Source organism: Notechis scutatus, chromosome 2 (assembly GCF_049901735.1).
Source record: "Notechis scutatus isolate UNSWTSFEM ecotype Mainland chromosome 2, rNotScu1.2, whole genome shotgun sequence".
Taxonomy (NCBI): domain Eukaryota; kingdom Metazoa; phylum Chordata; class Lepidosauria; order Squamata; family Elapidae; genus Notechis; species Notechis scutatus.
Genome location: NC_142010.1, coordinates 35,307,592 through 35,379,680, shown reverse-complemented (window position 1 = coordinate 35,379,680; position 72,089 = coordinate 35,307,592). Strand labels below are relative to the sequence as shown.

The 72,089-nt window shown below is 38.0% G+C and overlaps 1 protein-coding gene and 1 long non-coding RNA gene across 2 annotated transcripts; both read right to left on the bottom strand.

Moving 5' to 3' along the window:
• Positions 1-21,496: 21,496 nt before the first annotated feature.
• On the bottom strand, positions 21,497-24,767 carry LOC148131996 (uncharacterized). The gene is made up of 2 exons (XR_015747474.1): positions 24,475-24,767; positions 21,497-24,423 (listed from the first exon to the last, which is right to left on the bottom strand). It is a non-coding gene; the product is annotated as an uncharacterized LOC148131996 (long non-coding RNA).
• Positions 24,768-32,881: 8,114 nt separating this feature from the next.
• On the bottom strand, positions 32,882-65,445 carry LOC113417990 (monocarboxylate transporter 2-like). Its single transcript, XM_087954582.1, has 5 exons — positions 65,345-65,445; positions 58,276-58,535; positions 39,607-39,750; positions 36,801-37,646; positions 32,882-34,024 (listed from the first exon to the last, which is right to left on the bottom strand). The coding sequence occupies exons 2-5, from the start codon at positions 58,490-58,492 to the stop codon at positions 33,726-33,728; spliced, it is 1,506 nt and encodes a 501-aa protein (XP_087810708.1). The 5' UTR covers positions 58,493-58,535; positions 65,345-65,445; the 3' UTR covers positions 32,882-33,725.
• Between the last annotated feature and the right edge of the window lie 6,644 nt (positions 65,446-72,089).

The following is a 72,089-nucleotide window of genomic DNA, read 5'->3' as shown; positions in this document are numbered from 1 at the left end:
TAAAAAGCAAACGTAAAAAATTAACTTCCAAAGATAAGCATAAAGAAAAAAAAAAAAAGCAAAGACAAGTTCCAAAGAACTAAAAGTCCAAATAGCTATTTCAAAAAGTAAACTGTTGAGGGGGGGTAGTACAGCTTAGGAAAAATCAAGAAAACACACTGCACTTTGTTTAGTTATCCAAGGCTCTTGTTATAACACTCTTCTCCAGAAACTTATCACCTTTTCTTTTCCTATAAACTTCAACACCAGACTCCAGCTGTTGATAGAAACCCAGAAGAGCACCTGCAATAATACTCTCCCATGCTCTTCCCTCTATCTTATCAAATGGCAATGTCCTTGAAAAAAAGTCTCAATTCTTTCTTTCTCAGCTTTGTCTGGTCACAAGAGAAATAGAATATTTCCAAGCCTCTAGTTGGCAGTGTTACAAAGTTTCTTTGCTTTCACTTTCCCTCTCCTTTTCCAAGCAAAATGCAATAAGAAGTAATAAAAAAAAGAAAAAGATATTTTAAAAAAAGAAATAACTAAAAGGGAATCTCTAGCCTAAAATGGTTACAAAATAAAAAAGGAGAAAAAAATAGATGAAAAAGAAAAAAACAGTCCAGTTTCAAAATATAAGATCGTGTATAAAAAATCCAGCAATGAGAAAAAAAAATTTCCTTTGACATTCCTGTTTAAAATCGCCGCCTAATCACTTCTGTCAAAACTTTTACAGATTCTTTCTGTAAGATCCAGGAGAAGCTCTTCTTGCCAGCGGCAAAGAGGCAGCCATTAAACCTGATGAAGTTGGGACAGCTCTGAAACGGAAGAGAACAGAAAGAGAGAGCGTGCCGGTTTGGTGAGAACTTTTTCTTTATTCTAAGATCTGAAAGGACACCCTAAGGAAAAGAAAGAATCTGTAAAAGTTTTGACAGAATTTTGACTGATGATGTTACCTAGTTGGGTAATGAAATGTCTGCAAGAAAACCATCAAGTTCAGAGAGCACCAAGGACCCCCCAAAAGGCAGTTTTATGTACAAAATGATGAAGGAAGCCATAGGTTGCATAGACTGTTGTGTGAAAACATATGAGTATAAATTCCTGCCTTCAATAGCTGTTAATGGCTTCTAACAATTTATTGACAATGACAGTGCTTTACTAGTGGATTACACTTGGATTTGCCAGTGCAGTATTTTTCAACCTTGGCAACTTGAGTGGACTTCAATTCCCAGAATTCTGGGAGTTGAAACTTACACATCTTCAAGTTGCTGAGGTTGAGAGACAGTATGCTAGAGCAGGGATCCCCAACCTTTTCGACGCCGCGGCCCGGTTCCGACATCAGCTGGGCGCCGCTGCCCGGTATCGGCGTCAACTGGGCGCCACCATCTTTATGACGAAAAGGCGCTTCCGGTGACGTCACCGGGCGCTGTTGTCATACAAAGATGGCGCGCCAGCGCTTCTGGTGAGCTTTTTCAGGTAGAAATGGCTTTCTACCCGGAAAAGCTCATCGAAGCGCTGGCGCCGCCATCTTTTATGACGAAACAGCGCTTCCGTGAGCTTTCTACCCGGAAAAGCTCACCAGAAGCGCTTTTTTACCAAAAAGATGGCGGCACCCAGCAACCAGCGGCCCGGTAAGGCTTGTTCCGCGGCCCGGTACCGGTCCGCTGGACCGGCGGTTGGGGACCCTGTGCTAGAGAGTAACTGAGAAGTCTGAATGGTTGCGTGTGACTTCTAGTGACCCTATTCCTTATATACAGGAAGTTGCTTTTGATTGATGTATGTGTTTACTACTGTGACTTAAATGCTCCTTCAATTTTATGACTATGATTTAATTAGGAGAAAAGCCAGCATGCGCAAAATCAGAGTCCTCATTTCTGGATGACACTAAACCGAGCCTTCCAGGACAGAAAGGTTATAAGTCAAGATGTGCAAAGGTCTTCCAAGCCTGCTGAAGTTTTCTTCATCTTACATTTTAAGGCAGGGGTGCCAAACTAGCGACGTCATGGCAGCATCACATGATGTATCATGACTTTTTCCCCCTTCGCTAAACTGGGTGTGGGCGTGGCCAGCACATGATGCATCTGGGCTGTGGGCTGCAAGTTTGACAGCCCTGTTTTAAGGCATAAACACAAATCTTGAAGTGGTGTAGGGCAGAGGTGGTTATTCAGCAGGTTCTGACCAGTTCTGGAGAACCGGTAGCAGAAATTTTGAGTAGTTCAGAGAACTGGCATATACCACCTCTGACTGCCCCCCCATCTATTCTCTGCCTCCTGAGTCCCAGCTGATCGGCTGGGTCTTCTTTTGTTGCCTTGCACAGGAGAACAGAGCTGGAAAGCAGGTTAGTGGGGTGGTGAAGGAATGGGATTTAGCAGTTACCTTCCCCTGCCACATCCGCCAAGCCATGCCACGCCCACCAAGCCACGCCCACAGAACCGGTAGTAAAAATGTTTGAATCCCACCACTGGTATAGGGTTTCCTGCCTAGGCAGGGGGTTGGACTAGAAAACCTCCAAGGTCCCTTCCAACTCTGTTATTCTATTCTATTTTATTCCCTCCAAATGGCATTGCCTGGAAAAGGTTTCAGAAAATCTCCTTTAGAGAGAAGGCTGACGGCATTTTTAGATTTGCTTGCAAACTGAATTAGAACATGTAGGGACACTGAGGCTGGTAAATATTAAATGCAGGAACTTTTCTCCAGAATCTGTGGTACCTGTGGAGGGTATTTGCACAATCATGGGGGGGAAACCTTGCTCCTTTAAAGAGCTGCAAAAAACATGCTGTGATCTCTGCATTCCAAAGCAGTTTTTTTGCACGCCAGTATGAAGCCCTGCACATCTCTCATACAGTGTTCGTTGTGTCAACAGTGAACAAATGCAATTCATTTCAGAGATGACATTTGGTGCTGTCAGAACATGTAACTGGTGCTGCTGTGTACTGTGAGCTGAATATTCAGATCGTGTTTATTGGAGATGATTGCCCTTACTTACGGCCTAGTCACCTCAATCTTTGAGTTGCATATTAATCCAGGAACTTTGCAACTCAGTGTGTGTTTGGAATAGTCAATGAAAGTAGGAAAATGTACTTTTTACTTGTTTTCCAAGGCAAACATTTGACACCAGCGTATCTTCCTTTACCAAGTAAACAAGGTAAGGGTTAAAGGTTAATAGCTAAGGGTTGTGGGATTAAACTTCCAGAATTGCCAGCCGGCCAAAGGTCGTAATAGCTAAGAAGGGTGGGGTGATAGTTCCAAAAAACAGTTTGATGTAGTGGTTAAGGTGCTGACCAAGAAACCAGGAGACTGTGAGTTCTAGTCCTACGTTAGACATGAACACTGACTGGGTGACTTTCTGAACTCAGCCCACCTCACAGGATTATTACTGTGGGGAAAATAGGAGGAGGAAGGAGAATTAGGTATATTTTCTGCCTGAAGTTATTTACACAAATAATAAAGGCAATATATATTTTTCTAACAGGGACGCGGTGGCTCAGTGGCTAAGACGCTGAGCTTGTTGATCAGAAAAGTCAGCAGTTCAGCAGTTCGAATACCTAGCACCACATAATGGAGTGAGCTCCCATTACCTGTCCCAGCTTCTACCAACCTAGCAGTTCGAAAGCACGTAAAAAATGCAAGTAGAAAAATAGGAACCACTTTGGTGGGAAGGTAACAGTGTTCCGTGTGCTGGCCACATGACCACGGATAAGTCTTTGGACAGCGCTGGCTCTTTGGCTTTGTAATGGAGATGAGCTGGAAACAACTATCACCTTTACCTTTACTGTATTTTTCTAATAATAAAAAACACATCTGAAATGCATTAGAATAGTCATTTTACATTAATATGAAGGTGGTAAAGGAGAAACAAGAGACAGATATAAGTCTGTAGAGATTCTCAGTCATCCAGGTCACAGTTGTTCCAAAGGTGCTTTTTCAGAAAGCAACTGGACTTTCTTGTTTTTTCTCTTTGAAGATATTTCGCTTCTCATCCAAGAAGCTTCTTCAGCTTCTTCACCTCTGAGCTAAATAAACTTCTTGGAGGAGAAGCGAAACGTCTTCAAAGAGAAAAAAAACAAAAAAAGTCCAGTTGCCTCCTGAAAAAGCACCTTTGGGACAAACAGATAGATACTTAAAATCACATGAAGATAGAGAAAAGGTTGTATTCCTCCCTCAAAAGATTAGAACTCAGACCATATGTGGGGGAAATTCAGGATGAATAAAGAAGAAAGTACTTTTACACAATGGGCAGTTAGATTATAATTAAAATGCCAACAAGATCAGAAAATCAGAAAATCTCTGGCAGGATTGATGTTTGCAAGTTGCCTCTTGAATTATAAGGAGGAATGTCTTAAATAGGAACTATTAGGAAGCAACAGTGGGAGGGAGCTACTGATTCCACCCCCTGTTCCTTTAGCTTTCTGAATTAACATGATTGACCACAATGCAGTAGGATGCTTAATTGTAGGCCTTGGGCAAAAATATAAGTGTACTCATTAAAAGTAATTTACCATCCCAATCTTGGCTATGCTATTTGTGTTTGCAGTGGTCCATGAGCACAGTTCTGATTCCTGCTAGAGGGTTTGAATCCCATAAAATAAGAACTAGCTGTGTACATCTAATGATTCCCTATAAGGATGGAACTACTGTGGTCACATACTGCCTCCTGATGATTGATTTAATTGGTGAGAAGTGAAATTCAGGATCTATATTTCTTCCTAACACAGCTCATATTTAATCACTGACATCTCTAATTGCTAGAATCTTATGGAAGAGGGATGGGGTTCGGCTTTAGATTTTGCATTTTAGGAAGTTATCCTTTATGAAGTCAAACCATTGCTCCATCAAAATATGTGGAACTGATACTGAAGATAGTTCAAAAACTTCAGTTAGGACAAAATACTGCAGCAAAAGTTAGAGCTGGGGGATATAAACATCAGCCTATTTCTTTGTGATCTTTACTTTATTTGAGGTTCCATTGATTGATTGATTGATTGGTTGGTTGATTGATTGATTGATTATGTGCTATTAAGTTGGTGTCAGCTCTTAGTTGTTCACTTCATGGAGAACAGATAGATGTTCTCCATGAAGTGAATTGGGCAGCTATATAAATTTGTTAAATAAAATTTTAAAATCCCATCACCCCTGGAACTGAATTCATCCATGTTGCTTCTTTTTATCCTCTTCTTCCATTTCCTTTCAGGTCCCAAATTTCAGGTGCAGGTATTAATTTCTAAACACCCTTTCACATACATTCTTACTGATATCCTAAGGTCAACTTTAAAGGTGTCTTCTTATGCTGAAGTGTGGTAAACAAACTGTTCTCTCTTTTTTTGAAATATTTTTATTGTTTTATATCATACATTTCCTTTCTATGTTGAGCAGTGTGCTCTCTAGGTGTCCAAGGTGCTGACATACAAACATCATCATCTTCATTATGATCATATATAAACAAGTATACAGTAATATATAAACAAAATATCATAACATCAATCATATTATAACATATATTATCTTCCATTATAGTATCAATTATATAACTGTCAGAAATATTTACTCATCTGTTTTTCTTTCTCCTATAAACCATATTTCACATAATTACACTCATCTAACCTCAATATCTGTCATTTAACGATTTATAAAATAGTTCCCATGTTATGAAGTAGTCCGAATCTTCTTTTCCATTAATTTTTAGAATTAATTTATCCATCTCTGCACATTCCAGAATTTTTTTGATTATAATATCATCTGTGGGGATTTCTGGGTTTTTCCAACATTGTGCATATGGAATCCTAGCTGCTGTTAGGATGTGTACAACCAAATATGTGTTTAAATAGACTGTTCAAAGGTGGATCGTTTCATTGGTAGCTCCACCCTTCCTCCTTTAAATACAGTTTTCAATGTGGTACAATCTAGCGCCATCTTGAAGACCAAGAGTTGCAGTGGTCTCGTCAAAGCCTGACAAAATTCATTTGACAGTTTGCAAAAGAACTAGCAGGAGAGCAGACACATTGCAAATACATTTTAAAAAAACCATTAGGAAAAGATTGAAAAAACCCAAATAAGCTGAAAAATAAATTGGGTTCTAAAAGGAATCTAATTGTTAAGATTTCCATAACTATAACATGTTAATTTCCTCTGATATTTTCAAATTGCTTACTGCTGTTTTTATTATCTATTTAATAGATTTATTGTTTATTATCTTGTTTATTTTGTATTTTACCATGTTGTCAGTGTTAATTTGTTTAATCAATTTTAATTTTACTATAAACTTCTGGTTTTTTTTAACAGGAAACAGTATATTTATTCAGTTTTTTTTATCACCATCAGGCTCCAATGTGTATAATTTTATATACATTATAGACATATAATTTTTTTAAAAAATAAACAGCCATCAGACTATCTTCTCAGACCAGTTCTGAAGAACAACCTGAGGGAGCAGATATGCATCTCAGCAAGGCTGAACTTGCATTCTAGCTTAACTAGAGTTTTAATATTAACAACAGAGAAAACAGCAAATGCTTTTATAAAATGAAACTCCTGTAATGTCAAGGTATGTGGGGTTGGTACAAGATTATTGGAAAGGCAGGTTAAACAGCCTTTTTTGGCCACACACACACACACACACACACAAATACACATGTACATGTGTATTTATTTTATTTATTTATTTTATTTATTTGATTTGTCAATTGTTTACAAGATAATAAGTATAAGTGTATACATAGTTATGAATACATGAAATGGGTACATATAAGAAAAATAAAAGAAAAATAAAAGAAACAATAGGACAGGGACGGTAGGCACGTTGGTGCGCTTATGCATGCCCCCTAGAGACCTCTTAGGAAAGGGGTGAGGTCAATAGTAGACAGTCTAAGGTTAAAGTTTTTGGGGTTTGGGGAAGAAACTACAGAGTCGGGTAGAGTATTCCAGACATTGACCACTCTATTGCTGAAGTCGTATTTCCTGCAATCAAGTTTGGTGCGGTTAACCTTGAGTTTGTATCTATTGTGTGCTCTTGTGTTGTTATGGTTGAAGCTGAAGTATTCATTGACAGGTAGGACATTGCAATGTATGATTTTATATACCATGCTTAAATCAGACCGAAGACGGCGTAATTCAAGGTTTTCTAGTTCTAGAATTTCAAGTCTGGTGGCATAAGGTATTCTACAATGAGTAGAGGAGTGGAGAACTCTTCTTGTGAAATATTTCTGGACTTTCTCAATTGTGCTAATATCAGATACGTAATGTGGGTTCCAGACTGATGAGCTGTATTCGAGTATTGGTCTAGCAAATGTTTTGTATGCTCTAGTTAGTAGTGTGATATTACCAGAGAAAAAGCTACGTAGGATTAGGTTAACAACTCTTAATGCCTTTTTGGCTAAGTAGTTACAGTGGGCTCTAGAACTTAGATCATTTGAGATGAGTACACCAAGGTCCTTTACAGAGCTTGGATCATCAACAAGATCTTGACTATTCAGCTTGTATTTTATTTTCTGATATTTTTTTTTGCCAATATGTAAGACAGAGCATTTATTTGTTGAGATTTGAAGTTGCCATTTGTTTGACCATTCTGATACATAGTCAAGATCTTTTTGAAGGGTAGCAGTATTGTCTGTGGTATTGAACAGCTTTACATCATCACCGAAAAGAACGCAGTTGCTCTTAATATGATCACAGAGGTCATTTATGTAGAGTATGAAGAGAGTTGGTCCTAGAACACTGCCTTGGGGGACACCACTATTGACAGGTACAGAATTTGATAGGACACTCCCAATTTTGACCATTTGTTGTCTGTTTGACAGGAATGCTTCTATCCAGTTATTCAGTTGTCCAGAGATACCATAGGATTTTATTTTTAGGAGTAGTTTGTCGTGTACCACTGAATCAAAGGCTTTACAGAAGTCTATGTAGATTGCGTCTATTGCTTTGCCCTGATCAAGTTGTGTTGTCCATATGTTTTTGCAGTGTAAGAGTTGCAGATTACAGGATAGTTTTTTTCTGAAACCAAATTGTTTATTGTAGAGTAGGTTGTTTGTCTCTAAGTGGAGGATGATGGATTGGTTAATAATTGATTCCATGACTTTACAGGTGACGCAGCATAAGGAGATTGGTCTGTAATTTTCAACTAGGCTGGGGTCTCCCTTTTTGAAGATGGGGATGACCATGGCTTGTGACCATAGGTTAGGCAAGGAGCTGGTCCTGAAAGATTTTTCAAAGATTATGCTTAGAGGTTCGGCTATGGCAGTGGGCAGCTTTTTTAAGAAGTAGGCACATATTCCATCCGGTCCAATAGATAGAGATGGTTTTAGATTGCGAAGTGCTTTTTCAACATTGTCTTCTGTAAAATCGATATGTATTAGATCATTGTAGTTATCTGTGGTTCGGCTAGGAAATACTGGGCATGATCCATTGCTGTTTACAAATACTGAGCCGAAGAATGTGTTAAAGATGTTGGCTTTAATGGTGTCGTCGTTGCAGTCTTTACCATTAGGTCCTATCAGGGGTGGGATGGACCTTGAGTCTTTTAGTTTGTTGTTTACAAAATTGTAAAAAACACAGGTGGAATTGGTGCTTAGAAGGTTTTCCTCTTGTTTAATGTGATAATTGATGCATTCGGTCTTTATCTGGTGGCATAAATTTTTGTATCAGCTTTTGAAATTGGCAACGTGACCAGATTTGTTTTTCCGGTTTTTTTATGTATGTATGTATGTATGTATGTATGTATGTATGTATGTATGTTATTCAGCTTTGTTCGGGTATTTTCCCACATCATTATAGTTGTGCTTTTAAAGTTGTAGCAATGTTTCAGCAGAATCTCATCTGCCACTTTCAAAGTCTGACTCACAGATGAACACAATATAGAAGCCTGATGATGGCAGATGAGATTCTGCCGAAACGTTGCTACTATATACACACACACATATATACATACATATGTACGTACATACATACATACATACATACATATGCAGGTCTTGGCATGTTCGGGTCTTTTCCCATGTAAGATTGAGAGCATCTTGGCAACGTTTCGACGAGGTCCCATTCGCCATCTTCAGGCTGGTGCTTTCGGCTTTGTGCTTGTGTGAGCAAAGCGTGATTGCAGTTGCCGTCTCCCTATATATACTGGTGGGGAGGTTGGCTGTGTTGTCATTTCTTGATTGGTTGATGGAGTTGATGTTTGAAGATAGGCTGGCTTTTTCGTAAGAACATGTGTGGCTGAGGTATTGGCTGTGTGTCTATCAGCCTCCTGTGTTGTAATGACCTGGGTAATGGGCTGTGTGCTGACCTTCTGAGTTCTATTGTTGTGACATCCTGGGTCTTGTGCTGTAATCTCCTGGGTCGTTGGCTGTGTTGCAACATCCTGAGGTTTTGTGGTATAACCTCCTGAGTTCTGTGATGTGATATCCTGAGTGGGTAGCTGTGATGTGACGTTCCAGGTTTTGGTTTGGCTCCGAGTTTGAGGCCTGGATATGTGTTCATGGCATGTGTCCGTTTGCTTGGTTTGGGAGTTAGGGTGTGTGTGCATCTGGTGATGCAGCTGTGGTCTGGTTTCTGGACAGTGGTTGTCTTTCATCTATGGGATAGGTTTGGGTTTGAGTCTGGTGAGGGAGAATGGTGGTGGTATCATGTGTTGTTTTGGGTCCGGTGTTGGTTTTTATGGCTGGGACTCATTTGTTGGTGAGGGCTAGTTTCCAGATGTCTGGTAGGCGGGAGGCATCATCCCGTTTATTCATGTTATGGGGGTGTTTCTCTATTTTGATGGCTTCCCTGATTATTCTCTTGTTGAAGTGTTCAGTATTGGAGATTAATTTGGTTCCCTCAAAATTAATTTCATGTCCTGTGGCTTTAAGGTGCTGGAAAAGGGAGGAAGTATTTTCTTCTTTTCTGACTGCATTCTTGTGTTCTGCGATGCATGCATTTATTCTCCTGTTGGTTTGTCCAATGTATGTGGCTGGGCAATTGTTGCATGGTATTTCATAAACTCCTTGGTTTTCTAGCTGGATCTTGTCTTTGGGGTTTCTTAGGATGTTGGCTATTTTTTGGTCAGTGCCAAAGGCTGTCCTGATATTGTATTTGTGGAGAAGTTTGCTGATTTTATCTGTGGTGCCTTTGATGTAGGGGAGGAGTGCGATACCATTGTCCTGTTCTGTGTCTCGGTTTCTGGGGGGTGTCTCCCTTAGGATTAGCTTGGTAATTGTGCTTCTTTGGAATCCATTGGAAATTAATATGTTTGTGAGGGTGTGTAATTCTGTTCTCAGGTGGTCTTTGTTGGCTAGGCATTTGGTTCTGGAGATGAGGGTCTTGGCTACGGAGTTGATCTGTGCAGGGTGATGATGGGATTGTGAGTTTAAGTAGCGATTGGTGAGTGTTTTCTTCCGGTGGATGGTGTGTCCTAGGGAGCCATTGGTTTTTTTGTAAATTAGGATGTCCAGAAAGGGAAGTTGATTGTTGGCTTCTGTTTCCATGGTGAATTATATTTTGGGGTGTAGGCTGTTGAGGTGTGTGAGGAAGTTGTCCAGTTTTTCTTTCCTGTGTGGCCAAATTATGAAAGTGTCATCTACATATCTAAGCCAGAGTTTGGGTTTGTGTTCGGATTTGTCTAGAGCATTGGTTTCAAAGTGTTCCATGTATAGTTTAGCACTGACGGGTGAGAGGGGTGATCCCATAGGTGCTCCTGATATCTGTTTGTATCTTTGTCCGTTGTAGATGAAGTATGTGTTGCTTAGGCAGTGGTTGGTCAGATCTAGGATGTGCTTAGGGGGCTTGTATTTGTTTTGGATGGCTGTCAAGGCTTCTTTAATAGGTACTTGGGTGAAGAGGGATATGACATCAAAGCTCACGAGTAGGTCGCTGGGTTGTAGGTTTTGTTTCTTTATTGTTTCTATGTAGTGGAAAGAGTTTTGTACATGTGAGGTGATGGATTCTGTGTAGGGCTGGAGTTGTTTGGCGAGAAATTTGGCAAGATTCTGTAGAGGTGAGCCTATGGAGCTGACTATTGGTCTAAGTGGGGTTCCTTCTTTATGTATCTTGGGGAGACCATAAAGCTTAGGGCATCTGGATGATTTTTCTCTGGGGATGATTCTTTGCTGGATCTCTTCACTGATAGGGGAGGCTTTTATTTTGGATTTGGTGGTTTTTTTTAAGGTAGGTGGTGGAATCAGTATTTAGAGGTTTGTAAGCGGGGTCTTGGAGAAGGTTGGATAGTTTGGATTGGTAGTCCAATGAGTTCATCACGACCGTGGCCTTTTCTTTGTCTGCTGGGAGAATGATTATGTTGTTGTCTTTCCTCAAGTTGGTGAGTGCTTTTTGTTCTTCTCTGTGTAGGTTGCTTCTGGGTGGACTGCTGGAGCAGAGGACGTTGGTGACTTCAAGTCTGATTTTATTGGCTACATCTGGGTTAATTTTGGTTAGACTAGCTTCAACTCCGCATATAATGTTTTCGGTGGGGATGCATTTGGGGGTGACTGCAGAGTTGAATCCCTTGGAAAGGACATTGGTTTCTGATCTGGTGAGGGTTCTGTCTGATATGTTGTGTACTGTTTGTTTCATGCGTTGTTGTGGGAGGGGGTTGGGTTTCTGATGTTTCTCTAGTCTGTGGAGTTTGCTGGTGTGTGTGTCTGTCTTGTGGGAGGTTTCTGTTTCGGCTCTCCAGAGAGCTGTTTGTTTGGATTTGTTCCAGAGTGCTGGGTGGATTTTGTTGCTGAGTTTTAGGTGGAGAGTAAGTAGGTCCCTGTTGGTTTGGTCTCATAGGAATCTTTTCTTATGGAGTTCGTTTCTGATTAGGGCTAATTCCATTCTTTTCAGGATCCTTTCAGTGGCTGAGGATTTGGAATGGAATTTGAGTTGGAAGCATGTGGGGATCACTTCTTTGTCTCTGCAATTGCATAGGAATGTGAGGTCACAAAAGATGGTGGCTCTTCGGACTTCGAGTTTCTCGTAGGTCCTGGTTAGCTAGAAGGTTTCCTCCCCATAGAGGTACGATATTTGTTTTCGTAGATTTTCACGGGTACAGGTATGCAGGTCTTGGCATGTTCAATTAAAATTACAATTACAATTAAAATTAAAATAACAACACTTTAAAACAATTATGGAATTAGTTCTTGATCACAAACAGAATTTGCAACTAGGCCTACTTTTCATTTAAGTTTCTAAATTGCTATAAAAATCTTATCTTCTTACTCTTTCAGCAATTATATTCTAAAAGAAAGATGCAACCTTGTGCTGTATACTGATCTTTATATAGTCCTTGACTCTCAATGGCACTGACTCTGAATGTTTGTACTGACCTTTCTAAGGACAGCTGTGACAAAATTATTGCCATTTCTCATTGAACTGTGCATGAAAAATGTTCATGGAAAGGATTATTGCTTTCTTTCTTTTTTAAAAAAAAGCCTTTTGTTTTATTGAGGGGGGGGGACAGAGAATCATGTTGCTGACCTTTCTTTGGTCTTAATGAGGTATTTTCAGAGCAGGAAAATAATCATGATGAAAAGAGGATGTCTACTTGTATTTGGCTGCAGGGTGATTTCATTGAGGGGGGTTTGATAGGAGCTACCTTTTATATATTAGAGCAATACAAATATGTCTATGGAGAATGCCATTATGCTCGGTGATATATACAATACGTTAAGTCATAGCAGCTAATCTAAAAACAAAAAGCTAAGCCTGATTAGTATATAGATGTGAGGCCACCAAAAAATACCAAGATCAGGCAGGAAAGTCAAAAAATATTGGAGAAGGGCAACTACAAACTACTTATTTACTGTTGCTAAGAAAGGCATTAAAGATTTAGCGTTTTCCTTCCTCAGTATCATTGCGTTGGATATTTTTTTCCCAACACTTTGAATTCTTTTGTTGATTGATTTTGTTTTTGATTTCAATTTTATTGGATTTTACTGCTATTTCATCGATGATATATGCCAACCTAAGTAATGGGTGGCTGTAGGAATCAAATAAATAAACCAACCAGCACAAAATATATTTCTATGTAGTCACCAAGAGTGAAGCTCAACTCAAGGAGATTTTATTTAAGTATATTAAATGGCAGAGCTCAGTGCTTGAGGAACATTGTGTCGATATTACCATCCCTTGGTTGAACTTGAATTTATTTAATGCTGAGATTGATAAAGCGCTGATACAGAAATGGATGATTCAGTTTTGAATGAGGGTATCCTATTTTATGTCAATAGCGTCATTTTCCAGAAATGACTATGTGGTACACACCATTTTCCGTCTCCATGAAAAAAGAAACAAGTTTAAGTTTGCATTGAAACTTAGAATCAACTGCTGCTGTGCCCAGCTGCTCATCCATAGCATTCATTGTTAATATTACATAATTTGTTCCAGGAGTGGGTTCGGGAGATCCTCTACCTAAGATTCTGCACAGTTTGGAGAACCCCCAAATCAGGAGTGGGATTCACATTTTTTAACAACTGGTTCTGTGGGCGTGGCCATGTGACTGGGTGGCCATGACTTCTATTTTTTTCCCCTGTTTTTGGGTCTTCTGGGCCTCAGGGGAGCCTCCTGGGGGGGAGATTTTGCTCCCAGGAAGCTTCCCTGGGGCTCAGGAAGGCAAAAAATGGAAGCTTGGGAGGGGGCGGGGGAGCTGTGTCCCTCCCCCCACCGCTCCATTTTTTGCCTTCCTGGGCTTCAGGGAAGCCTCCTGGGCGAAGCAGTAAGACAGTGAAGGGAATCCTGGCACAGCTGATCATAGGAACAGCTGATCGCTGGGAGGGGGAAAAATACCTTAAGGAGTGACTGGGCAGGGAAGAATGCATGCACGTGATTGGGCGGAGAGGGGAGGGTCGGACGGAGAGGGGAGGGGCCAGCAAGGGGCAGGATTTGCTGGTTCTCCGAACTGTGCAGAATCATAACAACCGGTTCTATAGAACCGGTCCGAACTGGTAGAATCCCACCCCACCCCAAATCCCACTCCTGGCTGGCCCCACCCACCCCACTCTGCCCCTTCCAGGAGTCCCCACACAGCCCATTTTGGATGTAGATGAATTCAGGGCTCGTGCAGAGGCTCGAGAAGGGCAGAAAACAGGCCTCCCAGAAGTTCGGGAAAGCTGGAAACAGACTTGTTTCTGGCTTCCAGAGAGCCTCTGGAGCCCGGAGAGGCCGTTTTTGTACTCTTGGGGGCTCGAGAAAAGTCTCGAGCCCAGGGAGGGCAAAAACGCCCCTCCCATGTGGTGCAGGAGGCCGACTAGGCCACGCCCACCATGGCCACACCCATCCAGCAACTGGGCAGAGAACCCATTGCTAAAATTTTTGAAGCCCACCCGTTTTGTTCCCTTTTCAATACCCAGCCCCTACAAAAGCACACAGAAACCATGCCTGGACAAAAAATCTTTACAAAATCATTAAATCCTGAATGCTCATACGAAATTGTATTTCAATTTTGCAATGTTAAAGAGATATTGGATTGTAAGCAAAAGATAATACTAACTGGAAATGCTGGGAATTGTATGTATAATTGTATATTATCTGTATATAATTACAAATTCATACCTGTGTGAATTAACCTAAAGCAAAGGGCAATTTGGCCACTGCTGTTTCCGCTATTATTATAAAAAGCTAGCTTTGGAATTAAGCATACTATCTCCCACTTCAATTCACAGTAAGATTGCAAACCTTAGCAATTGCATTTTTAAAAGAAAGAAATACTGGTTGATTTCATCATCTGCATTAAACACATTCAAGAGGCCTTACACAACCATCTGTTTAAAAGAAAAGTATTTCATCTGACACCTTTAACTAGATTTGTGGCCGTCACTCCACTCCTATGTAATAATCAAAATGATTAGCATTTAACTACTTTGGAAAAATGGGTAAATGGAGTAAATTGGATGTTTAAAAAGCCAAAGGTCATGTAATGAATTAAAGGCAAAGTTCATATACCAAGGAGAATGTCTAAGGCAGCACAAGATTGAACTCTAGTGGTTCTTTTGAAACACTGCAGACAGTTTTGAGCATTGTCTCCCAACAACAGATATTTTGCTTTCCAGCTCTTGTGGAAGACATCAAGCTAGTAGTCAAAATGCTCATGGAGAGGAGTAACATATGTTTTCCAAAATAAAGGTAGTGAAAGAGAGGTTTTCTAGTTGCTAGACAGAAATCCTCTCTATTTAGAAATCAAAATCGAAGATGTCTCTGTTTCATTCGGGCCCTGTTGTCTTCCTTTGTTCTTTCCAGGTGATCAAAAAACAGTATTTTCCCCTTGTATGCATATTAGATTAACAGCTAGAGGGGTTCTTTAATTTCTCATCCCCAATTTTATTGACTCAGCTTTCAAGCTTGTGAGTTTCTTTATTGTGCTGATATCATTTTCCCAAGAGCTTTAGCTAGCTTATACCGGTACAGGGATGTCTGCATTGTGTGATTTAAAAAAACAACAACCCAAAATGGCAACCATTATATATGCCATTAATGGCATATATGATACACACAAATGAAGCAGTGGAAACATTTTGAGCTGAATGGCAAGGTTTACTTTTGCTAGCAGCCCAGTCAGTCAGTCTCATTTGCCAATCAGCTGCCCAAATTTATGCTACAAATATACTAATTCTAGGCCACAGGCCTATAGTATATTATACTAGGCCACAGGCCTAGAAGAACAGACAGCTTTGCAGGGCTCATTTGAATGTTAGGGTAGGGGGAAATGGGTATCTCGGAAGAGATGCTATTCCAGAGACCAGGTGCTGCAACAAAGAATGCCCACTTCTGGAGTCCTATCAAATGCCACAACAAGATTCAACCAGGTTGGCTCAAATACAGGAGTCTAAAGGACAAATGGTCACTCAGATAGCCATAGATAACCCGAAGCCATGAAGGGATTTATAGGTGATAACCATCAGCTTGAATTGTACATGGAAGCATACTTATAATATACCTATAATAGTATAAATACAAAGATGGTTAGGGGACTGGAGGTTAAAACATACAAAGAACAGTTGAAGTAAATGGGTATGTCTAGTTTAATTAAAAGGACTAGGTTGACGTGATAGCAATGTTCCAATATCAAAGCAGTTGCCACAAAGAAGAGGGAGTCAAGCTATTCTCCAAAGCACCTGCAGGCAGAACAAGAAGCAATGGATGGAAACATAAGCAAGGAGAGAACCAACCTAGAACTAAGGAGTAATTTCCTGACAGTTAGTACGATTAATCAGTGGAACAACTTGCCTCCAGAAGTTGTGGGTGCTCCAACACTGGAGGTTTCTAAGAAGAGAAGCCATTTGTCTGAAACGATATAGGGTTTCCTGCTTGAGCAGGGAATTGGACTAGAAGTCCTCCAAGGTCCCTTCCAACTGTGTTATTCTGTTGTTGTTGTTGTTGTTGTTGTTGTTGTTGTTGTTGTGAAGTTGTGTCCAACCTATCACGATCCCATGGACAACGTTCCTCCAGGCCTTCCTGTCTACTACCATCCTCCAGAGTCTAGTTAAGTTCACGCTGACTGCTTCAGTGACTCCATCCAGCCACCTCATTCTCTGTCATCCCCTTCTTCATTATTCTGTTTAGTATGCCCTAAAATGCCTGTGCCACCACATTCTGTAATTTGGGTCAGCTGTAGCTTCTGAACAGTGTTCAAGGGGAGTCCTTTGCAGAACATGTTTCAATGATTTCAATGCAACAAAATATGAGTGACTATCCGGAGGGCCTCTCAGTCCAGAAACGGCACAATCGGCACACAAGATGGAATGGTTTTAAGAATGTACCCTTGTTATTTTTAAAATTTGGTATGGTGGCTATCTGTGTGATCCAGTAGTAAGAACATGGAGGTTTTGCTCTGTTCCTTGAATACCAGCCATAATAAAAGGAGCTAGCATTTCATTCTAGTCAGAGGTTATTCATTCTAGTCAGAGGTTATACTATTCAACCGGTTCACACCTATTCGGGTGAACCGGTAGCGGTTATTTGGCATGGGTCGCCGAACCGGTGGCAATCCCTGACTGGCCATGCCCCCAACCCGGTCACCCGGTCGCTCACTTGCAATCGCTCTCCTAGCTTTCTGTTCCCCACATCCTCTTTCTCCCCGGGGAAAAGGACGAAAGGCATGGACGCTGCAAGTATCACTTTCCCCATGTGAGTTAAAGTGTCAGGAGTGAGAAAGAGTACAGTCTGACAGAGGGGGTGGAGGTGAATCGAGCCTTGGAACACTTTTGCAACGTAAAAGAAATGAATTTTGGAAGCAGGTCTTTTAAAAACTTATCCAAGGATTCCCCATGGACGTTACAAGTATCGCTTTCCCCTTGTGAGTTAAAGTGCTGGAGTGAGAAGGAGTGGGGTCTGACAGAGGGGGTGGGGGTGAATCGAGCCTTGGAACACTTTTGCAACGTAAAAGAAATGCATTTTGGAAGCAGGTCTTTAAAAAACTTATCCAAGGATTCCCCATGGATGCTACAAGTATCGCTTTCCCCTTGTGAGTTAAAGTGCTGGAGTGAGGAGTGAGGTCTGACAGAGAGGGTGGGGGAATCCACTCAAGCCTTGGAGAAATTTAAAGGAGCTGCTTCCAAAATGCTTGTCTGTTAAGTGCTGTGTGTGTGTGTGTGTGTGTGTGTGTGTGTGTGTGTGTGAGAGAGAGAGAGAGAGAGAGAGAGAGAGAGAGAGAGAGAGAGAGAAAGAAAGAAAGAAAGAAAGAAAGAAAGAAAGAAAGAAAGAAAGAAAGAAAGAAAGAAAGAAAGAGGAAGATAAAGAAAGAAAAAATAGGAAGAGAGAGATAAAACTCTGTGCTATTATTTTTAATTGTTCCATTATTTATCATGTGTTAATATTTTACACTGTCCCTACACCTAGAGTGATTTTTCTGCCTTTCTTTTGCCCAGGGCTACCACATATTTTTCAGGGTTTACATGCATTCAATGTCAATAGTCCAGAGCATAAAATACACGTGTTTAACAAGAGTTGAAAGGGACCTTGGAGGTTTTCTAGTCCAACCCCCAGCTCAGGCAAGAAAACTGAGGATGCCAAACTCTGAGTAGAAATCCTGGGAAAGGTGTCAGAATAATACTTAGAAGGGACCTTGGAGTGAACCCTATACCATTTCAGAGAAATGGTTGTCCAGTCTTTTCAGAAAAACTTCCAGTGATTGAGCATCCAGAACTTCTGGAGACAGGAAGTTCCACTGGTTAATTGTTCTCACTGTCGGGAAGTTTCTCCTTAGTTTTAGGTTGCTTCTCTCTGTTCAGTTTTCATCCATTGCTTCTTGTTTGCATTCTGCTTCTTTGGAAAATACATTGTCCCCCTTTCTTTGTGGCAGCCCCTTAAAAGCCTGTTGCCTATCACACTCTTGAGTAAAGCACATGAACCATTTCCTCCTTTCAGTGGTCCATGAAAGTACATCTATAGTATGCAGATAATAAAGTCAAAAAAGGTGAACAACATTTTTACAGAACTATAGATAAGTTGAGGCTGGGTGACAAGGAATGGCTGGGAGAGGAGGGGCCAGATGAGGCACCCCTTGATGTGAGTGACATCGAGTTGGCCACACCCACCCAGTCACATGACCACCAAGCCACACCCACCCAGTCACATGACCACAAGCCACACCCACCAAATAAGCCACGCCCACAGAACTGGTAGGAAAAAAAATTGAATTCCACCACTGATTCTAGTGTAGTCTAATACTGAAACTCATAAAGAACACCAGCATGCTATTTCTTTTGATGCTTGCACAACAGCTGTTGTTTTCTTTGCAGTCTCTTACCTGATATTTGCCTAGGTAGCAACATTAATTGATAAAAGATCTGCAAAGGCTCTGTTCTGTTAGCACTCAGAAACATTTGCATAAAGAGGGGAAAAAAGATTGATGCATACATTACTCTATCAAATATATTCCACTTCTTAGACTGTGTTTGTGTGTCTGTGTGCGTATACATATAGATTGCATTTTTATTAAAGTCAGGCCATTATGTCCTAACACAACAAATGTAGGAGCATCAATAGTACTGACTTCCGGTTTGAGCTTCTTCAGCGACAGACCGAAACCTCGTCTCTGCAAGGCTTCAATCTGTGCTCGCCGCTGGAGCGCCCTGAGCCGGCTGGTTTCGGGGCTAAGCCACCCCGTAGAGGTGGTGAAGAGGGGGGAGACTGCCAGCAGGGTTGAGGAGAGCCACATCTCTCCTCCCCAGCTGGCCATTACTCCCTTTCCTGAAGGCGGTTGCAGCGGTGGTCAGAAATGGCCACCACAAAGAAGAACTCGACTAGAAAAGAATGTGCAGGAGGAAGATAAGAAGAGAAAGTTTTGGTTGACCGGGTCAAAGAGCAAAAGCAACAAATAAGGTACCCTGGAATTGAAACTGTTAAAAAACAATAACATTGTTCCCTAAGATTTTTAAGCTGCGAAGGAGAGGGAAAAGGGAAAAGATTTGGTTTTCTCCTTTTCCTATACTGACAGCTAAGAGACTTAAGCAAGAAATTGGAAAAAAAATCCACTTTGACATCAATAGGCATTTAATGCTGAAAATAAAAAGTCAAAGGGATAATAAAGATTTCTGGATAATTAAAAGCTTTTGAAAACAGGAAAGGAGAGAGAAAGAATAAAAGGGCAGGATCTGGAAGGGAGGAGACTGCCTGGAATTAAAAAAGAACTTACAGCAAAATCTCAACAAGACTTCCAAAAGATACATTCTAACTGAAATATCGCAACAAAAACCCCAGGAAGAGAAAGTCGAAAAAGAAATAAGAAGATATAACTTGGGACTATCTGGATTACTTGATGATTTCTGGATTCTTGGTTATTGTTTTGAATGACTAAAATCAATCGGGTGGTTGTTTAAAACTGTTTAAAATGGCTCCACTTTTAGAAGAACTGAAAATGGAACTTAAAAAGTACAAAGAAGATGCACAAGAAGGGAGAAGTTCTTTTGGCTTCGTATTTCAGTTTTTAGAAATGGAGATTTGGAATTATGAGAAACAACAAGAAATGCCTGCAGAACAAGAAGATTGCAACAAAGAAGAAGCCATCTTTAATGAACAAGTAATCTTAGATGGGGGGAAAAAGGAAAGGGGGGAAAGAGAATGGAAAGTTTAAGATTGGGAAAAACAACTCCCCCCCCCAAAATAGAGTGAAAAATAAGTATAAAATCAGAAAGCAACAGAAGAGGAAAATGCAGAAGAGAGAATTAGAACTAGAGAGACAAGGGGGTAAAAGGGGAGGGAGAAGATGAGAGGGAAGAAAGAAAGGAAAATAAGTTATAAAGGACAGAAGCAAAATATAGAGAAACAGGGCCTATTTAGAGATAATGGGTGAAAACTTAATGGAAAAAGGGATTCTGCAAAGGTACATAAGATAGTATGGTTATATTAGAAGCAGAAATAATTTTAGAAAATATGAAACAATGTATGATTAAAATATCTGATAAAATAGCTATCGTAATTCAGTGGAATGCTTGTCAATAAATAAATGTAACAAAAGGTATATTTAATGATTTATAAAACATATGTGAAGAGAAATAAGGGAAAATTAATTATGGAGATTATATGTGTTCAGTATGATATTTAATTGAAAAGAAGTGTTCAAGATGTTAAGATTTTAATGATTATTAATGATAGAACTGAACTGGAATGGAATGAGGGTTTATAATTACATATATTTACAATCTTTCTTTCTTTTTAAAGAATATAGTGTGTATTATAAGAATGTGCCAAGCAGAATTCGATTAGAAGTTATGTATTATATTGAAGGTCATAAACTTAAGGTATATATTGAAGTTTAAATAAGAGTTGAATGGATGTAATTAAAAGATATAAAGGTGTCATACTCCAATTAGTAACTACAGGAGAAAATTTGTTTAATGAGAAAAGATAATATGAAATTGAAACAGAACAGACAAAAGTATAAATATAATGATTTGAATTGAGATGAGATAATCAAAATAAAATTGAGAAAATTAAAAGTGGGGAAAAACTATATAGGAAATGTAAAATAGTATAAGATATGGAATAAAATACAAAAAGGAGCATGAAATTGAGTTTTGTGTCTGTATAAAGAAATTCAACCCGGGACCATGCTATTTTGAAAAAAGGTGTTTTACTTGTATTTTGTGTGTCAAAACCCAAATAAAACTTTATTTAAAAAATAATAATAATACTCTAGTACTGATAGAACCACCACTATACAGATTGCACAATTCCTGGGAAGCCATTTATAAACTACAGCTGGCAACCACCTAGGGGAAAAAAATCAGATACTCTACTTGAACAGCATGTGTACATTAATTAGATGGTGACATTTCATCACATGAGGGAGATAAACATCATTTGCCAGTACACCTTCACCTCAGCAAGCTTCAAGATTTAGAGCTACAGGAGGTTTAAACTACCTGTAGGGAAACTATGTATTTACCTTCTTGGAGATTCTTTTGAAATGCTTTGTTTTACTGTTACAGATCGTATCTGGTTTTTGTTATTCATTCTATGCCAATACATCTATTTTTCAGTCACTTCAGATGTCATGAGTACACAGTGATACAATGAATATCATCGGAGTAATTAAACATTACAAAGCATGGAAAGAAATCTCCAATAAAAAGAAAAGTTGCAGGGAGGTATTTATAAGACAGTTTAATTTGAACAATACCCAGAATTAATTTTGAATATTACAAAAATATACCAAGCAGTTAAAAATATTGAGAATATCAGCAAATGTGTAGGGAATACATTTCCCGTTTTGGGATAAGAAGGCAAATTCAAAAATTAAGAGGAGATCTTGCCAATTTTAAGCCAACTGGGATTCTAACTATTATTGTTATTTCTCATGGCAAAAGTATTTCATAAAATTCAGCTTCTATGTTAATTAACTTCATAACAAAAATCTTCATAACAATAAAATCCATAGTTGCATTAAAAGTACATTTCATTTGTAATAACAATGTTTATAATTTCTATAGTTACATAAAACTCTGGAAAAGACTCAGTGGAATGTATATTTTGCAAACAAGATTTACTATAAAACACATAATGGAATTTGTTTCATTCATACTATAATAGTAACAGGGCAAATTGTGTTAACCAGCTGCACTAAACTATGGGCTATTCCTCACTTGTATCTTTCAGTGGTATGACATTAATTTTAGATGGTGAAGGGAAAACAGCAGCCTTCTCCTAAGTAAGTCCTACAGGCTCCAGGTTGGCTAAGCTTAAACGCTGCTCTGCTGAAAGGCCAGATGTGGGGCTCGAGAAGATGGAGTAAAATGGTAGATATCAGAAAATAATAACAAAGAAGCTTGCAGAAGAAGTACTGAAAATTATCTTATCTAGGCCTGTATAAACAGACATTTCCATCTGTCCTTACTACCTGGTTGGAAACCAGTTCATTTGTCAGGCATTAAATATAACTGGTTCCTCTAATGTAGTGTTTTTTAATCTTGGCAACTTTAAGCTAGGTGGACTTCAACTCTCAGAATTCCCCAGCAACAATGACTGGCTTGAGAATTCTTAAAATCCATCCAGTTTGCCAAGGTTGACAAACACTGCTCTATTGGAATTCCTTGCTAGAGGTAAGGAAGGGGCCAGACTTCCCAAGTGAGGAATTATCTGTTTGCTGAGGCAGGGGTGCCCATTCAATTTGCTGGTGGTGCAAAGGCGAATAACAGGTTTTTAATTCCTTCTGCTTATCCCATTTGTTTCCCTTGCTTTGAATATTTTGTTGGAGAATTTTTCTTTAGCACGCTTGGCTTGGACTGTTGACACACCAAAGAGTGGAGAAAGAGAAGAGAGAGAAGAACAAACTGCAACAGGTTTTCTACATGTTTGGAGTCCAATGTTTGTTTGCTGGCTCTCATGAGTCAGCTGTCTACAAGGGACTTTGCCACATCTTGATAATCACTTTTTTTTCTGCCATGTCCTCATAATGTTACTTGGTCTCTGTCCCAGAACATACCTTTCTTAAGATTTAGGGATGTACAGGACATTGGGCAGCAATTGTTCTTCAAAAATTTTGATCTGCCAATCTTGTTAAATTCCACTTGTTGCAATAGCAAAATGATTTTTTTAAAAAACAGGGATGGATTGCTATCCCAATACTCAATCTTGCTCTTTTCTGGTCTGAGTATAGGGCTGGCAATGACAGAAACCTGAAGCAACTTTAAGTCATCCTTTAAAGATTCTAGCTTGAATAGAATGGAGGAAAATAAATTTTCTGTTGAACAGAGAAGATTGATAAAGATGTTTTATCATGGATATATCACTCCGGTAATGTTAATTATCTAAAATTGCTAAAAAAAAAAAAGCTACTGAATCAGTTTTTTCATATTTGGTGGAAATGTTGTCAATTTCAACATTTCTGGAAAAGGATTTGTTCTAAAATGAAACAAAATTTAACAGCCGAATTCCCATTTTAACCTGAAGTTATCAAAGTTTACTAAAACATATATTCCCCCTAGCTATACTGAATTAGCTCTGTATATGTTAATGCAAGGGTATTATATGCTTCCCACAGAAAAGGATGTCTAATTCCCTCTTAAGCAACATGCTTTAATATGCAAAGTAATTTTAAATTGACAAAAATGTAATTAAAATAGGATACCAATTCTGGTTTATAACTCAGTATAAGGATTTGTACCTCATGCAAAATTTGAGTTTTTCTATCTATACAGTCAACATTTCAGTCCAATGGGATATTTAAAGTAAAACAGATTTTTAATTTTGACTGAATATATTGTAGTTTATGGTTTTATTTGGTGATTTATACTTGTTGGTCATTGTTCTTAATTGTCTGTTTGAAGCTTAATTACTATTTTAGTCATTTTTCAATGATATATTTAATCATTCAAAATTAATTTATACCAAGAAACTACCATCTCTTTGATATTTTTAGGTCCCTTGTTTATTTTGCTTTACTCTTTTATTCTCTTTGTGTTTATGTATGTTTTTCCCCTCAAAAGCTTAATAAGAAAAAAAAATCAAGATTATACCTTTAAAGAGCTTTCCCTCTTCTTCCAACTCAGATTTTGCAGTGGATTTGATCTGCACACCTCACTGATTCTTTGGCAGCTGATATTGTCAGGGGTCAGGATCTGCCCAGCTTTTATCAGCCACAGACCTCCACTAAAATTTTGGCTTGCAAAAAAAAAAAAAGGACGGATAACACTTATCTGCCTGTGTCATGCCATCTGGTCTATTCCATAACATACAGCATATCCTACATGAGCACCTTATAAATACCTGTATTTATAAGAGCTCTGCAACTAGTTTCAGAAATAGACCATCTGATAGGCAGTAGGCAGGGGTGGGCTGCTGGGGGTTCATGAGAGCCCCTAAGATTCTGTGCAGTTCGGAGAACCCCAAATCCCACTTCTGGCTGGCCCATCTTGCCCTGCCCCTCTCAGGAGTCCCCACGTGGCCTGTTTTGGATGCAGGTAAGTGCAGGGTGTGCGTGGAGGCTCAGGGAGGGCAAAAATGGGCCTCCCAGAAGTTTGGGAAGGCCAGAAATGGGTCTGTTTCTGGCTTCCAGAGAGCCTCCAGAGCCCGGGGAGGCCGTTTTCATCCTCCCAGAGGCTCAAGGATTGCCTCCGGAGCCCAGGGAGGAAAAAATGCCCCATCCCCATTGTGGTGCAGGAAACCGACTAGGCCACACCCACCATGGCCACATCCACACAGCAACCGGGCAGAAAACACTTTGCTAAAATTTTTGAAGCCCACTCCTGGTAGTAGGCATGAAGGTTACCAAGAGCAATGGAAAGCTTTTTGCTGTTCCAGTCCCTTAGTAGTTGCCCCTTATTTGTTAAGCAACTTGTCAAGCCCACCATTTTAAACATATGCCTACATTCATCTAACCCTGCCACAGCTGTTAGAAAGAGTGATTGGTAGTTTCGGAGAAGGCGGAGCTACGTTGGGAGAAGGCGGAGCTACGTTACGGCGATACGGCTGCAATCTCGGGGCTCCGAGATCGCAGCTGATATCTTCGCCCCTGGTCGGTCCCAACGGACCTAAACCGTCCCGTAGAGACGGTGATCGTGAAGGGCATACTCTGTGGATCCCAGGGACACCACAAAGTCCCTGGTTGATCCGGGAGAAGTCCTTTTGCCGGCGGCGGAGAGGCAGCCCCCATAGCTGCTGAAGTCGGGACAGCTCCAGAAAGGAAGAGGCTGAAAGTGAAAGTGTGTCGGCTGGGTGAGAATTTTCTTTTCTTTTTTTTTTTACTAATTTGCTGAGACTTGAAAGGACACTCTGAATATGAGAAGAAATCTGTGAGATTTTTTGACAAAACTGTATGAGCGGCGTTTTTTAAAGGGACATCAAATTGAGGCTTGGTTGTTTTTTTTTCTCTTACTTTTTTTTTTTACTGGACTTTAGCGTGACTTTGTAGTTAACCGGACTGAATTTTCTTTCATATATATATTTACTTCTTATGCTCCTTTTTGATCTCTTAATTTTTTTTTAGGCTAGAGGCTCCCTTTGGCTATTTTTTTTTAAATATATATATACATGTAAATATTTTTTTCTTTTTTCTCAACTTAAACTATGTTTTTCTGGCAGCGGGGGGAAAGTGAATTAAATTTTTTTGTAACACTGCCAACTAGAGGCTTGAAAATATTTTATCTGAATTGGAGAGAACTGTGAAAGACTCCTTCTCAAGGACATTTCAATTTGATAAGATAGAGGGATTATTACAGGTGTTCTTCTGGACTTCTATCAACACCTTAACACTTGAGGTTTGGCTTTGAAGCTTGTGGAGAAGAGAGTCACAATAAGAGCCTTGGACAACTAAACAAAGTGCAGTGTGTTTTCTTATCTTTTTTCAGTTGTGTTACCCCTCCTTACCAGCTTCTCTGTAAACTTTAATTTTAGTAATATTCTTATTTTTGCTTTTTATTTTAAAGGGAAAGCCTCAGAATTCTTTTTTATTTTTCTTTTATTTTCCTTCTCTCCACTGGGATTTTTTGCTTTTTCCATCCATGTTTTTGGACTATTCTGCCTTTTCTTTTTTATTATTGAGATTTTCTAACTGGATTAAGGTGTGAAGAACCTGAAGAATTTTTTTTCCTCTCTTTCGTTCTTTTTTTTTTATTATTATTATCTTTGGGCTTTTTTCTTCTTTCTATTTTTCATTTTTTATTGTAGATTACTTCATAATTGGATTAGGGTCTAGAAGAACCTGAAGAATTTTCTTTTTCTCTTTTTCCTTTTTACCATTGGGCTTTTTACTATTGGATTTTTCCATTTTGGATCATAATTGGCTATTCTATCAGCTGGACTAAAATTTAAAAAGAATTTGAAGGTCTTGAATCGTCTAAAATGAGCAGGAAACCCATACCTTCTGGCGTCTCTACCTCTACTTCTGCCTCCCCAACATCTGGAGGACAACGTTTAATTCAGACAATGTTGAAGCAAGATAAAGAACAAGAAAAAGTGACTTTACAGATGATTATGCAAGGAATCCAAGATCTCAAGATAAAATCAGATACTATTGAACAAAGAATAGAGAAGACTGATGAAAAAGTGGAAAATATTCAACAAATGATGGTGAAGTATGATGAGAAATTCCAAAAAATTGAAGAAGAAGGTAAACAAAGAGAGGAGAAGATTGGAAATATTGACAGCAGATTAACAGTGGTTGAACAAGATAAAAGTGGGATGCTGAGGTGGGAGATGGAGAGGTCAGAATTCTATCTCAGATTTCAAAATATAGAAGAAAAAGGACAAAATTTGGCTGCGATAATGATAGAAATTTTGGCGGATGCTTTGGAAATTACAGAGGAAAAGATGATGGATGGAGTAGATGAGGTATACCAAGTTTTTACAAGATATGCGATGAGAAATAACTTACCAAGGGAAGTCCATATCAGATTTACCAAAAAATCCATCAAAACACAAATATTACAAGCGGTAAGAGAGAAGACGTTGAAATACAAAGGCAAAGAGATCATGGTTTTAAAACAAATACCCAGAAGAGTGAGAGAGATGAGAAGAGAATATCGATTCCTGACCAAAATGCTATTGAAAAAGGAGGTGAATTATAGATGGCTGATTCCAGAAGGATTAATGTTTACGTGGCAAGAACAGAGACATAGAATTGATTCAATTGAGAAAGCAGAACTTTTCTACGCAGAATTTTTTGGAAGGAGAGAAGAAGAGGCAGAGAAAGAGGTCTCATTAATTGAGTTTCAAGAGGAACAACTGGGGACTGAAAAAGAAGAAGGTGCAGTAGGTGGACAGGTGGATATCAAAGAACAACGTGAACCAAGATCAACGAGAGCTGCCAAACCTAACTATAAAATATAATCATGGAAGAGAAAAAATTGATTACAATGAATATAAATGGACTTAATTCGGCTGTTAAAAGAAGGAAAACCTTTCATAAATTAGGGAAATTAAAATTTGACATAATTTGTCTACAAGAAGTACATATTAAAAAACAACATGAACAATTGTTAGTACAGCCAAAATTAGGGAAAATATTTACTTCTTTGACTCAATGTAAGAAAAGAGGAGTGGTTCTATACATTAAAGAGGCTATCCCAGCAAAGTTGATTCATACTGATGAAGATGGAAGAGTATTAATGGTGGAAATAATGGACAATATAAAAATACTCTTGATTGCAATTTATGCTCCGAATGATAAACAAGAAGAATTCTATAAAAAACTACACATGAAAATAACTGGACTGGACTATGTTAATATAATTATGATGGGAGACTTTAATGGAATTGTGGACAATAAATTGGACTATATAGCAACAACAACAAAGCAAAATAGAAAGATTCTCCCTAAATCCTTTTTTAAAATGACAGATGAATTAACCTTAAAAGACATTTGGAGAGAAAGAAATGTTAAAACTAAACAATACACTTTCTATTCAAATAGACATTTATCATGGTCCAGATTGGATATGATTTGGATCTCAACAGAATTAATATCTAATATTCAAGAAACAAATATTGAAACAAGTACTTGGGCAGATCATAGCCCAATGACAATTAAATGGAATGGACAAAAGAAAAGATCGAGATGGACATTAAACAATACTATCTTAAAGGAAAAAGATTTTACACAATGGATGGAGAAAGAATTGGCTTTTTTCTTTAGAGAAAATAAAAAAGAAGATACTTCAATACAGAATGTTTGGGATACAATGAAGGCATATGCTAGAGGTTTGATAATAGATTATATAAGAAAAAAGAATATTAGGAAAAGGCAAGCCACTAAAGCCTTGGAAGATGAGTATACAAGACTTGAAAAAGAATTACAGAAAATGCCACAGAAAAAGGATATTAAATTGAAATTGGACATAACTAAACATAAAATGGAACTAATAGAGAAAGAAGAACTGGCACAGAAAATCAGAAATGCTAAACAGAATTATTTTGAAGATGCAAATAAACCAGGTAGATGGCTAGCATATAAATTGAGAAAGGAGAAAGAATCAAGAAAAATATTGCAGTTAATAGATGACCAAGGCCAAGTTTGTTATGGTAATAAGGAGAAAAAGGAAATTATTCGAGACTTCTATGGGCAACTATATAAACAAGAGAATATTGATGAGGAAAAAGTCAAGCAGTATCTACAGAATGCTAACCTACCTAAGATATCTAAAGAGACTGAAGAAATGCTAGAAAGCAATATAACAATGATGGAATTAACTGAAGCACTTAAGAAACAAAATAATGGGAAAGCACCAGGTCCAGATGGGCTTCCGGCAGAATTCTATAAAACATTACAAGAATCATTGAGCATTGAGTTATGAATGAAGCTATGTCAAAGAAGATGATACCCAAAACATGGCCAGAGGCTTATATTACACTTATTCCAAAAGAAGAGGCTGATCCACTGCAAATTAAGAACTATAGACCTATTTCTTTATTAAATGCAGACTATAAAATCTTTGCTTCAATTTTAGCAGAAAGACTTAAAAAATATTTAAATAATTTCATTCATCCAGACCAAAATGGATTTCTGCCAAAGAGACAAATTAGAGACAATATGAGAGTAATCCTGGATACTTTGGAATACTATGAGGCACATCCTGAAAAGCAAATGGCTTTGATATTCTTAGATGCTCAAAAGGCATTTGATAATGTGAACTGGAGATTTATGTTATTACTATTGGAACAGATGGGTTTTGCTAGAAAATTTATTCAAGCAATAGAAGCCACATACAATAAGCAGACAGCAAAGGTAATGATGGAGGGAGAACTTACAGACTTTATCAATATAAGAAAAGGCACAAGACAAGGATGTCCCCTATCTCCTTTGCTATTTGTATTGACTTTGGAAGTGTTGAATAGAAATATTAGAGATGATAAAAGCATAAAAGGAATGAAAATTAAAAAGGAAGAATTTAAACTCCAAGCCTTCGCGGATGACTTAGCCTTTATTTTGGAAGATCCTTTAGAAACAGCTCCAAAGTTATTGGAAAAGATAGAGATATATGGTGAGGTGGCTGGTTTGAAAATAAATAAAGACAAAACAAAGATCTTGACAAAGAACATGCTACTAAGACAAAAAGAAGAACTGGCAGACCTGTTGAAAATCCAAGTCACGAATAAGGTCAAGTATCTGGGGATATACTTGACATCAAGATGTAGTACATTAAAAGAGAATAATTATATTAAACTTAAACAACAGATAGCTTTAGATTTGAAGAAATGGGAAAATTTACAATTGTCATTAATAGGGAGAATTCAACAATCAAGATGAATATTTTACCCAGAATCTTATTTTTGTTTCAAACAATATCAATTAGACTCGGAAAAGACTATTTTGAAGACTTAAATAAAATTATGCTGAAGTATATATGGCAAGGTAAGAAAGCGAGAATAAAGCTAAAGCTTTTGCAAGATGCTAGAATTAGAGGAGGTTTTGGCCTGCCTAATTGGGAATTGTACTACCAAGCTGCAAATTTGATGTGGGTCAAGGAATGGATAACATTAAGAAAGACTAGATTGTTGACACTAGAAGGTCATGATTTGCTGTTGGGTTGGCACGCTTTTTTATGGTATAAGGGAACTAAAACACAGGGTTATTTTAGAAGACATTATATACGGGAGTCTTTATGGTTAAACTGGGAGAAGATAAAAAGACAATGTTATTTGAAAATTCCAGTTTGGTTATCGACTATTGAAGCATTTTCCTATCCTATAATTTATAAGAAGGAACAAACAGTTAGATATGGGGAACTATTGGATGAAAAGGGTGAACTTAAATCGATACAAAATTTAGAGGAACAAGGTATAAAGATGAATTGGTTTTCATATGCGCAAATACATTCAAGGTATGATGAAGATTCTAAAACAGAGGGATTTTATGATAAACAGACTGATCTAGATAAGATCTTGACAGGTACTGATGAGAAGGTGATTAAAAAATTATATGGTTATTTACTGGGAATTAAGCTAGAGGAAGAACAAGTTAAAGAAACTATGATTGTTTGGGGGAAGAATTCTGGATATGGGATTGATTTAGAGAAATGGCAAAAATTATGGTCACAAAATTATAAAATGACAATGTCAACAGCTTATAAAGAAAATTTGTATAAGATGTTTTACAGGTGGCACTTTCCCCCGACGAGGATAGCAAGAATGTTCAAGAATAAATCTGAAAAATGCTGGAAATGTCACCTGGCTCATATTACCATATGTGGTGGACTTGTGAGGATGCTAGAAAATATTGGACTAAAATTCGCATGTGGTTGGAAAAAATGACAAAGAAACGCATAGATTTGAAACCGGAGTTTTTTTTATTGGGAATCTTACCAGATACATACAGTAAAGACTTGAAATATCTGATTGTAAATGTATTAACAGCGGCTAGGATTGTATTTGCTAAAAATTGGAAGAATGAGAAAATACCACCGCAGGAAGAAATTATTAAGAAAATATTGGAATGTGCTGAGATGAGTAGATTGACATTTGAAATTAGAGAGCAAGAGGATAAACAATTTTATGAAATTTGGGACCTTTTCTATCAATGGTTGGATGACAAAATACAATAATAGAATATTTAGAATGTTAGACAACAAGGAATATCTTTGTTTTTTCTTTCTCTTTTGTTATTTGACATCATATCTATAAAGTGTTTTTAGGATAGATTTGGTATGATTATATGATTTGTTATAGAATAAACCATTTAAAGTATAGTTATCTCATAAAGTATGAATGAATAAAATCATAGTCAAATGATTTTTTAATAGCGATATTAGGATATATAAGTTTGGATTGACAATATGAGTTATTATGTAATATAACTGTAATTGAGACTACGAAATGAATGCACAAAACTGATGAACCAACCGACACACTGTATATATATATATGGAAGAGAGTTGATGCTTTTATATTTTGTTTGTTTTGTTTGTTTTTAAAAAAATCAATAAAATTGTTTTCAAAAAAAAAAGAGTGATTGGTAGTTTCATCTCCACTAGCAGGTGACTATTGTTAGGAAGAAAAAGATGCCAGAAAAATCAACTAATCTCTTTCTTTAAAATGCCTTACAATAAATTGGTAAGAACTATCCACTGACTTGGTTGTAGCAGAAGAGAGATCTGCAGCGGCGGTCACACAATTTATACCACCGTTGTTTTCCAGTCAGCTCAAGGATTGATGGTTAGCTGTCTTGAGAAACAGCTGTGCAAAATATCTTATTAGGACAAAGAATCACTTGGAACTTTTAGGTTAGCAGTTATCCAAATATGTCCTTTTAAAATTAGAAATAGCAAATCTTTTACAACAAATACCTTATTATTATAGTATAACCAATAGCACATATACTGCTCCATAGTGCTTTTACAGCCCTCTCTAAGTGGTTTACAGTCAGCATATTGCCCCCAACAATCTGGTTCCTCATTTTACCAAAGGATGGAAGGCTGAGTTAACCTTGAGTCCATTAGGATGAAACTCTTGGCAGTGATAGCCTGCAACACTGCATTCGGACCACTGTACCACCACGGCTTCTATTATTATGGTTAGTGACAGAGTCAGCCAGATGTTTACACTCAACTTGGCATTTTTGTCCATCTATCAACATGTCCTCCTTAAGAACCTGGAATTGGCAGGTGTTGATGCTCAATAATATTAATGCTATTGTCACAGTGTGTAAGCTGTTCTGGGTCAAGCTGCCTTTTGCAATTGACTGGTGGTGATTTTGTCAATGCCGATGGTGTTCAAGTGGTGCTTCCAACCTTTTGGGATTGTACCCAAGACACCTATTATTATTGGTACTATCACTGCTTTATTTTGTCACAGTCGTTCTACTTCAATTTGCAGGTCTTCGTATTTTGTGATTTTCTCCAGTTCTTTTTCTTCTATACTGCTGTGTTCAGGTATGGTCAGGTCCACTATCCAGATTTTTTTTCCTTATCTTTCTTTTCAACGATAATTAAATCTGGGGTGCTATGTGGCAGGTATTTGTCTGTTTGCATTCTAAAGTCCCAGAGCACTTTAGCTTCTTCATTTTCTATTACTTTGACTATTTTGTAGTCTTACCAGTTCTTGCTTGCAGGCAAATGGTATTGACTGATGATGCAAAGTAGAATCATATCATACATATTTGGCTAGGTATAAGGTTCATTCCTTTGAGAAGCGAGAAATTGGGGTTTTCCCTTTTTTTAATCTGCAGTTCCCAAATGCTTATTTCCTAAACTATCTCGCTGATATTTTTGCAACTATGATTGATGGGTTTATTGAAGGGTTTTAATTTTGCCAAACCCACCAGATAAAGTCAGAAGTAAAATGGAATGGTAAACTTAATGCTTAGGTATGATTATTGTTCTTTTTTTTTAGATAAGTGCATTATATTAAGTTCTTGCAGGCTTTGATCTCTGAGTGTTGGTTCAAATCAATGGACCTATCAATATTCTGAAAAGGCAACTGGACATGTCTCTGTGAGTTCTCTTTCAGCAAGCACATCTCACTATTTTATTCTATGTAGTACCAGATTACCTTCAAATACAAAGCAAATAAAAATACCCGGAAAGAAAAAAAAAATTTTTTTTACTTCTCTGAGATTCTTCTTATGGAAACTTTTTGCAGACATGGCTTTTTTTTATTGGAATGTCGAAGACCAAATCTTGGATCTTACAGTGTAAAAAGTGCTGTGAGTTGCTATACATTTTTTTTAAAGGAAAAAAATCTTGCACTTTTTATTATACAACATTTTTCTACTTTTCTATTTTTGCTACAATAGAAACAGGAGTACAGGTCAAAAAATCAAGTATAAATTATCCTATTTTTTTTTCACCAGCTAGGACAAGTATACTCTCAGTTCTTTAGTAAAAACAAGATAAGGCTTAGATTTGCAGTACTGTAAAGCCAGCTCTAAATAATTATGTAACCATATAAAATGTGAGTATTTTAAAATTTGATTTCATACCACAGGTAGTCCTCAACTTATAACCGCAATTGAGCCCAAAATTTTCATTTCTAAGCAAGGCGATTGTTAAGTGAGTCATGCCCCACTTCACAACCTTTTTTTGCCATGCTTGTTAAGCTAATCATTACACTCTTTAAGTGAATCATGTGGTTATTAATCTTTTGATCTGGCTTCCCCCACTGACTTTGCTTGTCAGAAGCTTCCTAGGAATGGTTGCCAGTGACAATCACAAGGCCCCGAGATGCTGCAACCACTGTAAATACGTGATGGTTGCCAAGCAACCGAAATCTGAGCACGTGACTGTGGGGATGTGTAAGAACCACTCATAAGTCACTTATTCAGTGGCGTAACTCTGAATGGTAATTAAACAAATGGTTGTAAGTTGAGAACTACCTGTATATTTTTAGTTGTTTTAAGGAACAGTTTCCATTCAGAAAACTTTGAATTAGATTTAAGGTTCAGTTGGAAGGTTTGCCCCATTCTTTAGTCCATTCTCCTCTTTCTTCAGAGCTGTTTCATTAACATCTTGGATTTTTTCTACTGCTTTTACGTTTCTTTCACCCTCTTTTGTCCTTGCATCCTCATTATCTTTCTTTTCTCCATCTTCCTTCATCCTTTTCTTCTCTTCTTTTGCAAGCATTCTGTAGTTGTAGTAATTCATAACAAAGAGGAATGTCCCAGCCAAGACCATCACTGCCCCGCATTTAATGAACATGTATTTGTAGTCTCCAAAGGTATCAATAAGAGTACCTGTGGATGGAGAAGTGACATCTTAATTAATTATTAGTGACACTTATTGATCAAAATAGAATAAGGCTATGCAGATTCCAGGCAAATTTTGAATCTAGATTGCTAAAATGGTTAGAGAAAATGGTATCTACTCAATCCCTCAATTAAGGATGGGCTTTGCTTAAAATAAGAAATATCAGCAAATCCTAGGCTAATTTTGAATCAATATTTTGCCACCTTTTTCACTTGTGGTACATGCATTTCATCCTCCCAATTAATGTGTAATCATGGTTTTCTTTGACCATTTTCTTGTCCTTGAGATACTGTGCATTTAATAACCATCATGGTGACAATTTATTGAAAGTATGGTACTTAATTATTCTAATGTCTAATCAAACAAGCTACACATTTTGTAACAAAGATGAGACGCTGCCAGCTTGGGTGGATAAAAATACTGCACCAAAGAGCAACATAGCCTACATTCATGCTTTAATGTGGTGGCATTGCAAAAACATCAAACAGAGGCTAATTGCAGCTATTCTCAATTTCTGCTAATCAGGATGACCTTAAGATCTGCAAAATACATTTCAATGAGAGTTTTAATGAGAAGAGTACTGGAAAATTCAACAGTAGAAGAGTCTTTCCACCTCCCCCTTTGTGAATAAGAGAAAGTCATAAAACACACCAGGAAAAATTACTTAGTCCATTAAAGCAAAACCCAGTAGTAGGCTGTTAAATGCCAAAGAACCAATCAATTTGCCACTTATTAAATAGGGAGCAACATACTGCAAACTATTATAAAGCACTTTCTAGCCTCATTAACAGTTTTCAGCAATTAGCCCTAATCTGCTTCTTAAAACTGCATGCTGAAGAAAACATGCATGCTGACCTCTCACTCTAAGACGGGAAGAAAGAAGCAAAGTCCTCAGATAAAAAAAAGGATAATTGAATAATAAATATTTTTTATAAAGCCATTGAAACCTGAGATTCCTTTTCACTTTTTTGACAATTAATGGTCATCTGGTATGAGTTGAAGTATCATCACCCACTGAACATCTGTGTTTCAATGATTCTATTATTTACACCACATGCATTTAAGGTTGCAGCTTTTTGTCCAAAGCCATTTTAGTTCCACTACTACAGTCAACAGGTTAAATAAAATTAAATCCTGTGGAGCAATTATTTTCTTAACAGCAAACAGCAATAATTTAATATAGATTGCAGTAATTTTGAACCTGCCACACATGGTCTTTAATTTCCTTGACTCAATAATATTGTTCTTCCAGAATAGAAACAACAGATACATCCTATATCTAGTACCTGTGTAAGGATTTAAAATCTAGCTAAATCATCCTAAAATAAATCAAAAGGAAATGGGCACATAAAAACTGTTAAGCAGTGGATTCTCTCTTGCTGGCAGTTTTCAGTTAGGGGTCACTTTCAGGGATGATTTAGTGGATTCCTGCAATGACCAGTCAATCAGATAAGCTGATCTGTAACTCAAACATTCCATGATTCAAAAGCAAGGGTCTTCAAACTTGACAACTTTAAGAATTGTGGACTTCAACTCCCAGAATACCTGAGCTTACATGACTGGAGGAGGAATTCTGGAAGTTGAAGTCCACAAGTCTTAAAGTTATCAAGTTTGAAGCCCCATGTTCTAAAGTGATGTTGTTGACCAGCAGTGATCTCCAATAATTTATTAAGAAAATTAAACATTTACCTTTAACCTGGCTGCTTCCATTTCATATCCTCTGATAAAAATTTCAAATGTTTTATGAAATTGCTAAACATGTATTAAACATATTTCTTCAGCGTGTGAATAGTATTGCTATAAATATTCACATATTTATTTGAAAGGCACCCAGGTCATGTTATCAGTGAGATAGAAGTCATCTCACTATAATCAATAAAAATAAACGAAGTGTAAAAAACTGAATGATTGCTAGATGGTCATGAATAATTAGAACTATCCATGTATTTTAATGCCACTGAGTGGTCATCTGGATTTTTGCAGTTCAGATATGGAAACACTGCTTCCATATACATACATACATACATACATACATACATACATACATACATACATACATATATACATTTTCTCCATGAAGCCAGGATGACTTGAAGCCAGGATGACTTACATGGCTGAAGTCCTTAAAACATATTTCCATGATGGTGAATTATGTCTGTGCAGTCTTAATCCAATACCTTAGCTATCATGAAGGCTGGTTTTATCTTATGACTGCTGTTTATTTGTATATTTTGTATGTTTAACTGTATATTAATAATTAACTATTGAGCAGTTCAGAAATATAATGAACCAACTGAGATCCTATTTATAAATTTACTAAAAGAAATTACATGAATATATTATGTTAATCTCTATCCAAAACCTAACTATTAACTTGCCAGCAAAGAAATTTGAAGTTTTACAAGACACAGAACATTTAGTTAGCAAGGTTCACCTAAACTACTTTTTAAGCAGCCTTTGGGTAGTTTTAACAATCTAGTTCTGCAACATCCATTTTAATGAATGGAAAATTCCAAGGGAATGAATTTTCTTGTTGAGTGATAGTTTTATTCCTTGAGGCATACTTCTGATGAACCTAGTTTAAATGAAATTTGAAAACTTCACAAAATGTGGAATTGATCCGGACAGTGCAGAATCAAGAAATCGGATTTTAAGAGTAGGAGGGAAAGCGTTAATATCTAAAGTTTCTTCCTTGAAATTAAAAGTAATGATTTTTTATTGTTGAGCAGACTAATGGAAAGAAAATATTATAAATGTTCTTACCCCCAATAGGTGGCCCAAGTAATATGGTGCAACATTCCACTATGGTGACTAATCCTACAGCACTTGTGAAACGGCTGGCACCAACAAGATCCATGAGAGTTTCAAAGAGCATTGCACAAACCATACCAAAGGCCAGGCCAAAAAAGATAGAATAAATGACTAAGCCCATGTAACTTGTTGCCAATGGGCATAGCAGGTGGCAAACACCATTAAAAGCAATGGAAAAGCTGAAAAAATACTGAATTCTTGGCCTCACCCATTTGCTATTTGCAAGGAACCCAGTAGCTGGCCTGGCTATCATGTCAACTATTGCTAGAATGGAAAGGAGAAAAGCTGCTGAATATTCATCAATCCCACGGTGCTTTGCATAAGGAGCCAAAAAGACAATCGGTGCAAAAAATCCTAAAAACATCAGCACGTTCCCTATCAGATAGATCAGGAAGCCTCTGTGCTTAAAAAGCGATAAGTCAAGGAACTTGTTGAAGTTTTCACAACAATCTCTGTCTTCCTTTGTTTCCATATTCTTCTCCCCTATTTCAGCAATGCCTCCATCAGTTTTTTCTCTTACGGCCCCTTTTGCTTCTTTATTTTTCTGCCTCTCAGAAGTTGGTCCAATTGGTCTGAAGAGGGCTCCAGCTACGCAGCAGTTCAGCAGAAGTGCGCCAAGAATAAAAAAGCTCCCCCTCCATCCAAAAGTGTCAAAAAGGAACTGGTTCAAGGGTGCAAGGGTGCAAAGCATGACAGGACTTCCTGCCATGGCAAGTCCATTTGCAATGGGACGTCTTTTCAGGAAATACTTCCCAATGATGATTACTGAAGGCTGGAGGTTCAGGGCAAGACCAAGTCCTACAGTGAGAGAATAAAAAAGAGGAATGTTACCTCATTAGATTAAAAAAACACACAACATGTTCTGTTATCATAGAGACTGATCAATTAAGCGTGTTCCAAACAGTTCTGTGGCCAGAGCATATTACTAAATCTACTTTGCCCTAATGCAAGATTCCTTAATTTAATGGTCTACATGTTTTGAAGCTACAAATCCCAAAAATCCACTCAGTATCACCAGGCCTTAGAAGACTGGCCCATTTACAGGTCAGATGTTTCTAAAACTCATCTGTGTGAAAACTGATATGAAGATTTATTTTTTAATAAACTTTTCAGAAGTAAACAATAGGTTTGCTAATAAAATCTGTAACAAGAATCTATATGCAGTGGTATTTTGGACAGCACTATTTGAAGAATAAACTGCTGTGAAAAGGGCATTATTTTAAAGTCATGACAAGAGCCAGAAATACATATAAGCGGATGAACATTTTATAGGAGAAGGTTCATGACTGTGCTTTGAAAACAAAGGAAATGGTATCTATTTTCTGGGTCTATTATAAATCATGATCAGCATGTGAAATAAAGAGGTCTGGCAGCTATTCTTGCTCTTGATACCACATTTCTGAACTTGTTCTGAAAAAAAGTAACTATTGTCATAGGGGATTTTGAGGACATGGTAGCCAGGAAATTAAATAAGTTTTATAACTTCTTTTAAATGAGAATAGACCGTTCTTGATTACACTTTATGCTTTGGTGCCACTGAATACTCAGTGCTTATTTTTTATTTTACATTTATGCTGCTCTTCTAGGAAGAGCCCAAAATAACATGCCAATAAGGAGAACAAACTGATGAAGGGAATGTTTGAAACCATCAAAATATGTTCCTGGAAAAAGGATTTCTCTGCCACTTACAACTCGCCTGAAACTGTCCATGAACATATATGCCAAAGTGTCCACTCCACCAAAGTAAATCTTGAAGGAATCTTGTTTGACTCTGGAGATTCTTCTCTTGGGCTTTTGGCAAAGTGGCATAATACAGTATGTGATCGTAAGAGCTCAATATTACTACAGCAATGCCTAGGTATACAACACCATGGTCATAATGCGGCACCATGGCCACAGGTAAATGTGCAAATGTATTACCTCTCCTTCAGGAGCTGCATTGGCTGCTGATTTGCTTCCAGGTGCAATTCAAGGTACTGGTTGTCACCTTTAAAGCCCTTCATGGCTTGGGACCAGGTTATCTGAGGGACTGTCTCTTGCCAGTTACATCTATCTGACCCATCAGAATGGGGAGGCAGGGAATGCTGCGGGTCCCATCTCGGAGGGAGATACACCTGGTGGAACCCAGAAGAAGGGCCTTCTCCGTGGTGGCTCCCTGTGTCTGGAACATCATTCCCCCAGAGATTAGAATGGCCCCCACTTTAATTCTCTTCTGGAAGGCACTGAAGACCTGGTTCTGCCTGGGGAACCTAGAGCGGGATGGAGCCCATTAAATGGCTCGTGTGATCTGTCGCTGGGGTGGGAGGTGGGGGGTGATTTTACATATATTAATTTATTTGATTCTACTTCTACTAGTTTTACTGTTTTAAATGTGGTTTATACCTTGTAAGCTACCTTGAGTCGCCATGGGAGAATAGGCGGCAATATAAATTCAATAAATAAATAAATAAAATAAATTAATGAAAACCACCAGGTATCTCTAGAGTCTTCTCTCGGGACATATAACTTTTGTAAACTGAGCCATGGTGGCGCCAGTGGTTAGAATGCAGTATTACAGTCTAATTCAGCTCACTGCCAGGAGTTCGATCAGCTCAAGGTTGACTCAGCCTTCCATCCTTCCAAGGTTGGTAAAATGAAGAGCCAGATTGTTTGGGACAATAGGCTGACTCTGTAAACACTTAGAGAGGGCTGTAAAGCACTGTGAAGCGGTATATAAGTCTAAGTGCTACTGCCATAGAAAAGGAAACAAGAAAATTACCTGTGATGAATCCAGCACAAATGTATAGTTGAAAAATGCTGGTGCAGAATGCTGCTGAAACCATTCCTACGCCACATAGTAGTCCTCCAAATATGACCACTGGCCGGCTACCAAAACGATTCACCAAAATACTGCTAAGGGGACCTTAAAACATGAAGGAGGGAGGAGGGAATGAATCATTTTTATAAATATGTCTCTAATGTGACATACTTTAAACATTGATAGGTTAGACTTAAATTCATGAATCAGAATAAGGATTAATTAAGGTGTAGGAATGTCTCCCAGCTGAGTAGAAGAAAGATGCTTGTACAAAGTCTGTCAAAAAATGTCATTTTTTGAAACAATTGTTTATATAGCTGGCTAATCCAACCACTAGCCATAGCATTTGAAAAGAGAAGATAACATCTGACATAGGGGCATCTGGAAAGAAATTGGAAGGGAGAGCAGAGGTAAACAGGAAAACAAAGCTTGCTTAACAGTAAGTATCATTATCGTATGATGCATTGTATGCAGTAACACAGTAAGATCAGAGAAGATTGTGTCATCTGATGGTGGCTAATATCAAGAGAGGAGGAAAGAGAAGGAGAGAGGGAGAGACGAGAGTGGAGAGAGGGAGGAAGGGAGAGAGGGAGCAAGAGAGAGAGAGACAGAGAGAGAGGGAGAGGGAGGGAGGGAGGGAGGGAAAGGGAGACAGGGAACTTAATTTGAGAAATACTTGTTTTCCTTAAATGCAGAAAGACCATAATCACACAGTATTTTTCATAGATTCATGACACTTAGTTTTTCTATTTCAAATGTGTTGAGGTAATTCCCCGTTAGGAGAATGAGTGCATACAGGGAGACGTATTTGAGAGAAGTGTTTGAATAATACACACACAGCACACAGATACACTGTACAGTAAATGTAGGTTTTTACTTCCAGAAAGGTTTAAGCAAAGTTCAAAACAAGCAGTCCAAAGTCATTCACAGGTAAAATCAGTCAGTTTTCAGTCCAGGGATAATCCAATTAGAAAGTCCAGTGTCAAAAACAGTTCAGTATTAGACTTACATCAAATCCATGAATATCAGTCAATTAGGAAGAAACGGCAAAACTCTCCAACAGAAGGAAACAGAGACTCAATGAGACCTCTTCTGAGACTAAGACAACCCAGGTTTCTGGCTCCATCTTATGGCCATTTGAGAAACCACACCCAATTATACCTCCAGGACTCTCTTAAAGATACAGTATTAAAATGTCTATCCTGGTTTATATATTTCCAACCCAAATACCTGTTAGGTGACTTACATTCCTAACATTCTCCCCTTTTGGGTAAGACAATATATACAACCTTACATTCTAATTCCATAATCCTCACAGCTAGCCTTATGCTTTATAGAGCCTTGGGCCTTTGTAAAATGATCTGCTATATTGTTTTCTGACATACAGTATTCCAGCTTAATCATCTTACTTTGCACACATTGTCTCACATTTAAATATCTTAAATCTCTGTGTTTCGTTCTTGTTTTAACAGCAATATTTGAAGCCATCTGTATTGCTGATTGGTTATCTTCGTAAACAACAATAGAATCCGTTACATTAATTCCCATATCAATTAATAGTTGCTTATACAAAACTAAATCTGTACATAATAAAGACAAACATGGGAATTCAGCCTCCATTGTTGACAAACTTAGATGTTTCTGTCTAATAGACCTCCCTCCACTCAATGCTTTTCCCAATAATGCAACAGTACTCGATGTAGATTTTCGTGTATTTATGTCTGTAGCAAAACTTGCATCAGCATATGCAGTTAAACTCAGTTCATCTTTAGGCTCCAAATACAATGCATAATGCATTGTTTGTTTCAGATATTTTAACACACGTTTAGCAGTTTGCCAGTGCCTTTCAGTTGGCTCAGCGTTAAATCTAGCTAATTGATTAACACTGTATGTGATATCTGGCCTTGACCAATTATTGAGATAAGATAAACTACCAATCAAAGACTGATAAATGTTCTTATCAAAAATTAGGACTTTGAACATCACTATAGCTAAACTCCTGGCTCATTGGTGCTTTAGCTGGCTTACAAAGTTCCATTTTAAAACTTTTTAGTAATTGGTTAATTTTATCTGCTTGTGAGATTTTGTAACCTCCCCTAGTTCTATCTATCTTTAAACCAAGATATTGTTTGATTTCTCCTAACTGTTTTATCTTAAATTTCTGTTCTAACAGTAAAATTATTTTAGTAGCTTCTTGTTCAGTTTTGGTGCCAGCTGCAAAACCTATCTTAGTTATTTCTTTAACTATACATTGGTTCCACTCATATCCTGATTGCTTCAAACCATAAAGACTCTTTTTCAATCTCCAACAATCAGTTGTATTATTATTTTTGAGACCTAAAGGTTTCTTTAAATATATAGTGTGTTGCAACGGTGCATGTAGATATGCCGTCTCTACATCCAAATGATTTATAATGTATTCCTCCTTAGCTGCCCACACTAATGCTGCCCTTAATGTAGTAGCCTTCAGACTAGGTGCAAACACCTCATCATAGTCATTTGCTGTCTGATTAAACCCTTGTGCTACTAATCTGGCTTTATGGGTAACAGTCCCATCTATACCTGTCTTAAGTTTATATATCCATTTACATCCTATGGCATGTTTACCTGGTGGTAACTTAACGTTTTCGTATACCTCCAGTTTTTTTAAAGATTCTAGTTCCTTATCCATTGCTTTCTGCCAAGCAGCCTGATCCTTAGCAGGATACAGTTTTAGTTCACTATAGTTACTTGGAACTGTATTCACTTGGCATACAACACTAGCCTGATATCTATCAGGTGGTCGTGTTACACGGGTTGAATGTCTTGGTAATACAGGGCTAACTGGTGGACTTTCCTGTGCCACCTGCTCCTGTTCTCCTTTTTCTTCCTGTGCTTGTTCTCCTACTTCCTCCTGTTCTTCCTCTTTCATGGCTATTTGTGGTTTACTTATTTTATCTTTAGGGACTATTTGGGTGTCAATAATATCATTGCTGGATTCCTGTTCCAGCTTATCCCACCCAATGTGCTCAAGAAATTTTGCATTAGCACTACAATAAACATGAGCTGTGCCTTGATCCCAGAATCTAAATGATCTATGGTTGGCCTCATAACCCACAAAAAATAACTTCTTAGCTCTATGTTGCCCTTTCAGTCTTACTTGTGAGGGAATATGCACCCAGGCTGGAGCTCCAAATGTGTGTAGGTAACTTAAATTTGGTTTTCTGCCATGCCAATGAGTGAATGGCAATTCTCCAGTTGTTGTATTAACTACATTGTTTAAAACATGGTTACTACACATTATGGCTTCACCACACAGTGTTTCAGGTAAACCTGAATCAGATAACATAGTGCGAGCCATGGCTTGTAATGTTTGCCCTCTTTGTTCTACAAACGAGTTATGTTGTGGTCTGTAAGGTGCAGAATGTTTATGCTGAACACCAGCCAATTTCAGCATAGTTTGGAATCTTCTGTTAACAAACTCAGTCCCATTATCAGTAACTTTTCATTTTTCTCTCAGCAAACCTTAGCTAGTTAAAGAAATGTTGGAATGTTTCTGTTTTGTTTTTCATAAGATAGCAGAAACCATATCGTGAGTAATGGTCCATAATACTCAAAATATAACAGACACCCCCTAAACTAGGTTTCTTAGGACCAATTATGTCAGCAAACACAACCTCTAAAGGTTCTTTGGTCTTAAACCCATTTAGTCTGTTTGCTGGAATAACCTTACTTTTCTCTTGGCTACAAGCATTACAGTTTAAATACTTGCTAGAGGGTTTCAATTTTACTCCCTCTGCCAATTCAACAGTTTGTTTGAGCATTTTGAAATTAATGTGTCCCAGATGTCTATGCAGTAAATGTATACATTCATCATGTGGCTTAACATTGTTATAAACTGAGTTAGCCATCTGCAACTGGTCATCATGTATTACATATAAATTATTCTCTAAATTAGCAGTAACACTTTTACCCTCTTTCTCTATTATACAGTTATCTCCCCTAAAGGTTACTACCTAACCAAGATTAACTAAAGCCCTTAAATAAATTAAATTAATATTAAATAATAAATAAATAATAAATTAAAATAAATGATAATAAAATGATAATAAATTAAATTTCAGTTTAGGTACATATAACATAGTTAAATGTTCATTTATACAAGAACAATATGCAGTACCTTGACCTGATGCTTTAATCTTCCATCCATTTGCCAATGATACATGTTGTTTACTCGTGGACATCTTTATAAACCTTTTTCTATCTTTAGTAATGCACTGCGATGCTCCACTATCAGCATCCCACAAATCATGGTTTAGAGTTGAATTGCTAGACATAGCTAAACTAACATTCTTCTTGCCCGTCTGGTGATTACAAGTATTCTGTTGTTTTCCCTTCTTACAGAATTTAGCTATATGTCCCCTGGCCCCACAAGAAAAACATTTCCTAACCATATAGGCAGTTGAAGACAAATCCTCTTCTTGTGGTTGTTTCTTTCTCAGTTGATCTCTATCCAGCCATCATCCTGTCTCTTCTAACAATCTTCCAGTTATGTCAGTCAATGTCAGTTTATCTCTGGGCAGGACTTCCAGTGAAGATATGTAATCATCATAACTTTCATCCAATGAGGAAAGAATGATGTAAACTTGATGCAGCTCTGAAAATATCAGTTCCTTTTCATGTAGCTCTTGAAAAGTTATTTTCATGAAGTTCAAATGAGCTAATATATCTCCACCTTTCAGAAGACGTGCTCTAAACAGTTTACGTGTAAGATGTATGTGTGCACCTACACTGTCACGAACATAAATCTTCTTCAAATTCTTCCAACACGTAGCAGCAGACTCTTCTCCACAAATATGGACTAGCTGCTGGTCACTCAGTGTTAGTCCAATTATACAAAGAGCTCGTTCATTGTTCTGTTTAAAGTCAGCAAGCTTCTTGGCATCATCCTCATTAGCTGAATCCCAAGCATTTACATCCGGTGGATTCTGAACTACATTCCATAAACCTTCTTTACGCAGAAGTAGACTGCACTTCATAGACCAGGAAACATAGTTTGTTCCATCCAACCAGGTTATCAGTGATAGCCTTGTTGAAGTGACTTGTGCCATCTTTACCAGGATAGTAACCCACAATTAAACAGTAAACAGCTGTATGTATACAGTACTGTGTATTCACACTAACTCTCAGTTATCTGAGCCTGGTATGGCCTGGGCCCATAACCAGTGTTGAGGTAATTCCCCGTTAGGAGAATGAGCGCATACAGGGAGACATATTTGAGAGAAGTGTTTGAATAATTCACACACAGCACACAGATACACTGTACAGTAAATGTAGGTTTTTACTCCAGAAAGGTTTAAACAAAGTTCAAAACAAGCAGTCCAAAGTCATTCACAGGTAAAATCAGTCAGTTTTCAGTCCAGGGATAATCCAATTAGAAAGTCCAGTGTCAAAAACAGTTCAGTATTAGACTTACATCAAATCCATGAATATCAGTCAATTAGGAAGAAATGGCAAAACTCTCCAACAGAAGGAAACAGAGACTCACTGAGACATGAAATGCAAGACACCATTTGAATTTCATTCAAAGCTCAAATGTGATTTGGAAATCTGCAGTGATAATATATAATAGCAAAACCTAATAAATGTTAGGAAGATGATATTATGAGTATTTAATATTCACTTACCTTTAGTGGATGTATTTTTATATAGAAACAACATAGACAAAATCTGAAAGTTCTGGCTTTGTGACTTCATTGAGCTTATTCATGCTCTTCTAACCGTATAAAAACAATTAGTTTATGAGGATGTAGCCTCAAGATGCAGATTTTTTTTTCTCAGTCCACCCTAGAAATAACTTAGTGTTTTCTGTAGCGGTTCCTGTAACTGTTCCTCTTTTCCACTAATGCTTTCCTGTTTTCCCAACATACTTCTGGAAGAGCATTAAATTATCTGGATTCTTTTCGATGAGGATTCAGATCTGGATATGCAATGAAAATAGTATTGGTCATACTTCTGGGTGACCTCTAGCCATGGGCAAGATGCGGGTAAATGACCCTACTTCATCTCTTTGGTACTATTCACTATGATATCCTTCTGGATCAGCACAGAGGGCTAGCAGTGGAAGGCAAGCTTTCGTTCACTTCCATCCTTCAGGATTGTTTTCTGACAGTAATGGTTGGGAAGGAGAGGATCTATCCTCATTTACAGGTTTTGGTGCTTTCTCATGAAATTATGATTCATGGCTATGTTTATTAGAAAGAAAATAAATAATAGGAAAAAATAATTTTGTAGCTATAGTTACATTTGCTACAAAACTAAGGCAATTTTGTGATTATATTTGCTTCAAAGGAAATTGGAAAATATTTTCTGTTTCTCTTTATTCTTTCTTTTTGCACTTTTTGTCTTATTTTCTCTTTTCCTTTCTTTTAGTTCTGCTAGGTTTTATTTTTTCAAAACCCTTAAGGCAAATATTAAATTTTATATTTAAAAAAATAAAATATCTGAAGGACCAGGTTATGGATAATTTCTCTCATCATGGAGAGAATTTATCTATGTGGTTGCTAATAGTTTGACACTGAATTGATTGCAGATAATAATCAGACCAACAAAAACCAGAACAGCCTACTGATTTGGATTCATCTACCCAAAGAACTGGAGGAGGGAGCATTCCTGAAGCCATGAGAAAAGCCCTTTATACAGACTTTTTATTTATAATATATAACTCTACATATAATATACCAACTGAAAGCATATATTTAAAATATCTGCTGATGATTTCAGGCTAAACTGGTTTGAGGGCACCATGCAATTCTTTATTTTTAATTGCTACTTTAAGATTTTTTTGGAGGGGTTCGGGGAGAATTAATGTCCTTACTCTTATGGCTCTGTGAAAGAGAATTGATACCCTCAGACTATATTTTGGATTGTCCTTCATTGTATAATCTCTGCTAAGTGTCCCCTTACTTTTTATGAAAGGCTTTAAAAGGTGTTTAAATGTCTGCTTCTTAATTAAGAAAGCAAGGTGAGAATGAAAGCAGAAGAAACAGCTGGCAAGGATCTTCTGGTATACTCATAAAGCTGCTCTTCACTTGTCTTGACCTTGCTGAGGAAGTGATGGTTGTGTTGATAGATTCCCATGAAACATTTCGGAGCTGAGGAAGTGGCCTCGGAGGTCCAGTCAACAGCTGCTGAAAGTTTTATCAATATGGCCTGCAGCTTTTAAAAAATGGGAAGAAGTGAAACCACCAGAGAACAATCATTATTAGTTGCTATGTGGAGTCAAACAAACAAATGCCTGGCTCCTTATAATAGGGAGCTTGGAATACTCTGCACTGACCCTTCTATCTATTAAGGGCAACTGTCTGCCTGACTTGATGACCCGAATGCAGGATTTTAATAGCAAATATCTCAGTGATCAAATTAGACCAATTATTTTGTTTGAGTCTCCAACCCAAGTGGGGGGAAACCAATTATTTATGCAACTTTGGCAATCTTTCAAATGCTGCCCATTATTTTCTACATATTTTATGCATCATCTCTCTGCAGACAAAAGAGTGTGTGGGGGGGAAACCCACAGAAAATAAAAACAGGCTTCTGATTTTTACGCTGCAATTAAATTATGAACCAGAAATTACCAAGATGAGACACAGGTCCAGGAAGAGACTTCACAATTTTCATTATGAAGTCTGCGTATACAACAAGGACTCAAATATACACCAATCGCATTTTAGACTGAAATGCCTTACATGATCCCAGCTCATGTGATTTGCGGTTGAATAAAACCAAAATTAATAATGGTGTTACAAAAAGTAAATTTTTGGGGAGAAGCAGATGGGTAGAACAACCAAAGCTTGACCATAGAGAGTAATGTGTATATATGTAAGAAGGTGGTGAAATAAGGATGCCAATTTTGACATTAGACAAGAACCAGAGATAAGAATGTTACCTGCCAATGTTACCTGCAAGACACACTTGACGTAACAACCTAATGTTCAATAAAAGGACAGTTTTTGTGATGATGAACTAAAGTTGTCAAAGAATGTAAAGGAAGATGGAATGGGTCAAAAATTCCTGATACATGTACACCACTATGTATACAGGGCGCTCTTGTTTTTCCCCAGTCCCTGTACATCACTTAATCAGAGCACAGTGAGGCAAGTGAATACAAATGTTTGAGTAATGCTTATGCAATTGTAAGCTTTTGTAGGTTTATAAAAACAAGGAATAGGGGATGCTATGGCTTCTATACATATCCCTGGATTCTAGAAGAACTTTGCAATTTATTGGAGAACAACCAGAGCTATGGGAGGTAGTCCATACCTCCATTCTCATTGTTCCTGCATAAGAACATAAACAGCACCCTGCTGGATAGTCCAGCAGTCTGTTCTCATAGTGCCCAACAAACTGCATAGGAAGTCCACTAATTTTCTAGTCACCCTGCATCAAGGCTAATAGCCATAGATCCCCAAGAATTGATCCAAATCTCTTTTGAAACCAGCAATCACATCTAATGGTGATGAATTCCAAAAATTATGCAAGATATAAACTCATGTATGTGTGTGTGTGTGTGTGTCTGTATACCACAGTCATGTCTCTTCTAATTGACTTCATTTCTAAACATGTTGCAAGAAGAGAGTGTTCCCACAACCTTGGAAGACGTGAATATATCTACCGTATTTGCCGGCGTATAAGGCGACTTTTGCCCGAAAAACATGCCTCCAAGTGGGGGGTCGTCTTATACGCCGGTATATCCACTGCCGGCTTTGGATGCTTGTTGGACGCAGCGAAGGCGCCTCTGGCTTCCTGGATCCCTGCGTCGCTTCCGCTTCATCCCGCTCGCCTCGCTCCGCCCGAGGCTGCAGCCTTACTGCTCTTCCCACGGCCCCTGGCACTCTGCCCTGCCGCTGCAGTCCCGGGGATTTCTGGAGGGCGTTTCCGGTGGTGGTGGGGGGTCGTCTTATACGCCGGGTCGTCTTATACGCCGGCAAATACGGTACATGGATGACAGCTAATTGCTGCCTTGAATTCTTAGATTATATGTAAGAAGGTCTATTGACAGGAATCCAGTTGAACTTCACCCATTATATTTCTATACCTTTGTCCCATGACATCATATAACAAGCCAAAGGGAATAATGCTTGGGGGTGGGGGGAATCAACAAAGATCCCAAAAGCAGGTAGATTCTACTTTGAAAATGATAAAATTGTGGCTCTAAAACCAAACAAAATTATTAAGAAAAATTCTTATTTTTATTATGGTGTGCAACTTCAACATGGCAGATAAAACATTAATGCTTGAAGGTTGTCTAGATTAGGAAACAGATGCCACCACCACATTAAAACTAAGCTTCTGAGAGAGGCTATATTAACAGTATTCTAGATGTCTGCTTGTGTTTTACCTTTCCTTCCTCTTATACTGCATTGAGTCAGGTAGGATCCAACCTGAGTCTTTTCCTGATATTATCTCCTTTCCCGGGGCTGAAAGGGTGTTTCTGCCCTTTTTGTTTCTGTAACCTGATGTTGCAGCACTTGTCAAAAAAGCCAACAGAGATTATACTACCTGAGACTTCTCAAGAAACAACAACTGAATGAAAAACTGCTGGTGACCTTCTACCACTGCACCATAGAGAATATCTTAACTTACTGCATCTCTGTATGTTTTGCCAATTTCACAGTGGCAGATAAGACAGTGCTCCAGAGGGTTAATGTCATTGCCCAGAAGATCATTGGTTGCCCTCTTCCCTCTTTGGAAGAGCTTTATAGCTCCCGCTGCCTTAAGAAAGTTCAAAACATTCTTAAAGATCCATCTCATCCTGGGCAGCCTTTTTTTGAACTATTACCATCTGGCAGACGGTACAGAATAATAAAAACAAGCACAAATAGGCTGAAAAACAGCTTCTATTCCAGGGCAGTAGCTCTTTTTAATTCTACTGTATAGTACAATATTAATGCAATATCAGGGGTTTTCAGTTCAATTGTATAGAACAGTGATGGCTAACCTTTTAGTCGTTGCATGCCGAAAGTACGCACATGCACACGTGTGCCTGCACCCAAAATGCAATGTGACCTGTCCCCCTGTGCATGCGTGTGCAGCCCCCCATGCCCCCCCACCCCCTGTGCACGTCTCCCGCCTGTGCCCCATCCCTTGCGCATGCATGGCAGATACCCAAAAATCAGCTGGCTGGTGGGAGGCGCGCATGTGCAGTGGAACTGAGCTGGGGCAATGACTCGTGTGCTGGCAGAGATGGCTCTGCATGCCACTTCTGGCATGTGTGCCATAGGTTTGCCATCACGGGTATAGAGTGTAAATGATGTGTGTTTGTGTTTGACTATTTTTATAGTTATAATGTACACTGAAGATGGAATTTAATTTTGTTGTATGAGGTGCAATGACAATAAAGTAAAGTAAGGTAAACAGCCTCTGATTAGGCCCATCAAGGTTATCTCTATGGCTCTCTGCAGTTAATGTCAATAAAGATGGCAACACTTGCTTTGTAGGGAGTTTTCCCAAACATGAATGTGCTTATTATCAGAATAAGCTTCAAGCTGTAGGTGAAAGATCATAGTAGAACGTTACTACTACAGAACATTCTTCTCTTCTTGAATTCTCAGGTATCACTTGGCTAGAATGCAGAGGACTAAGCAAGTAGAAGCATGCATTTCATATGAGAATATTGCTTAAGCAATTCTAATTAATAAAATGCTTGAAGATTCTCTGTGTTCTGGGTTCCCTTGAGTATTTTTATGCTGCATAAGCTCCTGAAGTTCAAATCTGTAACAATGGATAAGTGTAATGTGCATTTATAGCCAAATGCTCTTAGAATAATATTGCGTATGTCCACCAAGGGAGATTACAGATTGGATAAATGAATGCCTTGGATAAATGAATGAAGCATCCTTCATAGGCAGCATCCTATGCTCATTTTGCCTGGGCTCATACATCATGACAAGCCATTGCTTGTTTTAATAATATTATAATGAATAAGCCACAAATGGCTGAATTCAGACATCATGCTAAGTCAAAGTACACAGATGATTAATTGAAGAACAATTTTTCCATTTGGGGCTTCAGGTATTTCCTAGGTAGGTTTTTAATCTCAGGAATTCATAGTTTTGTAAATTCATTGTTTGAAAATATGTTATTATTAGCTGCCCAGATTTTGTGGAAGCTGGTTGCATACAAATCTTTTAAATCAATACTCTCAATGCCACTACACCTGAACATTTGCATTTCATTTTCGTATTATTCAATCGAGCCAGTATGCTCGGACAATGGATCACAGAAGTTATGAGATGAGCCAAGAATCCATTCCTATGACAACAAAGACCACTTCCTGATGCATAAAACAATTTTCTCAGGTGCCATTTACAATATTGCCCTAAACATGACTTCTCTTCCATGCCATTCGTAGAGAAATAGGATTGACTCTGAGAATTTAGAATTTGCCAGAGCAGGAATTATAGCTATATTAGACAGCAACTGACACTTAGCACCAAGTCTGAGAGAGACACAAAACAAAGGGGAGTTTATCAGGTTATAGGAACAGTAGGAAAAAGAAAAGCCAGATTTTTAGAAATCATTGAAAACTCATACTGACAGTAAGCAATTAGCTGCTTAAAATGGCTTCCTTATCTGGCTTATTTAACTTTGCTGTGTTGACTCTCTGGATAACTTTTTCCAATTTGTACAGGGGCTTGAAACTTGGGTTACAGTTCCATCTGATCTTCAGGGATTGGAGGACTCATCTCATCGTATCATTTGAGCTGTATGTTCAAAAGAAAGTCCTTTTAATAAAGTTGTTCTTGATTTGGCACAGAGAAAACAGGAAGAACCTGTTCTGCTTTAAAAATGGAACATATAGCTTATTTCACTTCATTAATCTTGACTGATTTGGCATTATAGCTTCATAAAGTTGTCATACAATAAACTCATCTATTGTTAAAAAAAGTTTGACTAAAACATTTGTAAATGGCTGCAAACCAAGGACTAGCAATCTCTTAATTTAATGTATTTTTTTCTTGATGTACTGGTATATTTTGAATCTACTCTTGAATCTGAGAAATGAATCTGTTACAACATTAGGTATCCTTTGCTAATCCAATTTAAATATTACCCAAGCAATTATGCAAACAACATCACTCTTGCCTATCTTATAGACAAAGGTGAATGAGCACAAAGTTCCTACAAAGATATTTGATCTGTGAATAACTATAGTGTAGCTGGAATGCCTGAGAATAAAATGGTTACCAAAACTTAATAGAACACTAATGGTTAATTGCTAGTGAGCTCTATCTTGGAACCTCAGATTAGGCTAACAGTCTTGATGGCTCCCTGGCTTTTGGACTTGGATAGGCTTTGCTTCTTTGACGAAATTTTTATTATTTCATTTCTACCTATGACAGCCTTCTCAGATAAGCCAGGCAGGAAAGACGACAAGATGAGCCATATCTAATTTATTGTAAAGCTGCATTAACAGAATTTTGCAAGTTTGAAAGTTCAAATGTCCCACCTGCCACATTTAATTGCCGGACCCATTAGGCCGGACCTTCCTAAGTTTCGTTCTTTGACTGTTAAACCAATTGCAATTACAACCTCCTGCCTCTCTTGTCTGATTGTTTCCCAGACAGCATCTCCTCTCTCCTTTCCTCAAAGTTATCTGTGCATTCCATCACATCCTCTTTCGAATCATGCTTTCAACTTCACTCAAGGTTCTGCTTAAATTATAGCCTTCAAAATTGCATGACCCATTACTTCCTTTCTTCCCAATTCTTTACAAATGTCCTCACTTTACTGGTCAGTTTTAACCAGAATATTTTACGATTTCTTGATATGCCTAATTACAACATCTCCTTCAACTGAGAATAAGTATTTCAAATTCTACTTGGGATGAATGCCTACAGATTAAAACAGCTTCAAGAATATAGCTCTTCCGTTTCAAACACCAGAGCAAAAAACTTGAGCGGAGCTGATATTCTGTCCATGACAGAGTACCTCTGTAATGGAGGATCAGAAAGAAATTATGAAGAACAGAACATTTAAGGGGTCTACCAATCAAAACTATTATTGTCAGAATATCAAAGGCAGCCAAACATTAGCTAATATAAATCAGAGTAGAATCAAATTACTAAAAGCATGTTACTGATATACAGCATCTGGTCATCAAAATTATTTTTTCCCCAAATAATCTATCTGAAATAAATATTTTCATTACTTAAAGAAGTCTGTTATTGAAAAATTGTACCATAACTTTGCATATTCAATTATGGTACAATTTTTCAATAACAGACTTCAATAACTAACAAACAGAGCTTTACGCAGATGGAAATATGTTAATATTTTGCATAGTCATTCCTACAGAGATAGAAATTTATCAATAATGAGGCATCCCCGTCTGTCTTCATTTTGTGTAGAATTAAGATATTTTATGGTTTGATATTTGATGTTAAGAAAAGGCACATGATGGAAAACTGTTCAGGGAAGAGCAAACAAACTCACTGGTTATTTATAATGAAAAGTTTGATCTAAAATTTGCAAGTCATTGTCACAGGACTTTTTGTTTTTTTTATTTCTTATATGAATGTTTAATATTTCAAATTTATGTAGTATGTTTGAACATTGCATGTAGTATGTTTGAACAGCTCACCTTACAAAAGCATGATTCTGGGCAATGTACGACAATTAAAAAGAAAAATCAATACATTTATAAAAGCAATCATCTTTTACAAAAAGTGTAGTCCCCTCTGAAGGAGATGGGCAGTTTAGAAATAGGAAATACCGTATAATAAATAAAGCCTATAAAAGCATATGAGCAAAGGAGGAGGATGCGAACTGTCATAAGAAAGACTTGTAATTGCAAGATCTCCCCAGCCCCCACACCCAAACCATTCAAAGATGCAGGTTGTCCTTTATTTAGTATGATAGCTGGCACCAGAATTTCTGTTGCTAGGCAAGATATTTGTTAAATGATTCACACCTGACACTTTTGTTATAGTTGTTAAGTAAATCACTAAAGTTGTTAAGTGAATAATGTGGTCATTAAGCAAACCCAGTTTCTCTCATTGATTCTGCTTATCAAAAGGAGACCCAGAAGGTTGCAACAGGCAATCACATGACTCCAGGACACTTGCAGTCATTGTGCATACATGCCAGTTGCCAAGTGCTCAAATTTTAATCAAGTGACAGTGGGGATTCTGTAATGGTCGTAAGTGTGAGGACCAATTGTAGGCCACATTTTACAGTTCCGTTGTAACTTTGATCGGTTGCTAAATGAATGGTTGTTAAGTTGAGGGGTACCTGTAGTCATAGAAGTGGACATGCCTTTTCCATGATGTCCTCTACAGCAGGGGTCCCCAACCTGTGGGCCGTGGCCCACTACCAGGCCACAGTCTATTCACAACTGGGCCGTGTGAGTGGCTGGTTAGTGTGCGCCCGCACAGCCCCACTTGTGCAAAGATCTCTGGGGCTCGCGGCTCCACTCACATGAACGTCGTGGGCACTCAGGGCCTCACTTGCACAAGCATTGTGGGTGCTCGAGCCCAGTGGTGGGATTCAAATTTTTTTTAGTAACAGTTCTGTGGGCGTGGCTTGGTGGGTGTGGCAGGGGAAGGATACTGTATAATCTCCAGTCAGAGGTGGTACTTGCCGGTTCTCTGAACTACTCAAAATTTCTGCTACTGGTTCTCCAGAACTGGTCAGAACCTGCTGAATACCATCTCTGTTGCAACCCCACTTTTGCAAATAATGTGTGCACCCCCCCCACCTCCTCTGGTCCGCCAACCTGGAAAGGTTGGGAAACTCTGCGTTAGAGGTATTTCTAGACATTTATGAGGTTTGGAAAACCAAAAAGCATGTTACCTACTTTTGCTATTTACATAAACGATGTTTTATTGATAGTCCAAGTACTCAAAGCACATCAGCTGGATCCAAAGTGCTAATAACAGGAGGCATATTAGTAAGGTTGTACTCAATTTTGTCTCTTTGGGTTTTCCTTTTTTTCTTGTTGACACTCCTTCCAGCATTTCTGGTTTAATGCTAATGTAGCCTGACAGCAATACAGCCATAGAGGCAATGGTCAAGAATGCTATGGGACCTGAATGCATAACATACCTCAGGAAGTCTAGGACTGCAGCTAGAAGTGATTATGTGCAGCAAATCACCAACAGTAATATAAACCAGCCCCCTAAGTTCTGCTATATTAAAACTAATCATTGGGAAGCAATGAAAGAAGAATGCCAAGAGTATACACACCCAACAATGTTATCTGAGAGCATTAAGGCCTTTCCAGCTGCCCAGTTAAAGAAACAGGCAGACCTGTTGAATGGCAGCAATATAGGGAGACGCCAGAGGCAGATGTATAAGATGTATTGTATAAGAAAAGGCACTCCTTTAATTGATCAAGAAACCCTAAATGTACAGACAATATAATATAGGAGCCCTCGTGATGCAGAGGTTAGAATGCAGGCTAACATCTGCCCTCTGTCTAGAGTTCTATCCTGATGGATTCAAGGTTGGTTCAGCTTTCCATCCTTCCAAGGTTGGTAAAAATGAGGACCCAGATTGTTGGGGGTCAATATGCTGACATTATAAACTTCTCAGAGAGCACTATAGAACATCCTTGGTCAGTATATAAGTCTGAGTGCTATTGGTATATAAAGTGACTGCCAATACAGTATTGGATGATGGACCCCACAGGTCAGATGGCATTCAACATGATATTGAGGGAGGAGGGGAACTGAAATCTTTCAAAATGCCAACAGTATTTATGATGCAGCTAGACTAAAACCTTTGGCACTTCTAGGTGCTGATGTTGCCAAACAGGAAAATAAATCTAATAATAAATAAAATAATAATAATTATTTATAATAATTATTTATTAAAAATAATAAATAAAGTGCGTGCATAAGCGCACCAATCGTGCCTACTGTCCCTGTCCTATTGTTTCTTTTTATTTTTCTTATACGTATCCATCTCATGTATTCAAAACTATGTTTATACTTATACCTGTTATCTTTTGTAAGCGATTGACAAATCAAATAAATAAATAAATAAAAATAAAATAAAAAATAAAAAATAAAAAATAAAAAAATCTGAAGTTGCAAAGATAGAATTACAGTGGAAACATAGAATGTAAGAAGCATGAACAGGAGAAAACTCAATATAGTGAAAAATGAACTCATTCTTCTACATATTAGGTATCAATGAATTGAAGTGGACTGGAATTGGGCAGTTTCTGTCAAAAGATTATACTCAGGACACAAAAAGGTGTGCCATTGCTTTCAATACAGCAAAGACAATCGGTACAATGCAGTCAATGAATAATTTTAAAAGTGTTTGGCACACATTTAACTTCTTAAAAACCCATGGCCTCCCAGAAATCTGCACTCGTTTTGGGTGCATACTCTGCCTATTTTTCATATGGGACCCTCACTATGCTGTTCAAAGCATGGTGTCCTTCAGGCCAACAGGCACTGCCAACACTCAGACTTCACGTCTAAAAACACAATTGCTATAAATTTCCACTTTCTACTTTCCCCCAGTATCTCTGTAAGGAAGAGCAACCTTAGACAGGGTCCTCATGTATATAATAGGAGCATACTTAGAAAGAGTATGAAGATCTGAATTAGTTGTTCCTTGACCCTTTGTTACAATACAAATATTGCAGAGTGAAATCTACTTTCAAGGACAGCTACTTGTCATTGGCTCAGAGTAAAAGTTCATGAGGGGAGGGAGGAGGAATAAAATACGTATCATCCTTTAATTCATTTACAGGCTTTATACATGCAACAGCCTATTATACATGAAACTATACCGATCCAGTTTGCTGTATTCAGCATAAATTTCTGAAGAACACTGACATGACAATATATTTCATCAAACATTAACCCTGTAATTCAGTCTAAATTGGTGCAATACTATCTGAATTAGTGTCTAATCACTCTAAAATAAATGGTATTGTTCCCTTTCACAGAATTATAATACATATCTACCTGCATCTTGCAGCTTCATGATACCAGGTAATTTTTTTCAATGTTCAAATGATTAGCAGAAATACAGAATATTAAATATTTAAAAGTAAAAAGCATGAGAAAATTAAGTCTTCAGAGCAACTTTGAAAGACACAAGTTTCAAAAAAAGGACCATTAAATGATGCCTGTTTGTAATTATTTAATTTAAATATATTTCAGTATTATCAGTGGTTATAGAACAGTTACCTGTAGCAAGTTGATGTTACTGTAAATTCATATCTTTCTATGAGACACTATTTTGCAAATTTTTTATTTCTAGTAACCTCATTCATAATGGTTCTATAAACTGATTGAGCGCTACCCCATGTGCATATGAAGAAACTGAACACAAGTCTAATATAAAGTATAATATAATTTCATGATACAGTGGCCTTAGAATTCATGACTCATTACTTAGAAGTTGAGAATTCTGCCTGCACAACTGAAAAATCAATGCAAAAACACAAAATGATCCTTTAGAAAAAGAGTTCAACACTGTAAAATTTTAAGGACTCTTCAAATAGGTCTGCAACCAGATAGCACTTGACCTGTGTCTACAATAAGAGACCCCTCCAGGAATATCTGGGAGACAGCCTCCTTCTCTTGGAATCACACTGAGTTACCCATCTTGTATTGCTGCACAGCAGTATATCATTGGTTTATATTGCTTTATAACTCATGTTATAACTTGTTTAGAATGTATAAAGGCACTTCAAATTTATAGTGTAATGTGAACATTTCATCATGTTTGTAAGATGCGCAAAAAAGCTTGAAAGTTTTGGATTCTAATGCACTCACTTATTCAGAGAATTTTAAAGATTAATATACAATTGAGAGAAGAAGTTATTTTTTGGGGATCAATGCATAAAGAGTTGGAAAAAAGTTATGGAACTTTATTCCCATACATAATAACTGCACTGAGATTATTGTATGCCCAAAGATGGAAAGATTCAGCACTACCCACAATAGAAGAGTGGTTGGTGAAGTTGATGGTACTTTCTGATTGACTGGATTCTTTGATCAGAGAAAAGATAATATTTATATTAATGGTGATTGCAAACCCCAAATCCCACTTTTTACATAAAACAAAAAATAAAAATAATTCACTCATGATGTACGGTTTTGATAATTAGACAGGGTAAATTATAGAAAGAGGAGAGTTATGTTTTGACAACCATAGAGTAAGAGATAAAGCTATAATTGTACTTATAACTGCTGTAAAATAGATTGGAAGTTATTGCTTTGTTTCCGTTTTCTTTCTTTTCTGATTTTCTTTATTTTTTCCATTCTTGCACATTTCGTTTTTCTTTTTTTTTTCTTTTTCTTACTTTGTATGAGTTTGTATTCATTTTAATCTTTCTTTTTTTAAAACAATATTTAATAAAATAAAACTAAATAATTTCCCAGCATTACTATTGCAGCAAACACGAAACATCTTGTACCCAACCTAATTACATAAGATCAGATTTGAAGAATTCAAATATCAGGTTGAACAACTATTTTATTCTGGTATAAACCAGTATCATGGACTACTATGACTAAGCATAATGTACCTGCTAATTTCAATAGTGTCCGCAATTTAATTTGGGGACATTTAACTTCTACAAGTCAAAGCCAAGTCAACAGATTACTCTCTTCTACTTACCTCCACCATATGTAGCAGCCAACATAATTGAAGAAACCCATGCAATCTCACTGTATGATGTACCAAAGAAATCCTGGATTTCTTTGAAGAAGATTGCTATTCCTTTCGGGAAAGCATATGAAAATCCAATGGAAATGAATGCTCCAAAGACCACTGCCCATCCCCATTGGCCATCTGGAGGGGTATAGGCCAAACCCGTGTCTGCTGGAGGTGGCATGGCAAGATTAAATTAATTTCCTGTAAGCACTTTTCTGGAAACCCTGAAAAACAAAGTGCACACTCATAATAAGCTAATGACACATTCTCATAATTTGCTTGTTACTTTGGCATAATGTTTTCTTCTCTCTATATGCACTGTATTTCTGAATTGCAGCAGCTCCTCTAATACACAAAACAATTGCTAGAGATACCTAGAAATCTTATTTTCAAGAAAACATTTACTCTGCAGCAGGCATCTGACTATAGGTATTGATGGATTGTTTCTGCCCTCCAGCTAGCTTCAGGTAACTTTTGGGATTCTAAAAATCATAAAAAAATAATCTCCAAGAACATGAAGTTATTTATCTCTGGGTTTTATCTGATGCTTTCAATGCAATATTGTATTTCTATTTACATCCCATATAATATCCCAAATGTAGTCATAATCACAGATTAGTTAGAACACTTGCTTCTGACACAAATCACAGGTTGTTTTTTTTCTCTTGGTGTCTTTAAGTCAGCACTGATCCCAGGTGACTCTCTGGACAAGTTCATTAAGTTTTCTTGGTATGGTTTTTCAGAAAACGTGACTTGCTATTTATTCCTCCTTAAGGCTAAGAGTAATTGGCTCCAGATCATCCAGATAGTTTTGTGCCTAAAGTTGAACTAGAACTCCCAGTCTCCTAGTTTCTAACCTGATGCCTTACTCACTAATGACTCTGATTTTTAGACCACGTGAATCCCGCTTAAAGACTGAAACTTGTCATGAGTAAGTGCCAGGGATTTAAAACATAATCAGAACTGTACGAAAAATTAACCTATAAGACTAATTTTAACATCAGGTGCCTGCATAATAACTATAAAAAGTAAGTGGCACAGAAATTATTCATCAGCAAACTAATTAATCATTAGCTTTTAAAATAAATTGAAATGTCTGGACAAAAAGGAACAAGAAGGCAAGTTATTAGCAATGGTAATAACTCCATAGGATGGCAACATTTGTAAAATATTTGTATTAAGAAATAAATGATAAGTAATAAATTGTTGTGCTGCTTCCTAATCATTAACACTGTGATGTTAACCAGGGGTGGGATTCAAATTTTTTAACAACCAATTCTGTGGGCGTGGCTTAGTTGGTGGGCATGGCTTGGTGGTCATGTTATTGGCTGGGCATGGCCAACTCAATATCACTCACATCAAAGCACGCATCTCCTCCCCTGGCCTCTCATGACTGTGGGGATGCTGCAACAGTCGTAAGTGTGAAAAATGGTCATAACTCACTTTTTTCAGTGCCATTGTAACTTTGAATGGTCACTCCACACAAGCAAAGTACCACACAAGCAAAGTACCACACAAGCAAAGTACCAGCAAAGGAGGGGGAATAAACTCCAGAGAAGGTCCTGAGGCAGGAAGTCTAGTCCTGCCAAGAATGTAATAAGGGTTAACGGAGAGGCAGTTTCTGTAAGCAACACCAGAATGTTTCCTTCCTGCCTTCCTTACAGGATTAGGCCAGTAATTTCTTCTAACAAATGGTTCTCCGAACTGCTTAGAATGTTAACAACCAGTTCTAGCGAATAGGTGCGAACTGGTAGAATCCCACCCGATGTTAACCATGCACTTGGTTAAACTGTACAATACAGAAAGCATGGGAATAATTATGACTTTTTCCAATTAACCCTTCCTCAGAAAATCTATCGATGTAACCCCTTTGACTACTGTATATGTCCTACTCTGAGCTCTTTAAGGTGGTCCAGATAATTCAGTTTAGACTATATTTTTTTCATCTCTACCAAAAAGAGTCGCTGACAATTCAATCTTCATGAGGAAGTAGCCTGAAAACAAGAACCAATTTAATAAGATCCCTCTCATCCCAATTCAATACCATCTCACACAGTCTCAAATATTACTTCTATACTGTGTCCTGAAGAATATATCCAGCTGATGACAGGCTTATAATAAGTTAAGACGTTGTCATGGTTGTCTCTGTGTCCTGAAATCTCAGTTGGTGGCAGCATGGGAAATGAAATACTTTGGGATAAATGCCTTGTGGTTTTTTAGCTCTGTCATATTGATTAATACATGAGTTTGCTGGATGATTTTCCACTGTTTCTTCATGTTGGTACCTAATTAAAAACATTCAAACATTCATTTGCCATTGAAAAGCTACATAGATTTCTTATTGATGGGGAAGATTTCTTATTGATGGGGGGGGGGGAATCCATCCCTGGCCCTCTTTTTGTATTGGACTGCATATTTATGTGGACAATTGTATGGAATGCGAAGGATGTGTGTTTGTGTTTTATTTTTATAGTTATAATGTACACTGAAGATGGCATTTAATTTTGTTTTACGAGGTGCAATGACAATAAAGTAAACTAAACCAAACAAAGTTAAGAGAGATTTATTCTATTCATTTAACTGCAGTAATGAAACTTGCTAGGTGTTTCTCCTGTAAGTCCATAATTTTCCATCTTGCCCTCTGGATGGAATGATGGAAAATATCATTTGACCTCTGATGTAACATCTTTTAGGTATTTGGACAGTGACTATTCCTGTCATCTCAATTTCTTTAATTTCTCTTCATGGGCCTTAGTTTCTAAATCTCAAATTCTCCTTTCTACTCTTCCCCAAATTTCTTTCAGTATGCCTTACCTCTGAGGATATTAGCTATCTCCTCCAGGTTTATGTAATCTGGAAATTTAATAAACATGTGTTCTACCTTATTCAGTACTAACAAAATGTTGAAGAATACGGGGCTAAACCATGTAATATCCCATTTGATACTTCCCTAAGATTTGGCAAGTATTTTTAAATAGAATTTTCAATCCAGTTATGTATCCACTTAATTATCATACTATCTAGCCCACACAAATTAGTTAAGAATTTTTTTTCATTGAATGACCCCAGTTTGCTCTACATATTTTTTTGCGCATGTCTTGTTATATCTAACCATCTTATTTAACTGGGTTATTCAAGCTTCAGCTTCAAACATTTCTAGCTTTGACTATTAAAATAGGATCCTCTATTCTATTTTTTGTCTCATAGGTAATAAACAAAAAGACTGCTTAAATAAGTGTAGGAAAAATAGCTCAAATATATAAAGAAGCAGATAAACAAATCAAAAAGTTTTTGCAAATGTTATGATAAAAAACTTTGAATTGTTTAATGGTAAAAATAATTAATATTATTTTGCATGCTCTAGGTTTAAAAATTGGACTGACTTAATGCTTTGATTCTTTCTTTTTTATAACTTATTTGAACCCAAGAGATGCAAAGAATGATCCATTCACACATGATTCTGCTCAAACACTAAGGACTGTCATGAAAAAAAAATCTGTCTCTAGATGTCTATGGAGATTCTCAGTCATGCAGATCATGGTTGTCCCAAAGGTATTTTTCAAAAAGCAACTGGACTTTCTTTCTTTTTTCTTGAAGACATTTTGCTTCTGATCTAAGAACTTAAGAAGCTTCTTCAATGAGAAGCGAAACATCTTTTAGGAAAAAACAAAGAAAGTCCTGTTGCCTTTTGAAAAACTCCTTTGGGACTCTCTCTGGATTCCTCATTGGGTAGTAACTGGAGAACACATCTTGTTTATATCTACTTGTCCTTATTTATTTATTGGATAAAAAATTGCCAACTATTACAAAAATCAGAACATGCTGTGATGATGTCATTATTCAAAGCAAACAGGGGACTTCAAACTTGACAGCTTTAAGACTTGTGGACTTCAACTCCCAGAATTCCTCCTCCAGTCATGTTAGCTCAGGAATTCTGGGAGTTGAAGTCCACAAGTCTTAAACTTGCCAAGACCCTTCCAATAAAACATCATGGTAACCACAAAGAATAAGCTAATGTCTACAATGAACTGTAATCAACATAACAAAGTACTGTACAATTAATTAGACTCAGTAATTAAACAATCTTCACACAATTACATGGGAAAACAACTGATCAATTGTAATAATAGGCAATATTTAGCCTTCAAAGCTCTTCAGAATAATTCAGTCTTTAGTGTTTTCTGGAAGGGAATCACAGGGGCACAAGTCTAACATTTATAAGGAGGCTGTTCCATAAAGAAGGACCCGAAACAAAAATGCATCCTCTCCTGGTGTAGTTTCTACACATACACAAAAGTATCTTCTAGAGCCATGGTGGCGCAGTGGTTAGAAAGCAGTATTGTAGGCTAATTCTGCTGACTGCCAACAATTCGATTCTTACTCAGTTATCCAAACTCAAGGTTGACACAGTTATCCTTCCAAAGTCAGTAAAACCAGGAGCAAGATTGTTGAGGGCAATATGCTGACTCTGTAAATTGCTTAGAGAGCTGTAAAGCACTGTGAAGTTGTATATAAATCTAAGTGCTATTGCTATTCTAGTAATTTGGAAGCCCATACTACCTTCTTCAAGGATGATCATTGATGGTTAAAGAAGACAGCTGTAAAGTTATGGGAAAGGATATAGAATGTTTATTTATTTATTAAATTTATTTGTTCTCTATCTCACCATAAGGAGATTCTTTATAGATTTTACCTATCCCCCCCCCCCCCCGCTTTTTGGGGGGGGGTACTTGTTTGATTTTCTTGAAGTACTAGATTAAAAATGATAGATTGCCTTACAGAAATATTGTACCAATTTTCCTGCTTTTTAAAATCCTGGTTAAGAGCATAGGCATCCACTTCTAATTACCATGATGGAAAAATGATGACTACACCAAAGACAAACACAAAAATCACAAGTTTTGCACCACAATGACATGATATATTTCCATCAATTGTCCTCCTGCCTCCAGTTTGGATGCTGAACTTTCACTATATTTTGAGGTCAATTTAGTTGGACGTTGGAGCTTTTTTTAATGCAACAATTCACTTCAAAGGATGTGGCTAGAAGAATGTACATTTTAGATAAATAGAATGTCTATTAGCTCAATGGTGGTGCAGTGATTAGAGTGCAGTACTGCAGGCTACTTCTGCTGACTGCCGGCTGACTGCAATTTGGCAGTTAGAATCTCACCAGGCTCAAGGTTGACTCAGCCTTCCATCCTTCCAAGGTCTTTGGAAAATGAGGGCCCAGATGTTGGGGGAAATATGCTTAACTCTGTAAACTCTGTAAACTGATTAGAGAAGGCTGTAAAGCACTGTGAAGCAGTATATAAGTGCTATTGCTATTGCTATTTGTCTAGTTTTAGGGTACTGAGGTCATGGTGCTTTCAGAGAATCTATAGAAAGTAATTCCAAATTTCTACTGGTATTATAATAGCTTATGTGAACTACCAACAACAACAAAATGCTATTAATTAACTTCAGAATCGGTTATTACTTAAGATCCAAAGCCATGTGTAAACTACTTCTGAGCCTCTAGGCAACTGCTCCTGAACAAAGGAAACTGACCAAAGATGCAAATCAAGACAAAACTTGATGCAATCCATTGGTGTTTTTGCCAAGGGCAGTTTCTATTGCATCTTTCTTCATATTCTTATCTAAACATCGGTGCAAATTTCTCCAAAGGAAAAATGACACATGAAGCTGAATTTCATTGTAAATACTCATGTTTAAAGAAGGGTTTTGCAAATATAAAAGAGAACTTATTTTCACACACAGTTACCTGCATGTCATTTATATTGTTTAAATATAAGTAACTGGATAGTAAGACACAACAGCTAGTGGCTGATCGCAACACAAAATTAATCAAAGTAGGGCCTGCATACTTCTTGGATGGGAGACCACCAGGAAAAGCCCTGTGGGGCAGAATGGGAAGTTGAAAAAAGCATCCTAGAGAAAGGCAATAATTGACTGCATCCATAGACAGTTAAAACTATTTGGCTGGTCTCCAGATTCTAGCTTTACTTTCTAAAATTGAAATCAATATAGGTCATAATACTCAAATAACAAGATTTTTTGTAATTCCATAGCTGACACTCTTTTGGAAAAACACCTACACAAAAATGCACGCAAGAGTCACAAGCTGCCTTTCTTTACAATGTGGTTTCATACCAAACAGGTTACAGTTTGAGCCAACAAATTCTACACTGATGTATAGAGGTGTGTCATCTGTTGCCTGCATTTGAAAACTAGTACACACAGGTAGATTTAAGCAGGTAAAACAAGGCAGCAGCTTATGCCTCTCAGCGATGCTGCTTCTACCATGCAGCCCAAAAGCAACGCATCTGTTCTCTTTCCCAGATTGAAATACTCTTTGCCCAAGTGGCCAAAAAAAAGAAAAGAAAAAGAAACACCAGAGCAGCATTCGCTTAAAGGCATAAACAATTGTTTATTTGTTTTTTAATCCTGCCTTTATTATTTTTATAAGCAGCTGGGGCAGCAAATATATCTAATAAATCCTATTTTCCCCCACGACAACCCTGTGAGGTGAGGTGAACTGGGCTGAGGAAAAGCGACTGGCTCACAGGCATCCAAGCCGGTTTTCATGCCTAAAGCAGGGTTAGAACTCGCTGTCCACCCCTGGTTGCTAGCCTGGTGCCTTAACCACTAGACCAAACATCCCTCAGCGTGACGGGCACATGCAACTCCGTAGCAGATGGCGCCGTCACAGAGGTTGAATCGTAGCCCTAGCCATGGTAACAGACCACGCTGACGAACGAAACATTTCCCTAGTTTTTCGGGACACACCGAATACACATTTGTAAACGCGCACTCTTGCACACCCACAGGACACGCTGGCAGATGACGCGAGTCCCGGCCCCTCCGAGCTCCACCACGAGTGTGTTAAAAAGCGGTCCGGCCGCCTGCGGAAAGGGTTTCCGCCACTTTCCCTGACTTTGAAACTGCGAAGTTTGGAAAGTTGAGCGACTTTGGCGCGCTTTTCCCTCCCCATCTCCCGCAGCTTCGGCTTGGGGCAGGCAGGCGCTCTTACCTTTTGCTTCAGACCAGGCAAAAGTCTGCCTGAGCGCGCTGGGCACACGAGGCGGCCGGAGAGGGGGGGGGGCGGAGACCCGGATAGGCGGAGTTTAGGTAATTGTAGGCGGGGACGGCAGGGAATCTCCCCCTCGGCCCCACATCTGACGCAAGAAGGGCGAGCTCCTCGAGGTCTTTCGCCTCTTTTGGGAGTAACCTTGGCCGGGTCACCTGCTGCCTTTAAATGGGTGCGCTCTGCCTCAAAGCGCTGTCCCAGGGAAACTCTGGCTGTGCTTTCGAGGACTTCACTGACGGCAAAGACTAAGCACCAGCAGGGACCCCCAGAAATTAAGGCAAAGAGCTTCTCTATGGATATTTTCAATCATCCAGGTCATGGTGATCCCACAGGTGCTTTTTCCAAAAGGCAACTGGACTTTCTTGGAGTTTTTGGTTTGTTTGAAAGCCTTTCTCTTCTCATCCAAAAAGCTTCTTCAGAGAAGAAAAACAAGAAAGTCCAATTGTTTCTTGGAAAAAAAACACCTTTGGCCTGGATGATTGAAAATCTCCATAGAGAGACTCTTCGCTTTCATTTCAGGCAGTCCCTTGCTGGTGCTTTGCCTTTGGCTTCAGTGAAGTCTTGTTGCCTGCTGTACTTTCTATACCTCTACATTCTATAAATTGAAGAGTTGTGGAGTTTAAACACTTTTCACCAGTTTGACACCCCTGCCTCAGGATTGAGAAATGCTGTAAGATTCCCTTTGAGAATCAGAAATGCCTTCTCACCTCATTTCCTGGTTGGTTCCATGGATGGAGAACTATCACAAGAGAAGAAAAATAATAAAAGCAGAAGCAATAATGACAACATCATCCAAATTTTGGAATAAAATGTAGACAGTAAACATTTAACTGGTTCTATATCATACTTTGAATCAAGGATTAAATAGCTTCTAAGTAATCTGCAGTGTTTTTGCTAAGAGTCTACAACAACTGAATTGCAGGATATTGTTTTTTGAGAAACAAAAGATAACCATGTTAGCTTTTTTACACTAAGCAGAGAGTTATGACCAATTCTGGCTTTCCATTTTAAGATGCATGAACTTCAATTTCCTGCTTTTTTTTTTTTAAAGTGATTTGGAGCCATTTGTGGACTCCTGGTGACTGCTTGAACTAGTCCCTGCAGTTTTCTTGGCAAGGTTTTTCAGAAATGGCTTTTCCTAGGGCTGAGAGAAACTAACTGGCCAGCTGGCTTTATACCTAAGGTGGGACTAAAACTCATGGTCTCAAAGTCTTAGCCTTAATCATTACCCCAAACTGATTCTTGAATACACTAAATAACTCTTGCTTTTTATCTATTTGGAAAATTGGGACAAAAAGTTAAAAGAAGTAGCCTCCACAGTCCAAACCCTGAAACCGATGTGGTTGTATCATAGTTCAGCTCAAGTTCTAAGGATAATTTTTGAGATTCGCAATAAAATAAAGGGGAACATTTAAGTGAAAAATTTGCACTACAGAAAGATAATAGTTATCATTACATATATATTTGTGTGGTAGAGAAGAATGACATTTCTAAATACCTGAACAATAGGTACCCTAGAACTAAGAATCATGGAACCTCATCTTTTGAAACTGATATTGGGTTTAATCTTTAAGACTCTGCACCCAGAAATTTATGAAATAGACAATTGGTGAACTGTCTAGAAACAGTTATAGAAATGCAAAAAGGAACATATATGTGCATAATGGAAATGGAAGAAAATGCTGAATCAGGCGGTGGATTCGAGGACAAATTCTATGATTGTCTGAAGGAGGCAAAACAAGACTTTAAGAAGGATGTCATTAAGGCAAACATTACAAAATTATTTCAGGAAGGAATTCTGAAGAAGGTAATGATATCTTTAGGATCTCACTGCATCACATGGCAAGCTTGATCTTTGGGGGTCATGCCTGTAATGTCACAATGCACACAGAAAAGAGATGGGCCTTGCATTGCAACACTGCTTTCATCAACTGGATCTTTGTTGCCTCATTCCACACGCATATGGTAGGGTGCTAAACTTAGATAAATACTGTTGTATCAACAAATGAAGCCACTCTGCAATTCCTGCATTAGGCAAGAGATTGGATTAGAAGATTTTCATTTTCCATTTACTTTCTGGTCCTTTGACTCTTAGATTTTACTGGCAAACAGTAAAACAAATCACTGTGTTCAGCTGATAGCTGTCAAACTCTTAAAAGAATTTATCATGTGAAAATTGCTCCTACCCACCCCCATATAATTGTAAGCCTCAATACAAGATGACTGAAAATGTGCTTTATAACGATAATTTTAAAACGATGATTGGGTGGCAGGAAGATCTAGTGAATTACACATCACTTAGCATAATATTTATTCCAGGCAAATTGATACAAAATACTATTGTTGTGTTTCTTTGAAGCAGATATAGCTATTATAAATGTTCAATTCATGAAAATGCGTCTGTTTGAATTATCCGCTTCTGTGTTTCCGTTTCCCCCCTACCTTTGCTCCAGTTCTAACTTGTAGATTGTAAGAATAAACAAAGACTATTGAGAAAGCTGAAGCATTGATTTCTCATTGAGCTGAGTGAGTTTTACCTTTCTTTCTAGTTAGATGAAGGGTCATATAGCAAACGTTTTTTTACGTATAAAATGATTAAGCATTTAAAAGGCTTTATAAAGAAGCATCACTAAAGATAAATCCTGTCTCATTAAGTACCAAGCATGTCAACAACTAGGTAGATAGCGGTAGAAATTATTTAGTGTTTCAAAAAGCTTTTGACAGAATCAGATTTAGCAATTAGGGTAAAAAAGGAGAGGTCCTCTTATGGATCACTGTTCTTTAAAGCTCATCAGCTTTCCATTATATTTGAAATATTCCTAGGGTAGCACAAGATACATGCATTCACAAGCCTTCACATCCAAAAATGACATTGTTCTTTATTCCTTGCAATTAGGCAGGTGTGATGGCTCAGCGGTTAAAAATGCTGACCTTGTCCGTTGGAAAGCTGACAGCCCAGGTTTGAGACCCGAGCACAGTATGACAGGATGTGTGCCCGTTACTTGCCTCAGCTCCTGCCAAAGCATGCAAATAATGTACTTACATAGGTACCACTTTCAGTAGGAAGGAAATTGCTTTCCATGCATCTCTGGAATATAGTCATGCTGGCCACATGACCACAGAAATGGTTTTCGGACATTCGAAATTGTTTTTAGCACCCTCAACCAAGAAACGGAGATTAGTACCTTGCCCTATGGTTGGACACAACAGAGGTGGTATTCAGAAGGTTGTGACCAGTTCTGGAGAACCAGTAGCGGAAATTTTGAGTAATTTGGACAACCGGCAAATACCACCTCTGACTGAAGATTTTACAGTATCCTGCCCCTACCACACCCACCAAGCCACGCCCACAGAACCGGTAGTAAAAAAAATTGAATCCCACCACTGGGACACAACTATTGTAGACAGGGAAACCTTTGCCTTTTATTCCTTACAATTATTGTTAACAAGCCAAGAAAAGTTAACATTCCGATCCATCCAGGAATATTTCAATTGGTTGGCATGAAATTTACTTAGGAAAGCAAACAGCTCAAAACATTTTCTGCTTTGTGCCCTTGTAGGACTGGTATAGCTAGTTTTAGCCAGCATAAACCCATGATGTTAAAAAAAAAAAAAATCTTCATTTTGCTTTTAGGTGCTTAAGTTTCCCTTTCCCTACTCTTTCCTGCTGCAGATAAATGAGCTAAAAAGTTTTGCATACTTAATTTTCAGCCTTATCAAGGAGGAAAAGAAAGGGCATTTTAGTAATGAACCGACCTGAGAGGATCATTCTCTACAGGGCTGAGAATAACTTTGTTGCTTGTTGCAGGGCTGTCTTAATGCATGGGCCTGATGGGCACTTGCCGGTGGGCCCCAGAAGCATAGGGGCCCCATACTAATCTGTGTATGTTAACCCTTCAATGCAACTTGTCTCATATAAATAGAGCAACTGTATGGCTTAGTTGTCATAGGGGCCCTAGTACACTGCTTTGCCCTGGGCCCATAATGCTGTTAAGACGACCCTGGTCTGTTGCCTGTTGCTTGCTAATGATTGTGTGCCTATGTTTTCCAAAAGTGAATTAAACCTATGCCAATTTGTGTGCAGATAGACACCGACTTACAACCGTTTGCTTGATGAACATTATTCAAACTTATGACCAATGCAGCATCTCCACAGTATCAAAATTCCAACACTTGGCAACTGGCATGTATTTGTGACAGTTGCAATGTTGTGGATCATGTGATCACCTTTTGTGACCTTCTGACAAGCAAAGTAAATTGGGAAGTTGGAATCACTTAACAACTGCAGTGATTAACAGCTGTGGCCATAAAGATCCTAAATGGGGCAGAAATTCCTTAACAACTGTCTTTTTTAGTAACAGACATTTTGGGTTCAATTGTGGTTGTAAAGTCGAGGGGCTCTTGATTTGTGATGTAGTCCCAAGAGTACACCTGATCTCTGTAAACCACTGACTCTGTAAACTGCTTAGAAAGGGCTGTAAAAAGCACTGCGAAGCAGTATATAAGTCTTAGTGCTATTGCTAAGCTGGAAGATAGAAGAATAAGATAAAGAGACTGGTTTTCTACAGTAAAACAGCTGTGCTTGTGGGGGGAAAACAGACATGGGTTCTTGATCTGGGTTCTGTACCCTACTAAGAAAAACACGTCAAAATAAATGTGCTAGCCAATATACAAAGAACTGGGATACAGGGTTACCTTATCTGATGTTTCCCTCTAGGAGGTACCTCAAGCATCAACAGTTTTAACCCACTTGATTCGGTATAGATCAGACAACCTAGAGCCGTGATGGTGAACCTATGGCACACGTGCCAGAGGTGGCACGAAGAGCCCTCTCTGTGGGCATGTGAACCATCACCCCCAGCTCAGCCTTGCTGCTGGCCAGCTGGTCTGTGGGTGTCTGCCACTCATGCGCGGGGAGTGGGGTGCATGCAGGGCATAAGGCGCATGCGCAGGGATGCTTGCACATGTGGGGGGCAGGGAGCATATGCAGGGATGTTTGTGCATGTGAAGGGGATGTACGACATGCACACAGGGATGGGGTGCATGCGCAGGGACACGCAAGTGTTGCATTTGGGGGGAGCCAGGGGTGGGATTTTACCAGTTTGCACCTATTCGCTAGAACCAGTTGTTAACATTCTAAGCAGTTTGGAGAACTGGTTTTTAGAAGAAATTATTGACCTAATCCTGTAAGGAAAGCAGGAAGGAAACATTCTGGTGTTGCTTACAGAAACTGCCTCTCCATTAACCCTTATTACATTCTTGGCAGGACTAGACTTCCTGTCTCAGGAACTTCTCTGGAGTATTTTTCCCCTCCTTTGCTGGTACTTTGCTTGTGTGGAGTGACCATTCAAAGTTACAAAGGCACTGAAAAAAGTGAGTTATGACCATTTTTCACACTTACAACTGTTACAGCATCCCCACAGTCATGAGAAACCAGGGGAGGAGATGCGTGCCTCGATGTGAGTGATATTGAGTTGGCCACACCCAGCCAATAACATGACCACCAAGCCACACCCACCAACTAAGCCACACCCCCAGAACCGGTTGTTAAAAAAATTGAATCCCACCCCTGTGGGGAGCACATGCAAGCAAGTGTGCTTTGAGCACTGGGTGCCGAAAAAGGTTAGCCATCAGTGACCTAGAGGGATATTGGATATACAGTAATTAAGAAAGGTGGCATAAAAACCACAAAGAACCTTGTGGAATATATTCCGTGAACATTAATAAAACAGTACAGAAAAACATTTGATAGCTGGTATGTTATTCCTGCCAGGATATGCAGCCAAAGTAATCAGTACTGTATTGTTGGAACTTATATGTGCAGTTATATAGTAGATTATTTATTTATTTATTAAATTTATATGCTGCCTCTCTCACTATCTCGAGTGACTCTGGGCAGCTTACGGTAATATAAAACATAGCTGTAGAAACATTAAAAGCATTAAGATTAAGATTAACAATTAAATAAAAAGTTAAAATCAAGAGCACGGATGGTATGAGGCTGGACTATTGTTTATATATGTATATATAGAATATAGTCTGTAGTATAGAAAGAAAACCTTTGGTGTGAAACTGAAACAAGATTACTGGTAGGAATTTCTTTACACTAGATAATCTGTAGGTATTCGATCTGTGTTTATTATAATTTCATTATGTTTACAACTGAACATATTACTACTTCTACAGTAGCTTTCAGGTTATGCAAAAACATCACTTTCAGGTTTATCATCTAAAAGCACTTTACAAAAAGTGGAGAGAAGGAGGACAGGGGGCACTTGAAATAACTATCGTGGGTGGAAATAGTTAAGCTATCCCGATGGAAAATGGCTAAAATACCTTCCTTCCTTCCTTCCTTCCTTACTTACTTACTTACTGTAATTACTTAATTCTCAACAATGTCAAAGAAAAGACTGTTTTCCTCCTCTCTGTTTCCTTGCTATCCTGTCTGAAGGATTAGCTGAAGGTAAGCAACATTGTGGAACTTGGGGAAACATTTGTCTCAGTACTAGAGGGTGGTGAAGTCTGCCCATCCAAAGCCACCAGGTAGACAGCAGTGGACTGATTTTAATCTTATACAATCTTGCCAAGCAAAAATGCCAAATGTTTTTTTTTTAAAGCGTTTCAGCGACATTGAAAGCAATGCAATTCCCTTACATCTTCTTTGGCATCACAGTTTCCTATTACTTCC

Excerpts from the sequence above, each read along its gene's own strand:
- LOC113417990 (XM_087954582.1), bottom strand. The coding sequence starts at position 58,492 with ATGCCACCTCCAGCAGACACGGGTTTGGCCTATACCCCTCCAGATGGC. Across the intron at positions 37,647-39,606 it reads TTGTGCTGGATTCATCACAG|GACTTGGTCTTGCCCTGAAC; the intron begins GTAATTTTCTTG and ends CTCTCACTGTAG. Across the intron at positions 34,025-36,800 it reads ACTTGGGCCACCTATTGGGG|GTACTCTTATTGATACCTTT; the intron begins GTAAGAACATTT and ends CTCCATCCACAG.